Below are 71,529 nucleotides of genomic sequence, written 5' to 3' on the forward strand. Positions count from 1 at the left end.
GCCAAGTCTGAAAATAATATATAGATTACTACTCGAGGGAAAATGTCTCCCCACAGCATGTGGAGTATTTAAATAAGGAGGCAAAATAATGTATAGCAGAGTTCATCATTTTCCTATTAGTAATAACGCTATTTGGAAAACATTATTGAGACAGTCATTTAGCATCCAGGCTTACATTTAAAATGAAACCATTTTCCTCAGGCCCTCGTCCTCTTTTCCCACAAGTCTTCTCCCGTTACCAATTCCCCTGCAAATCGGCATACCTGCTAGGTACCCTGCCATTTTTCATAACTGGGATCTCTGATGATTTATTAGTCCCTAAAATGATTTTATGGAAGCTGGTAAGGTGGATCAAAGCACAAAGCAATAGCCAAGCAATCAAGGAGCAAAAAGCTGCTCTTGCACATTAATAGACCCCTACATCACTGTCAAAAAAGGCACTGCGGTAACCTCCTCCTTCCCTCCCACCACCGAGGGTCTCCACTCCCGGCATGGTCCATGAAAGCCAGGATAGGGACAAAAACCGCTCCCGTGCTTTCCATATTCCTCCAACGCTGCCTTCCCTCCTGCCATTGAGGAATCTGGCTCTTGGCATGTTCCCGCATGCTCTCGGATTCCTTCATCCCTGCTTAGGCTTTAAGCCTAATTTATGTATTTGTTTGTATTGCATTTAATGTTTCATTACTCCTGATGTGATTGTCTACAATCCCTTCTCCCCATTTGAACTCTTAGATTATGAGGCCCTGAGGGACGAGGGCTATGTCTAATTCCCACCTGCGAATTCTCTCCCAGTGCTCAGTACAATGTTCCACAACTAATGAGCACTTAATAAATATAATTATTACTATTATTCTCACCACCACCTCTGTGTTGCTATTAAGTTGCTATGGGACTTTGTACTTCAGTTTCCTCATTTGTAAAATGGGTTGCAAATGTCACCGACAAGTACAGAATGCCCATTAACCCTTGAAAATCAAAATCAAAACATTACAATAAGTGTCATTATTGTTAGGTTGATTTTTTTTAACATTTCAGAATGGAAATGTTTTAGCTTTTAGCTTTTGATGTTGCAGGGTATAGTTAGGTCTCGGTTGCCTTCTCAAAATAAAAATGGCCCCCAACTTTTCTGCCATTATTTACTGGATTTCATATGCTTTGTTTTCAAGACTTGGAAGCAATTCCCCTTTCAACAAAAGGAGATTGGAAGAAACTGCCCTGAAAGAAGAATGCTCAGTGTTTCAATATCTGTTACCTGGATAGTGATTACAAAGGAATTGTTTAAAGAATGGCTTAGCATTTCACAAAATAGAGCCTCCAGAAATTTAGCGCTTATGAAGAGATGGATTTATTTCCATAAAAGTTTCCCAAGGATCAGCATTCTTCTTACGGGGTGGTTAGTTATGAGCTCAGGAGCATAGGACCAGAGAGAGAGTGCAAGAGAGGGAGGAGACAGCATAATCCTTAGAATTTGAAGGTGATGCTGTTGAAAGTGAGATCTTTTCCCTATTTGTGTGGCAGAAAAGACCAGGTCACACCATAATTACCAGGTTTTACCCCACTTCAAATAACATGAACTCCACCTCCTACCCTTCCACCTCAGAATTAATGCCATCTTACCCACATTCCCTCCTCTTCCGAAGCTATTCTCAGACCTTCACCCTCCACCAAGACATATGGTTTCTAGAACTTTCTTTACCTGTCCCAAGCTAACTATACTCTCCACCTTAGATGCAAAAGGTCCCCAGCCTCAACGCTGCTTCACCGACTAACTCAACTCTCTTGGCCCCCTTTTCTCTCTGTCAGTTTAGCCAATTAACCTCCAGCCCTTGTTCACTCCCAGTCTAGTCTTTCTATATTGCATTTGTGCAGCTGAGTTTTACTGGCAGAAACCCTAAAACAAGGCCACTCTCTGCCATTACAAATCTACCCTTCCATACTAGAGCTCTTCCCTTCCATCTGCCCCACCATGCTACTATAGTACCCTCACTTCCTCTCCCACAGGCAGGGCCAGATGAATGGAGGGGCTCACAGGGATGAAGTTCCAGGGGCCCCAGGCTGTCTCTGTTTCAACCCCACCACAAGCTACCCTCAGGTGCAGCTGGATGGAATACATTTCCCCCCAATCCTCCCTCTTCCCTCCTCCTCTTCCCTCCAAGCCTGTTGCCAGTGTGTGTGGTGGGGGGGGGGAAGGCCCCCACTGTACAGAGACCAAAGTCACAACTAAGTTGGCTCAGAAGACCTAAGCTCAGTTCTGATGTGGGGAAGGGGTGAGAGTCCCCAGCCCTGTAACGAGAGAAGTGAGGAGAGAGGATCACTGCTTTTCCTGTCTTCTCCTCCCCATTAAGCCTTTTCTCATTCATTCATTCATTCATTCATTCATGCATGCATGCATGCATGCATGCATTCATTCAATCGTATTTATTGAGTGCTTACTGTGTGCAGAGCTGTACCAAGAGCTTTCCTCCCTCTACACTTCAGTTCTCAGTCTCTATTATTATCTCATTAGCCAAGTTAGTGTTCATTTGCCCATCCATTGGTTATTCAATAGCTTGCATTTGTTTTCATGATTTAAATTTATGCTCTCTCTCCCCTATGGCCTGTTTGGCAGTCTATGTCTTCTTGTCTCTCCGCCTTAGATTGTAAGCTCTTTGAGGGCAGGGACTGAGTCTTTTACTTCTATTTAATATTTCCAAGTGCCAAGGAGTGGTAATAATGGCATTTATTGAATGTCTGCTTGGTGCAAAGCACTGTACAGAACTCTTGAGAAAATACAACAGAAGCAGGAGACACATTCCCTACCCACCAGGAGCTTATCTTCTAATGGGGGGGAAAAACAGAAATGTCATACATTTATACATACACACACAGGCACACACAAACTCTGAGGATGTGCAGAAGTAAATAAGTACCTAAGTGGGAGAGGCAACTGAATGAATTATAAGAGTAAAATGCCCTGCCCATAGCAGGGGCTGAATAAATGTTGCTGGTGAAGATGATTTGGTGCTGATCTCTAATTAGCCTAGTCTAGTGAATTTCCAGAGAACAGAACTCATCCTCCCTTATGCTCTTAAGTGAAGTCCCATGTAAAAGTACTGGTAATAATATTGCATTTTGTCATATTTAACTGTTCCGATTAACTTTTATTATGACCCTGCAGAGGCCACCTCCTCGAGGTGCTTACGAGACCGAGAATTTCTCAAAAGAAGAAGATCTGAAGCACAGGAGAGAGAAACTTTCCAGTGAGTGCTTGGGTAAATTGCTTACAGTGAAAGTGAGCTAGATTCTAATGCAGATATAGCAGCACTTTTTTTTATAGCACACCTATCCACTGGGGGTTGTGGAGATGGGTGCGGTGGGCAGCACAGGCATCAGAGCCCAGAGTTCGGCGCAGTGCGCCCTGGCATGTCATCCACTGGCAGACACAACTGACAGGGTTGCCAACATCTGATGTAATGATGTCAGCTGTTGCTCACCTCTTGCTACGATGGTGTGAACGCAACTCATCCTTTACAAACCCAACTCTAAACATTACAAAAAAAAAAAAAAGGGTTCATTCAAAATACAAGGGATGAAAAATGGATTTTGAATGAATGAAAATCAATGTAGTATTTTTCTTAAATCTCTTACTTGTAATCAATCTGATTTATCTGAACCTTGGCCCAATTTCCTTCAGGATCTAGGCCTGTAAATTTGGCTAATTGGCATGACTGATATAGAAGGCCCACAAAGCAGCTAGATAAGAGAGAAGCTATGGACTCTGAAACCCTGGTTCTCCAGTGTAACCTTTATTATAAACTTGTAAGCTCCTTGAGGGCCGGGATCATGCCAAGCAGTCTCCCTACTCCTCAAGAACCTCCAGTGGTTGCCTATCCATCTCCATATCGAACACCTTTAAAGCACTCATTCAGATCTCCCCCTCCTACCTCACCTCACTGATCTCCTACTACAGCCCAGCCTGCATACTTTGCTCCTCCAGTGCCAGTTTACTCACTGTGCCCTGATCTCGTCTATCTCATCACCGACCCCCTTTCCTACATCCTCCCCCTAGCCTGACACCCTCCCCCTCCATAATTAATCAATCAAACACACAACTGTTCCTGATGACTCTTCCACTACCTGCTTTCTATCACTACTCAACTCCGTTGACCTCCTGCTCCCCCCCAGCTCTCCCACTCACCAACTTGGATACACACTTGGTCTCATCATCTCTAGTCACTGTACAATCTCTACCCTCACCATTCTGAAATCCCTCTATCTGACCTTCTCACCTGCCTTCTTTCCCACACATCTGCTCCCCATAAATTTGTCCTCTTCCGCCACAGAAGACTCCGATCTTCTGACCCGATCCAATTTTCTCAAGTCATCGTGCCCCAAATAGCCTCCATGCCCAAACTACCTTCTCTTGATGACCAAATTGATGGCCTCAACAACACCCTCTCCACTGAACTCAACTCACTCGCTCGCCTATCCCTTCATCGATCTCGTACCACTAATCACAGCCCCAAATCACTTCCACGGTCCACTTCTTTCACTCCTGTGCCCAAGCTGCAGAGTGCTGCTGGTGCAAATCTAGATATCAAGCCAAACACGTCCACCTCAAGCTCATCCTTGTGTGTTTTAACTCTGCCCCCTCCTCTGCCTGGCAAAATTATTTCTTCATCTTTATTGACACCCATGCCCGTTAGCTTCACTAGTTGTTCCAGTTGTTTAACTCCCTCCCTAAATCCCCTGTCCACCCACTGTCTCCCCCATCCCTTGCCCCTAATGACCTGGCCACATCCTTAATTGATATATTGAAACTATCAGGTATGATCTCCCTAAAACCTCTAGTACCTCCCTCCTCCTGCCCCTTCTTCAACTCTCCCATCCTTCCCAGCAGGATCTCAAGAGGAAATTTCCTGCCTTCTCTCAAAAACCACCCTCTCCATCTGCACATCTGACCTTATCGAAACACTTACCCCCTCCCTTCTTCCCTCCTGGACTGCTATCTTCAACTGTTCGCTCTCCAGGGGCTTCTTCCTCACTGCTTTCAAACAGGCTCGTGTCTCCCTACCCTCAAAAACCTTCCCTTGACCCCACGGCTCCCTCCACTTATCACCCCAACTCCCTCCTACCATTCCTCTCCAAACTCCTTGTGTGAGTTGTCTACACCCACTGTCTCAAATTCCTCTCCTCCAATTCTCTCCCTGACCCCCTCCAATCTGCCTTCCATCCCCTTCACTCCACAGAAACTGCCCTTTCAAAATTCTCAAATGATCTCCTTGCCAAAACCAATGGCCTCTACTCCAAACTAATCCTCCTCAACCTCTTAGCAGCCTTTGACACTGTCAACCACCCCCTTCTCCCCGATATGTCATCCAGCCTCGGCTTCACTGACAATGTCCTCTCCTGGTTCTCCTCCTGCCTTTCCAGCTGCTAATCCTCAGTCTGTTTCACCAGCTCCTCCTCTGCCTCCCACCCCCTTACTCTGGGTGTCCCTCAAGGTTCAGTTTTAGGTCCCCTTCTATTTTCCATCTGTGCCCACTCCCTTGGAGAACTCATTTGTTCCCAAGGCTTCAACTACCACCTCAACATAGATGATTCCCAAATCTACATCCCCAGCCCTGATCTCTCTCCCTCTCTGCTGTCTCGCATTTCCTCCTGCCTCCAAGACTTCTCTACTTGTATGTCCTCCCATCACCTCAAACCTAACATGTATAAAACAGAACTCCTGATCTTTCCACCGTTACCCTGTCCTCCCCGTGCTTTCCCATCAATGTAGGCAGCACCACCATCCTTCCTGTCTCACAGTCCCATAACCTTGGTGTTATCCTTGACTCCTCTCTCTCATTCAACCCACATATTCAATCCATCACTAAATCCTGTCAATTCAATCTTCACAACATTGCTAAAATCCACCCTTTCCTCTCCATCCAAACTGCTGTCACATGAATCCAAGCACTTATCCTATCCTGCTTTGATTACTGTGTCAGTCTCCTTGCTTACCTCCCTGCTTCCTGTCTCTCCCGACTCCGGTCCATACTTCACTCTGCTGCCCAGATCGTTTTTTGTACAAAAACGGTCAGTCCATGTTTCCCCACTCCTCAAGAACCTCCATTGGTTTCCTATCCACCTCCACATCAAACAGAAACTCCTTACCATCGGCTTTAAAGCACTCAATCACCTTGCCCCCTCCTACCTCATCTCGCTAATCTCTTACTACAACCCACCCTGCACACTTTGCTCCTCTAATGCTGACCTACTCACTCTATCTCAATCTCGTGTATCTCGCTGCTGACCTCTCACTCACGTTCTGCCTTGTGGCCTGGAATGTCCTCATCTTTTATATCCAACAGACAATTTCTCTCCCCACCTTCAAAGCCTTATTGAAGGCACATCTCCTCCAAAAGGCCTTCCCTGACTAAGGCCTCATTTCATCTTTTCCCACTCTCTTCTGTATCGCCCTCACTTGCTCCCACACACCACGTCCCTAGCTCCACAGTCTCTTCTTCAAATGCTGTCGAGTCGTTTCCGATCCATAGTGACTCAATGCACACACCCCCTTCAGAACATCGCATCTTCTGTCATAAGGTCGCTCTGGCATGTGTATCCACACATACAGTTTTCTTGGTAAAGATACGAAAATGGTTTACCAATGCCTTTTCTCACACAGTAAAAACTTTGAGTCTCGGCTGTTGTCTTTGATAAATATTTTGATCACTTGATGACCTGCCCTTGACTCTTTCCCATGCCTCTGCTGCCCAGCACAGGTGAATCGACTTGGTCTGATACTTCGGCTTAGATCTTTCCATTATGGGTAGGCCTGTATGTCATAGCTCTAAGCTTCATCAGCCTACATATACTTTCCTGCCTTGATAAGGTGTCAATTGACAGTACTTACATCTATATCGGTAATTTATGTATCTGTGTATTTATACCAATGTCTGTCCCCCACACTAGGCTGTAAGCTTATTGTGGGCAGGGAATGAATCTGTTATATTGTTATGTTGTACTCTCCCAAGTGCTTAGTGCACTTCCCTGCACACAGTAAATGCTCAATAAATATGATTGATTGATTGATTAATAATATGAAGGGGGAGGAAGTTCCAGGAAGGAAGCAAGAGCAAGAGGTCAGCAGCAACAGGAGAGATGAGATCAAGGCCTGGGAGGTAGGATGACCAAAGAGATACAAAGTATATGAGCTGGTTCGTGCTAAGAGAGAAAGGAGGAGAAGTAGGGAGGGGGAGTTGACTGAATGCCTTAAAGCCGATGGTCAGAATTTTCTGTTCGATGCATGGGTGGATGGGTGGAGTGGGGAGATGTGGATTGAGTGGTTTTTAAGAATAATGATCTGGGCAGGAGAGTGAAGTAAGGACTGGAGTGGGGAGAAACAGGAGACAGGGAGGTCAGCGAGAAGGCAGATACAGTAGTCAAGGTGGGATAGGATAAATTCTTGGATTAGTGTAATAGCAGTTTGGATGGAGTGGAAGGGGGGGTGAATTCTGGAGATGTTGCCAAGAAAGAACCACCAGGATTTGGTATCTAACTGAATATGGGAGTTGGGAGAGAGAAAGACTTTGAGGATATTACAGGCTTGAGAGACAGGGAGGATGGTAGAATTTTCCAAAGTGTTGGGAAAGTCCAGAGTGGGAGGGTTTGGGAAGGAAGATGAGGAGCTCAGTTTGGGACATGTTAAGCTTGAGGTGCTGGTGCGACATCCATTTAGAGATAACCTGGTGGCACGAGGAAATACTCACCTTTGGCAGAGGTGGAACCCCCCCCCCCCACTCTTTAGCTCCAGAAGACAAGGGTCTGAAATCATAAACCTGCATTTAAGTAAATGGGGGTATATAAAGCAGAGAAGCAGCGTGGCTCAGTGGAAAGAGCATGGGCTTTGGAGTCAGGGCTCATGAGTTCGAATCCCAGCTCTGCCACTTGTCGGCTGTGTGACTGTGGGCAAGTCACTTAACTTCTCTGTGCCTCAGTTCCCTCATTTGTAAAATGGGGATTAAGACTGTGAGCCCCACGTGGGACAACCTGATTCCCCTATGTCTACCCCAGCGCTTAGAACAGTGCTTGGCACATAGTAAGCGCTTAACAAATACCAACATTATTATTATTATTAAATTTGGTTTGGGTGTGATAGTGTATTTGCTAGTGTGAATTTAGTTTTATGAATAATTATGGTATTTGCTGAGCAGTTTTTACATGCCAAGCACTGTATTAAACACTGGGGTACATACTATGTATGCAGATCGGACACAATCCCTGTCCCACAGAGGGCTCACAGTTTAAGAAGGGAGAGAGGGAGAGAGAACAGTATTTAATCTCCATGTTGAGGAAATTAAGGCACAGAGAAGTTGTTATTTGCCCAAGATCACACAGCCGAGTAGGGATTAGAACACAAGTCCTCTGAGTCCTAGGCCCAGGCTCTTCCCAATAGGCCACGATGCTTCTCAATGTCCCTGTGAAGTGGGTGGGTGTCTCTCTGTGGGCCTAGTTGTAGAAATAGCTATTGTCCTTTACATTCATTCAGTCATATTTATTGAGCGCTTACTGTGTGCAGAGCACAGTACTAAACATTTGGGAAGTACAATTTGGCAACAGGTAGAGACAATCCCTACCCAACAATGGGCTCACAACCATGAGCTCCAATTAACTAAAGTAGCTACAAATTAGGTTTGCTTAGCTAAAGCAGAGGTATTTTTGCTTCAAAGGGTTTCAAATTTCCTCCATATATCTTTCACTGAGTTCCCCAAACCCCAGCATATGTCTGTTAGAAGTGTATGAACTATTCTTGCGGGAATACTGTACTCGTGTTCGTGACTCTTCCTCTGCTACTTTGACAGAGTGCAGAAGACGACCAAACGAGCAAGGAAGGGAAGAGGCCCTGGAAGAGGTCGAGGCAGACAAAGAGCTGCAGAGCCTCAGCCAGAAGTTGTGGAAATGGAAAAGGAGGTGCATGTAGGGCAAGAATCGGCTTTTACGGATAAAGAGGAAAAGTCACCTGTGAGCAGTATTGGAGATCGCAATCCTGAAACCCTCCCTAAATTACTTAAACCTGAAGAGAGTTATTCCGCATCTTCTGTACCTAAAAACAACTCTTCTAATACTTGCCAAGGGACATTAACTCCTGAAGACCTCTCACTTAAAGGACAACCTGATACTTCTGTACCTGAGGGACATTCTTCTAAGTCACCTGTAACTGAAGAAGACTCTCCCGCCAGGTCTCTGCCTGAAGAACTCTCTCCCACTTTACCTGCACCTGGAGACAACTCTCTCAGCTTAACTGCACCTGACGACATCTCTGCTGACTCACTGGCAGCTGAAGGCTACATTTCAGTCTTAGCCACAACTGGAGGTCATTATCCCACCCTACCGGTACTTGGAGATCAATCTCCAATTTTACCTGCGCCTGAAGGCCGATCTCCCAGTTTACCTGGACCTGAAGACCAATCTCCTCATTTACCTGCACCTGGAGATCAATCTCCCATTTTTTCTGCACCTGAAGGCCAATCTCCCATTTTACCTGCACCTGAAGGCCAATCTCACAGTTTACCTGCACCTGGAGGTCAATCTCCCAGTTTATCTGCACCTGGAGACCAATCCCCCATTTTACCTGCACCTGAAGGCCAATCTCCCATTTTACTGGCACTTGTAGACCAATCTCCTGGCTTAAGTGAATTTGGAGGCCAATCTCCTGGTTTATCTGCACCTGGAGGCCACTGTCACGGTTTACCACACCCTCAAGACCCCTCTCCCAACTTACCGGCACCTGGAGCCCACTCTCCCATTTTACCTACACCTGGAAGCCAATATCCTGACTTACCTGCACCTGAAGGCCAATCTCCCATTTTGCCTGCACCTGAAGGTCAATCTCCCAGTTTACCCGCACTTGGAGACCAACCTCCCAACATAAATGAATTTGGAGGCCGATCTCCTGGTTTACCTGCACCTGGAGGCCAATCCCCCGGTTTACCTGATCCTGGAGACCAAACATCCAGTTTACCACAACCTCAAGGCCACTCTCCTGATTCACCTGCACCTGGAGGCCAATCTACCATCTTACCTGCACCTGGAGGCCTATCGCCTGGCTTAAGTGCACCTGGAGGCCATTCTCCCATCTTACCTGGATCTGGAAGCTATTCACCTGATTTACTTGCACCTGGAGGTCAATCTCCCAGTTTACCTGCACCTGGAATCCACTCTCCTGTTTTACCCTCACCTGGAGGCCATTCTCCCAGTTTACTTGCACCTGGAGGCCACTCTCCTGGTTTACCTGCACCTGGAGGCCAAACTCCTAGTTTAACTGCACCTGTAGGCCAATCTTCTGGCTTGCCTGAACCTGGAGGCCAATCTCCCACCCTACCTGCACCTGGCAGCCAGTTTCCCATCTCACCTGCACCAGGAGACCAATCTGCATGTGGAATCCACTCTCCTGTCTTACCTGCAACTGGAGGTGAATCCCCCACTTTACCTGCACCTGGAGACCACTCTCCCAGCTTACCTGCATCTGGAAACCACTCTCCTAGTTTATCTGCACCTGAAGGCCAACCTCCCAATTTACTTGTGCTGAGAGATCACTCTTCTATTTTAGCTACACCAGTAGGCCACTCTTTTGGCTTACCCACATCTGCAGGCTACTCTCCTGATCTACCTGCACCTGGAAGCCCCTCTGCCAGTTTACCTGATGCTGAAGGCCAACCTCCCAGTTTATTGGCAGCTGGAGACCCGTCTCCTGGTTTACCTGCACCTAAAAGTCACTCTCCCAGTTTACCTACACCTGAAGGCCCCTCTCCTGGCTTTCCTGAACCTGCAGTCCCTTCTCCCCATTTACCTGCACCTGTAGGCCCCTCTTCCAGTGTTCCTGCACCTGGAGGACCCTCTCCTGGTTTTCCTGCACCTGAAGGACAATCTCTCAGATTATCTGTACCTGGAGCCCCCTCTCTGAGCTTACCTGCACCTGGAGGACAATCTCCCATACTTTCTGCACCTGGAGGACCCTCTCCCATCTTACTTGCACCTGGAGACCACTCTCCCAGTTTACCAGCACCTGAAGGCCACTCTCTCAGTTTACCTGCACCTGGAGCCCAATTTCCTGATTTATTAGCACCTGGAGGCCAGTCTCCTGGATCAGCTGTCCTTGGAGGCCCCTCTCCTGGCTTGCCTGCACCTGAAGGCCAATCTCTTGGTTTACCTGCACCTGTAGACAATTCTCCCAGCTTACTTGCATTAGAGGGTCAATGTCCTCCTTTACTTTCATCTGAAGGCCAATCTCCCACCCTGCCTGCACCTGGAGGCCAATCTCTCCATCTACCTGCATCTGAGGGTCAATCTCCCACCTTGCCTGAACCTGGAGGCCAATCTCTCCAACTACCTGCACCTGGAGACCAATCTCTCCATGTACCTGCACCTGAAGGCCAATGTCTTGGTTTACCTGCACCAAAAGACCACTCTCCTTGCTTACCTGCACCTCAGGGTGGATCTCCTGTCTCACCTGCAAGTGGAGGCCATACTCCCAGATTACAGGCAGCTGGAGGTCTATCTCCAACCTTGCCTGCGCCTGAAGGCCAGTCTCCTGCCTGGTCAGTGCCCAGAGGCCATTCCCTCGGCTTATGTCAGGGACAGTCTCCTAGTTTACATGCATCTGAAGGCCACTCCCCTGCCTTGCCTGAACCTAGAGGGTACTCTCTAGGCTTACCTCCATCTAAGGGTCATTCTCTCAGTTTACCTATCCCTGGAAGACACTCTCTTGGTTTACCTGCACCTAGAGCCTTTGCTCCCAGTTTACCTTCACCTAGAGTCCACTCTCTCAGCTTACCTGAAATTCAGGGTTGCCCTCCTGCCTTTCCTCCACCTGAAGGCCAATCTCCTGCCTTGTCTGCACCTGAGGGCTACTCTCTCAGCTTACCTGCACCTGGAGGACACTCTCTTGGTTTACCTGCACCTGGAGGACAGTCTCTTGGTTTACCTGGACCAGGATGGCAGTTTTTCAGTTTACCTGCACCTGGAAGCCACTCTCTCGGTTTACCTGCCCTTGGAGGGCATGCTCCCTGTTTAGCTAGACCCAAAGTTCAATCTCCCAAATTGCCTGCACCTGGAGGCCACTCTCCTAGTTTACATGTACCTAAAGGCCAATATGCTGGTATACATACACCTAGGGGCCCCTCTTCTGGCTTATATGCACCTAGAGGCCACTCCATTAACTTCACCTCACCCGAAGGCCATTCTCTTGGCTACACTTCACCTGGAGGCCACTCTCTTGGGTTACCTGCACCTGGAGGCCACTCGCTTGACTTACTTGGACCTAAGGGCCATTACCTCATTTTACCTGCACCTGAGGGCCAGTCTTCTGGCTTGCCTGTACCTAAGGGCCACGTTCTTGGTTTACCTGTGCCTGGAGGCTACTCTCCTTGCCTACCTGCACTTGGATTCCACTCTCTCGGCATACCTACACCTGGAAGCCATTCTCCCAGTTTTCCTGCCCCCAGAGGCTACTCTCTTGTGTTACCTGCATTTGGAGGACACTCTGTCAGCTCAGCTGCTCCTCAAAGCCAATCTCCTGCCTTACTTGCATCTGGAAGCCATTCTCACTGCTTACCTTCACTTGGTAGTTTATCCCTCTGCTGGCCTGCACCTGGTGGCCAATCTCCCAGTTTACCATCATCTGGAGGCCAGTCTCTCCATTTACCTACATCTAGAGGACATTCTTTCAGCTTACCTTCAGCTGGAGGCAAATCTCCCCACTTGCCTGCAGCCAGAGGCCACTCTTTTGGCTTGCCTGCAGCTGGAGGACACTCACTCAGGTTACCTACACCAGGAGGTCCCTCTCTCATCTTACCAGCACCAGGAGGCCAATCTCACCGCTTACCATCACCTGGAAGCCAATCTCTTCACTTACCTGCACCTGGAGGCCATTCTTGCTGCTTACCATCATCTGGAAGCCAATCTCTTCGCTTACCTGCATCTGGAGGCCACTCTTCCCATTTGCCTGCATCGAGAGGCCACTCTGTTGGCTTACCTGCACCTGGAGGCCACTCTCTTGTGTTACCTGCACTCAGAGGCCTCCCTCTCAGCTTTTCTGTCCCTCAAGGCCAATCTCCTGGCTTATCTGCACCTGGAAGTCATTCTCTCCATTTACCTTCACTTGGAGACCTATCTGCCAGATCACCTCTACCCAGAGGTTGCTCTTTTGGTTTACCCGTGCATGGAGGCCACTCTTTCGTGTTACCTGCAGCAGGAGGCCCGTCTTTCACCTTACCTGCCCCTCGAGGCAAATCCCCTGGCTTACCTTCACCTGGAGGCCTATCTCTCTGCTTGCTTGCACCTCAAGGCCAATCTCCCAATTTATCTGCACCAAGAGGCCACCATCTCCACTTACCTGCACCTGGAGGGCACTCTTCCAGTTTACCTGCACCCGCAGGCTATTCTCTCATCTTGCCTCAACCTGGAGGCTACCCTTTTCGTTTCCCTTCACCTGGAGGGAACTCTCTCAGCTCACTTGCACGTGGAGACCACTCTCTTGGATTATCCTCACCTGGAGGCCGTTCTCTCAGTTTACCTGTACCTGGAGACCATTCTCTCGGCTTACCTGTACCTGCAGACCATTCTGATGACTTACCTGCACCTGGAGGTCATTCTCTCAGCTCACCTGTACCAGGAGACCATTCTGATGACTTACCTGCACCTGGAGACCATTCTGTTGGCTTACCTGCACCTGAAGACCATTCTGATGACTTACCTGCACCAGGAGGCCATTCTCTCAGCTTACCTGTACCTGGAGACCATTCTGTTGGCTTACCTGCACCTGAAGACCATTCTGATGACTTACCTGCACCAGGAGACCATTCTCTCAGCTTACCTGCACCTGAAGACCATTCTGATGACTTATCTGCACCTAGAGGTCATTCTCTCAGCTCACCTGTACCAGGACACCATTCTGATGACTTCCCTGCACCTGGAGGCCATTCTCTCAGCTTACCTGTACCTGGAGCCCATTCTGATGACTTACCTGCACCTGGAGGCCATTCTCTCAGCTTACCTGTACCTGGAGACCATTCTGATGACTTACCTGCACCTGGAGGCCATTCTCTCAGCTTACCTGTCCCTGAAGACCATTCTCTTGGCTTACTTGCACCTGGAGGCCATTCTCTCAGCTTACCTGCACCTGGAGGCCATTCTCTCAGCTTACCTGTACCCGGAGACCATTCTGATGACTTACCTGCACCTGGAGGCCTTTCTCCCAGCTTACCTTTTCATGGAGACCATTCTGTTGGCTTACCTGCACCTGGAGGCCAATCTCCCAGCTTAACTGACTTTGAGGGCCACTCTCTAAATTTACCTGCACCTGGAGGCCATTATGCCAATTTACCTGCACTTACAGTTCAATCTCCTGAGTTATCTATAGCCAAAATCCAATCTCCTGAGCTACCCACACCTGAAGCTCTCTCTTCTGATTCAACTTCCCCTGAAAACTTATCTTCTGATTTCCCTAAACATGAAGGTTTCTTTTCTGATTTACCTTCACTTGAAGGTCTCTCTTCTCAGTTACTTACACGTGAAAACTACTCTACTCGGACCTATCCTGAGTTCCCAGTACTGAAAAATCTCATTTCTGATTTACCTGCTCTTGAAGACCTGGCTTCTGAGACCTCTCATGCATTGCCCGTTTCTAGAGAGCTTGCTTCTGCGTTTCCTGAACATGGAGACCCTGCCCTTGAGATCTCTCACACATCGGCTGTTCCTAGAGACCTTGCTTCTACATTGCCTGCAACTGAAGTCTCCGTTCCTGAGACCGCTCATGCACTGACCATTCCTAGAGATCTTGTTTCTGCATTACTTGCACCTGAAGACCCCACTCCTGAGACCTCACATGTATTACCTGTTCCTAGAGACCTTGCTTCTGCATTACCTGAGCCTGGAGAGCCCTCCCCTGTGACCTCTCATGCATTAGCTGTTCCTAGAGATCTTGCTTCCACATTACTTACAACTGAAGACTCCGCTCCCAAGACCGCTCATGCACTGGCCATTCCTAATGACCTTGCTTTCACATTACCTGTACCTGAAGACCCCACTCCTGAGACCTCACATGCACTGACTGTTCCTAGAGATCTTGTTTCTGAATTTCCCGAACCTGAAGACCCCTCCCCTGAGATTGTTCATGCATTGGCTGTTTCTAGAGACCTTCCTTCTGCATTACCTGCACCTGAAGCCCCCACTCCCGAGACCTCTCATGCATTGCCTGTTCCTAGAGACCTTGTTTCTGCACCTGAAGACCCCCTTCCTGAGACCTCTCATGCATTGCTCGTTCCTAAAGACCTTGCTTCTGTAATACCTGCACCTGAAGACACCGCTTCTGAGATCCCTCACACACTGACTGTTCCTAGAGACCTTGCTCCTGCATTACCTGAACCTGAAGACCCTGTTCCTGAGTCCTCTCATGCATTGACCGTTCCTCGAGGCCTTGCTTCTGCATTACCTGCATCTGAGAACCCTGCTCCTGAGACCTCTCATGCATTACCCATCCCTGCCCACCGTTTGCCCAAGTTGCCTGGTCCTACAGGACACTCTTCTGAGACATCACAGAAAAGAGCTCAGTTGGAAGACCTCTCACTTGCAACTCAACTTGAAACATCGGAGCCTGAGAAGCAAGATTAAAATAAAATCCCATTAGCCTCTAACAGGTGCTCTTGTTTTCTCTCCAAGCAATTCCAGATAACTGATTTTTTTTTTTTTGAAATGGATATCTCCATTTGAAACTTGTTAGGAGATTTTTAAATACTTAGGATATTGAAACTGCACGTGGGTTGGAGCAAATTGATCAGAAACCAATTTTTTAGATAATTTAAAGCACTAAAATGCAAGAAGCTCATGTGATAACAATAGCAATCCAAGCAATTGCACTTCTTTGGCGACTGACGCCATTTCACTCCACGATCCTCTCTTCTTCCTCACTCTTTTTTTCCTGTATTCTCTCCTCACAGTGAAGTCCTAGAAGATGGGGTGGCACCCAAGACAGAGCAGTGGGGAATGGGGAGGTATAGTTTGGCCTTTCAAAAGCTCAAAGGTTATCTGCCTGTCAGATAGGGCCTGGATCAGAATGGGGTTGACTTTGAGTGGGTCATGAGTTCATGGTTCTAGAGGCATTTGCTCAGTCTGTGTGGTGCTCTCCCTGCAACTACCAATTTGGCACTGAAGGTTAATTTAGCCCTGTACTGGGCAAAAGGAGCAAAAGGGGAATTTTCCACTAGAAATTCTTATCAAAAATATCCTTTGTCCTTGGCAGATCTGCTCTCTCAATTTCATTATGGAAAATTTTCTTTCCTTTTTTAACCCGGTCTCCACAGAAGCTATTTTGTTTGTGTGGTAAGCTTCTGTGGAGACCGTGTTAAAAAAGGAAAGAAGAAGCCATATCTTCTGTATTCTTTAGTAAGTTCCAGCTGGTGGCTAAAAGTTAAGTCTCATAGTAGAGAGCTCAGATATTAGCCAATGACCAAAAAATATTTTGGTTTCAACTTTATTGAGACTTGTCATAGTATCATGACTGGAGTCAGTTCAGGAAAGAAAACTTCTCCCTGTGTGTATATGAATCCATTCATAGACTGACCTTTCACAGAGGTCATTCTATAAAACTGAAATCCGTAATAGTTCTGTCTTCTCTTCCACACACCCACTCCCTGCTAATCTGTCCTTTTGTCCCAGAGAAACCCCTTATCTTTTGACTGACACCAATTTTCTAAACTCATCACACCCCTCTTAGCCTCCATTCCCAAACTGCCTTTCCTTGATGCACAAACTGACATCCTCAAAAATACCCTCGCCACTGACCTCGACTCCCTTCCTACCCTCTCCCTCTCCCAAACTCATACCACTAACCGGCAGCCCTGGATCACCTCCTCAGTACACTTCCTCTGCTCCTGCGCTCAAGCTGCAGAGTGATATTGGTGGAAATCCAAACACCTTGTTGACCAAGTCGATCACAATTTCATCTTCACCTGCTTTAACTCTGTCCTCTCCATCCTTATTGACTTCCATGCCATCGGCTGTTTCAGGCATTTGACTCCCTGTCCCCCCCCCCCCCATCTCTGGCCCCTAATGATCTGGCCACATACTTTATGGATAAAATTAAAAACACTAAGTGTGATCTCCCTAAAACCTCTCCTGCCCCTTCCTTCCCCTGTCCTATCTTTGACTTTCCCATCTTTCCTAGCAGCATCTCCAGAGAAGATCTCCTGACTCCTCTTAAAATTTATCCCCTCCACCTGCGCCTCTGACCCCATCCTCTGCACCTTCCCTTGAACCCTCCCTTCTTCCATCCCTGACCACCGTCTTCAACCGTTCACTTTCCAGTGGCTTCTTCCCCACTGATTTCAAGCATGCTCAGGGATCCTCAGGGGCACCAACTCCAAGAAGGTGAGTGAGTTGGGGACTGGGTGGGCACCCACTTAACTCAGTTTTTTTGGTCAGGGTGGGCCACCATAACTAACCGACCCTGCACCACAGAATCCCAAAGGGGCCAAAAGTTGGCAGCTCTGTCTCTGGCCCCCTCCCCACAGGCTCTGACTGCTAGCTCCACCCTGGCACCTATGGGGCTTCTCTTGCCCTCACCAGTCTCTGTGGCTGGACCGGAGCCCCCCAGCCCCGAGGCCTCTACCAACCCAGGATGGGCTAGTTGAGGTGGACCTGCTCACATGGCAGCAGGCAGCAGCTGTGGGTCAGAAAGTGGGAGGGTGACCTGAGGTTCAACCCCTGTCTCATCCCCAGAGGATCCCCATGCTTGTTTGGATGACCAGGGAGGAGAAGGGCAGCCAACTTGTCCTTCTGGGGCTCGAGAGCCAGGTAATAATAATAATGTTGGTATTTGTTAAGCGCTTACTATGTGCTGAGCACTGTTCTAAGCGCTGGGGTAGATACAAGGCAATCAGGTTGTCCCACGTAGCGCTCAAAGATTTCATCCCCATTTTACAGATGAGGGAACTGAGGCACAGAGAAGTTAAGTGACTTGCCCAAGGTCACACAGCTGACAAGTGGCAGAGCTGGGATTAGAACCCATGATCTCTGACTCCCAAGCCCATGCTCTTTCCACTGAGCCACGCTGCTTCTCAAGCAGGTCTCTGGTCTAGTTCTGGCGCCTGGTGAGAGTGGAGAGAAAGCCCTGTGGAAGTGGAGGAGGAAGAAGTGTGGCAAGGAGGGCAAAGGCTCCTTTACCTTCCTCTCCCTTCCCCTTCACTCTTTCCCTCCTTTCATCTCCCTTTCCATCTCCTCTTCATTCTGACCATCCTCCTTTCCCCACCATCCTCCTTTCCCCATTCCTCTGCCTCTTTTTCTCCCTTCCTCCCATCGCCTCAAAGCCCTGCCCCAAATTCATCCCCACATTCAAAATGAAAAGTTAGCTCCCCTACTCATGGAGGCTGGTGAATCTCTCTCTTCCATTTCTGGCAGCCCCAATATCTGTCACCACTACGTTGGTTCTAAAAGTGGAAGCAGAAACTTGCATAACCCTCCTTTCCCCTTCCCTGGCACGGGAAAAGTGAAAAGGCTCTTCCTCTGTCTCCCACCCTTTAACTGCACACTTGGCTTCTCTAATGTTAACCTTCTCACTGTACTTTGATCTCATCTATCTCACTGCCAACCCTTCGTCCAAGTCCTCCCTCTGGTCTGGAATGCCCTCCCTCCTCAAATTTGACAGATTACTCTCCCCCCGTTCAAAGCCTAATCGAAGGCATATCTCCTTCAAGAGGCCTTCCCTGACTAAGCACCCCCTTTCCTCTTCTACCACACCCTTCTGTGTCACCCTGACTTGCTCCCTTTACTCATCCCCCCTCCCAGCCCCACAGCACTTACGCACATATCTGTAATTTATTTTTGTATATTAATGCTTGTCTCCCCCTCTAGACTGTAAGCTCGTTGTGGGCAGGGACTGTGTCTGTTTATTGTTACATTGTACTCTCCCAACTGCTTAGTATAGTGCTGTGCACACAGTAAGTGATCGATTAATACAGCTGAATGAATGAATGAATGAGAGAAGAAAACACTGTGATCTGATTGTAGTGAATCTACCCCAGTGCTGAGCACAACTCATTCAATTGTATTTACTGAGCGCTTACTGTGTGCTAAGTGCTTGGAATGTACAATTCGGCAACAGATAGAGACAATCCCTGCCCAACAATGGGCTCACAGTCTAAAAGGACAATGTGGCACACAGTTCTTCAAAGAAACCAAAATTATTGTTGCCATTAATTTCCCAGGGTCATTTTGAAGACTTGTGTGACATGCCGCAATCAATCAATGATCAGTCAATCATTAGAATGAATTACATAGAGGGGAAATGGCAGAGTACACCAGAAAACAGAGCTAACCAAATCTTGCCTTTGTGGAGCAGGGGAGGAACTGTGTTTTTCTACCTGTAGCTGACTTTCACTCCTGGGGTTAAACTATTCTAGAGGAGGGAATGGATGCAGCCTTGAAGGCTAAAAAAAAACTTCTGGGGGCTTGAACCCTCTAACCTCCCCAGTTTCTCAAGGTAAAAAGGGGGTCAGAAACAGCACTTCCACTCCATTCAAGGTGTGGGCCCCCAACTATTTAGTATGGAGACTGAAAGCTCGTTATGGGTAGAGAATGTGTCCGCCAACTCTGTTGTACTGTATTCTCCCAAACACTTAGTACAGAGCTTAGTGAGTGCTCAGTAAATACCACTGATCGATTGACCTCCACTGGGCTAAGTAATTATTCTCAAACTGTTTGATAGCTAAGGTCCCTGCTTCCTCTCCTCCCACACCCTTCTTCACCCATTACAATCCTGTTTCCTCCCACTCCACCCCACTCAGACTCATCTCTCTAAAAGTCACCAGTGACCTCTTTCTTCCCAAATCTAGTAGACTCTACTCTGTCCTAATCCTCCTCAACTCCTCTGTTGCCTTCCATGGTCCTGGAAACACTATCTAACCAATGACAGTTTTCACTTGGTTCTCCTCTTACCTCTCTTGATGGCTTCTTACTCTGGCTCCCGTTCCAGAACAGTGGGTGTACCTCACAGCTCTGTTCCGGACCCCCTTCTCTTCTCAATTTACACTCACTCCGTTGGGCAGATCATCGGCTCCCAGGACTTCCACTGCCACCTCTCTGAGGATGACTCCCAAGTCTACTTGGCTAGCCCTGACCTCCCTCCTTCTCTGCAATCTTGCATTTCCTCCTGCCTCCAGGACATCTCAACATGGTTATCCTGCCGGCACCTTAAGATCAATCTGTCCCTACCTGAACTCATCTTCTCCACCAAATTCTCTCCTCCCACTAATTTTCCCATCACGGTTGGCAACTCCTCCATCCTCCCTGTTTCTAGAGTCTGCAACCTTGGAGCAATCCTTGACTCTTCCCCCTCTTTCAACCCCCCACAGTCAGTCTGTCATCAAGTCCCATCTCTTCTTCCTGCACAACATTTCCTGGATATTTCCCTTCTTCTTTGTTCAAATGGACACTACATTGGTCCAGACACTTGGAATATCCCACCTTGAGTACTATATCAGGCTCCTTGCTGATCTTCCAGCATCCAGTCTCTCCCCTCTCAAGTTGACACTTCATTCTGCTGTCCATCTTCTCTTTAGAAATCACCATTCCACACACATCTCTCCACTCCTTAGGTACTGCCAGTGGATTCCCATTTCTCGAGGCGTCCAGCAGAAAATCTTATCTATTGGCTTTAAGGCACTCAATCGGCTCCCTCTCTCCTACTTGTCCATTGTCTTCTCCCACTCCGCCCCGGTTTACACTCTTCATTCCTCTCAAGCCATCCTATTCACTGTGCCTCATTTTGGTTTCTCTGGCAGTCAACTTCTTCCTCACTGCCCTCCTCCGTGCCTGGAACTCTCTCCCTGTTTTATCTGACAGCCCCCAGTTTTCCCCATTTTCAAAGCCCTTCTGAAATCACATCTCCTCCAGGAGGTCTTGCCCTAATGATATATAATCTCCCACCTTAAATCCTCCAACTGGCATTTCAACCCTTCTGCACCACCTATGTACTTAAATACTCTCAACCCTGTAGCACTTACATACACAATGCATAAATTATACTGCTTCCTCTGATCTGTAATGTATTTTAGTGTCTTTCTCCCCTGCTTACCTGAAGGCAGGTAAGTCTCTTGCTTCTGTTATACTCTGCACGTGGTAGGTGTTCAATAAATGTGATTAACTAATTGATTGATTGATGGAACAGAGGGGAGAGGAGGAGAAAATTAACCAGAAGATTTGTTGGGGTTTTTTTTATTCTGAAGGATCAGATCTTGGGAGATCTTTTGAAATGCAGGATCATTTTGGTTTGGAAACAGTAGAGTATATACACTTCTAGAAGGAATTAATTCAGTAAAACAAAATAAACCCAGGGCTGGGAAGAGCTGCTTAGACCCTCCAGCTGCCACAACTGAATTGTACTTTCCAAGCGCTTAGTACAGTGCTCTGCACAGGGTAAGCACTCAATAAATATGATTGAATGAATGAATGAATGAACTTTTCAACTACCGCCTGCGAAAGCCCTCTTGGATGGCTACCCCACTACCTTCCTTTCTCCAGTGCCAAATCAAAGACAAGGAACTGCAAATTGTGGTGACCTCCACAATCGTGTACAAATGTCAGTTTTGCCCCATCTCCACGTCGACCCGAATATTGGCGTGAACTGCGCTGACCTGGTCTTGTTTTCTTTGTTGTCCAAAGAGTCCGTATTGTGCAGACCTACGTCAAAAGCATCCAGTGCTGCCTTAGTGTCCGTGGAGAACTTTGCAATCAAGGAACCAGGCAAAGAAGCTGGATACGGGGATCGGAGATTGAGAGGTGGAAGGAGAGAGATCAAGGCAAGGGAAGGGGAGACAGACTGTTCCCACCATCCTACACTATTGGGTAATTTACTTGTCAGAAAAACTTGTGAAAAAATGTTTCAAAAAGCTTGGGAAAAATCTGAGGCTTCGAGAAGCAAATGGGAGAAACAGCTGGAACTGAACGGCTCCAGGGGAGTGAGTAGGGATGATGCTGGAATTTAGATCTACTTTACGGCTCCAGGGGAGTGAGCAGGGGTGATGCTGGAATTTAGATCTACTTTACAATGCTTTGTGTGATTTTGATGTAAGCTTCTAAAAATGCTTGTAATTGACTTTTTATTACTATATGGATGAAGAATCAGTTTCAAAACAGTGATTAATAAAAAGCATTAAATAGCAAAGGCAGTAAAGCAATCTTGATTTGCACCTATTTGGGGATGGATGATCATCAGGCCTTAGGCCTTTTTAACCACACTTGTTAATCTCATCTCTTGCAATCTCTTCTATTTGTGTTTGTGTACACCTGATAACTGAATGGTTCCCTACTTTGGGAAATGATACAAGCCTTTTTAGTTCCCGTTTATCTGTGGAAATCTTGTCCTCTTCTTTTATTTTTTTCCCCGTGGAAAACACACTGAAGATCTTAAATCCTAAATGGAATAGGAGGTATTAACGAAGATCGACCAACAAAACATTCATTCATTCATTCATTCATTCGAGAGTATTTACTGAGGACTTACTATGTGCAGAGCACTGTACTAAGCGCTTGGGATGTACAATTTGGCAACAGATAGAGACAATCGCTGCCCAGTGATGGGGTTACAGTCTAATTGGGGGAGTCAGACGGCAAAGCAAAACAGAACGAAACAAAAGCAAGACAACATTATCACGATAGATAGAATCAAGGTGATGTACAACTCATTAACAAAATAAATAGGGTAATAAATAATATGTACAAATGAGCACAGTGCTGAGGGGAGGGGAAGGGGGAAGGGGGAAGGGAGAGGAGCAGAGGGTGGAGGGGGAGCAGAGGGAAAAACATGCCAGTATGGGCTTGTTGACACCAGTGCCTGGGTCATCAGTTCAGGAGAGACCCCAAAGACCAAAGGTCACACCGGCCTCACCAAGTAGGCAACTTGGACAACTGGAAGAACACCTCAAATTTGAGCCAATTTTTCTACCGCTAAGAAAAAACCAGTGTGTTTGAATATTTCAATGTAATAAAATCAGAAGAGAAAAAAGAGCATGTTAAAAAAAGTGCCTTTATACTATAAAAAATTGGTCCAATGACTCATACATACATGATCATGCATTCATTTTCAGAATGTAAAACTGGTCCCGTGTTTAAATGATGACCTGTCTAATCATACCTAAACAATTTGGTAAATGCTTTAAATTGACAATTGTGACACATTGGTTTAGAATATTTTGTTCGCCCAAAGCACATTTTTCTCCCCAGGAAATAATTCTTAAATGGAGATAGAGAAGCTGGGAGGATTCTGAAACAAACAAAAGAGAAGCAGCGTGGCTCAGAGAAGCAGCGTGGCTCAGTGGAAAGAGCACGGGCTTTGGAGTCAGAGGTCATGAGTTCAAATCCCGGCTCGGCCACTTGTCAGCTGTGTGACTGTGGGCAAGTCACTTAACTTCTCTGAGCCTCAGTTACCTCATCTGTAAAATGGGGATTAAGACTGTGAGCCCCCATGTGGGACAACCTGATTCCCCTATGTCTACCCCAGCGCTTAGAACAGTGCTCGGCACATAGTAAGCACTTACCAAATACCAACATTATTAAACAAACGTGATTAAAGGGTTAGAAAATAGATCTTGTGAGAAACTGCAAAAGGAATGTGGGGGTTCGATAGTCTTCAAGTATATTAGGGTTTTTTATGGTATCTGTTAAGCGCTTACTGTGTGTCCAACACTTCTAAGTGCTGGGCTGCAAAGAAATTAATTAGGTCAGAAACAGTTCCTGCCCTGCGTGGGGCTCACAGTTGGTCTAAGCAGGAGGGAGAACAGGTATCCACATTTTACAGTTGAGGAAACTGAGGCACAAAGAGATTAAGGTCACACAGCAAGCAATTGGCAGAGCCAGGATTAGAACTGACTCCCAGGGCCGTCCTCTCTCAGGTTAATAATTGTGGTATTTGTTAAGCACTTACTATGTGCAGAGCACTGTTCTAAGCGCTGGGGCAGATACAAGGTGATCAGTTTGTCCCACGTGAGGCTCACAGATAATCCCCATTTTCCAGATGAGGTAAGTGAGGCCCAGAGAAGTGAAGTGACTTGCCCACAGTCACACAGCTGACAAGTGGCAGAGCCGGGAGTCGAACCCATGACCTCCGACTCCCAAGCCCAGGCTCTTTTCACTGAGCCACGCTGCTTACTACTGCTGGTCATCCGCTGATGGTTTTACGAGAGGAAGCTGACGAGATAGTCTCCAGGTCCACTGAGGGTAGCATGGCTCAGTGGAAAGAGCCCGGGCTTGAGAGTCAGAGGTCATGGGTTCGCATCCCGGCTCTGCCACTTGTCAGCTGTGTGACTGTGGGCAAGTCACTTCACTACTCTGGGCCTCAGTTACCTTCATCTGTCAAATGGGGACTAACTGTGAGCCTTACGTGGGACAACCTGATTACCCTGCATCTACTCCAGCGCTTAGAACAGTGTTCTGCACAGAGTAAGCGCTTAACCAATACCAACATTATTATTATTATTAGAGCAAGAGGAGAAACTTCAGCTCAAGCCAGCATCTTGACCTTAAGGATCATAAAACTCGGGCAGAGTCCGCCAAGAGACTTTGCGGAGATTATTTCGAAAAGAATTTGCCCATTTTTGGAAGGATCCCAAGGCTGGAGATGCAATGACCATACAGACATTCTGCCCTCTAGTGTCACTGCTCTCAAAGGGAAGCTGGAAGATTTCCTTGCAGTCACCTCTCTACACCCTAGAATCACTCAATCAGCAGGATTCATTAAGTGCTTACATATGCACGGAGCACTGTCCTAAGTGGGTGGGAGAACCTGAGACAACAGAGTTAGCTGACACATTTCCTGCCCACGATGAGTTTAGAAGACACATAGCTAGCATCCTCTTGGGCATCAGTCAGTGGTATTTATCAGTGGTAGAGAAGCAGCGTGGCTTAGTGGAAAGAGCCCAGGCTTGGGAGTCAGAGGTCGGGAGTTCTCATCCCGGGTCTGCCACTTGTCAGCTGAGTGGCTTTGGGCAAGAAACTTCACTTCTCTGTGCCTCAGTTACCTCATCTGTAAAATGGGGATTAAGACTGTGAGCCCCACGTGGGACAACCTGATTCCCTTGTGTCTACCCCAGCGCTTAGAACAGTGCTCGGCACATAGTAAGTGCTTAAATACCAACATATATAACAGTGCTTGGCGCATAGTAAGTGCTTAACAAATCCCATCATTATTATTATTTATTGAGTGTTCTATGTGCACAGCACTCTACTAAGCAGTTGGGAGAAGTCAAAGGAATAGAGTTGGTAGATATTTTCCCTGACCACAACGAGCTTACAGTTCAGAGGGTGAGACAGACATTAATATAAATAATATATAATATAATAACAATCGAGTTGGTGGAAGCAATCCCTGCCCACAAAGAAATGAAGACAGATGTGCATACGGATATGAACACCAACTTCATTTATTTTTCCAGTGACATTGGTGAGTGCTTACAAGGCACCGGAGTAGATTCAAAACAATAAGGTTGGACACAGTCCCTGTCCCACATGGGGCTCACAGTCTTAATCCCCATTTTACAGATGAGGGAACTGAGACACGGAGAAGTTAAATGACTCCACTGCACAAAAAGAAGCGGTGGAGCCAGGATGAGAACCGAGGTCCTGCCGGCCAGGCCTCTCGACTTTACACTAGGCCATGCCGCTTCTTCCACCGGGCCAAGCTCCTTCATCATTCTGGGCCACTTTTGTCCCGGAGAATGCTGCTGTATTATGTGAGAAGGGGAACAGAGAGCCAAGGCGCCTTCACCTTGGCAGAATAACAAACTGTCTAACATGAGTTGCTTAAAAAACATTCACTGACAAACGAATCGTTTATTTTGTTGGCCACTGACGATCTTATCATTTTTGTAAATATCAACTGTTGACCGGAGAAGTAAGTGACCACCTGAAAACTGGTCCGCTTAATGGGAGGGCCAGGGAAGAGAAGAATAAAAGAAGCCATCCAGTCCCAGGGCTTCTGAATTTTTTTTATTAACAGCCAAGGCCCATCTCTCCTTCAGTCTCTTGTTCTCAGTGTTGACGGTGGAACCCCAGAATCCACTCCAACTCCTTTCAGATGGTCAAAGTCTTCCCCCCCTCTTACCGTCCCCTTGCACACTAGGTCTGCAAAAGTTTACAGAGCCTCACTCTTTTTAAAGAACTGAAAATTGGTTTTGCCGAATTGGAGAAAAGACAAGATTGCCACTAGGGATAGTTGGCAGTGTGGCTCAGGGGAAAGACCCCGGGCTTAAGAGTCAGAGTCATGGGTTCTAATCCCGGGCCCACCATCTGTCAGCTGTGTGACTTTGGGCAAGTCACTTCACTTCTCGGTGCCTCAGTTACCTCGTCTGTAAAATGGGGATTAAGACTGTGAGCCTCAATGTGGGACAACCTGATTACCCTGTATCCACCCCAGGGCTTAGAACAGTGCTCGGCACATAGTAAGCACTTAACAAATACCAACATTATTATCATTATTAGGTGGGGCAGCTGCTTCAGGCGCAGAAAGGGGCCTGGAACAGTCTTTCCTCTGCCACCATCATCATAATGATAATAGTTGTGGTATTCGTTAAGCGCTTACTACGTGCCAAGCACCGTTCTAAGCACCGGGGTAGATACGAGATAATCAGATTGGACACAGTCCCTGTCCCACATGAGGCTCATAGCCTTAATCCCCATGTTGCACACGAGGTAACTGAGGCACAGAGAAGTGAAGTGACCTGCCTAAGGTCACACAGCAGATACGAGGCTGAGCCAGGATTAGAACCCACTTCCTCTGACTCCCAGGCCCGGTCTCTTTCCACTGGCTCCTGCTCCTGGGAGCACTCACTTCCCTTCCCAGCTCTAGGATCTCCCCCAGTTCCTCTCTGGGGTTACCGAGGAAGTGGAGGTGGGAAGAGAGAGAAGGCTTCTGGATCCATGACTTGCCTTTCAGCTTCAAGGAAAGACACTGGGGAAGTGGGAGAAGAGAGTGACTCCGGGCCAGGAGTGAAGCAGTTGGCACAGTCCAACCCCTTGCTCACCCATCATGGCCAGTGCCGCTGCCCGTTTGGGAACGCTGTGGAACATTCGGGAGACTACTAGGAGCAACAACAATAATATTTATTGAGCACCCACTGGGTGTAATGAACTGCACTAATCATTCGGGAAGTGTAAAGCAAAGTGATATATTCCTTGCCCACAAGGATCTTGCAGTCTAATTTGGGAGACAGGCATAATTGACTATACTATTGAATAAATATATACATATATATATGTATATATTTATTTACTGAGGAGAGGTATAAATAAGTACATTCTAGGTAGACATGGATAGTGGTTTTATGCATTTGGAGTGGTGGAAATTAAATCAGAAGGCTGGCTAGAGGAGGTGGGATTGCAGGAGGACAGCGACGCAGGCAGGCTGTGTTCGGTCAGAACTGGAGAGGGAGAGAGTTCCAAGGCAGGGGCGACAGTGTGGAGTGAGGGACTAGAGGAGGCAGATGAAGAGAGAGAGAACAAATACAAATATGAAAGATGGAATGAGTTGAAGCTGACTGGGAGTTTTTGCTTGATGCAGAGGGACACAATGATAAGAACTGTGATATTTGTTAAGTGCTTACCATGTGCCAGTCACTGAACTAAGTGCTGGGGTGGAACATGGAAGCCACTGGTGGGTTTTGAGGAATGGAGAAATGTATGCTGAGCCTATGCTTCAAGATGATCCCTGCAGCAGCATGTAGTAAAGATTGGAGGGGGCAGAGGCAGGAAGAAGGAGAAGGATAACGGAGTCTAGCTGCATTTTTCTGTTATTTTTTAAGTGCCAGGCACTGTCCTAAGCACTGGGCTAGATAGCAGCTAATCAGGTTGGACCCGGTCCATGTTATTCATTCATTTTCATTCATTCAATCATATTTATTAAGCGCTTACTGTGTGCAGAGCACCTTACTAAGCACTTGGAAGAGTACAGTATAACAATAAAACGACACATTCCCCACTCACACTGAGCTTACAGTCTAGAGGGGGAGACAGACAATAACATAAATTACGGATATGCACATGAGTGCTGTGGGCCTGGGCTGGGGTTCAGGAGGGGATGAATAGAGGCGGCAAGTCAGGGCGATGCAGAAGGGAGTCAGAGAAGAGGAAAGGAGGGCTTTGAAGACCTCTTGGAGGAGATGGGCCTTCAAAAAGCCCTTGAAGTGGGGGAGAGTAATTGCCTACTGGATTTGAGGAGGGAAGGATTTCCAGGTCAGAAGAAGGGCTTGGGCGAGGGGTTGGCGGTGAGGTAGACAAGAGTGAAGTCGAGTGAGAAGGCCAGCATTAGGGGAGTGAAGTGTGCCGGCTGAGTTGAGGTAGGAGAATAGTGAGGTGAGGCGGGAGGGGGCAAGGTGATTGAGTTCTTTAAAGCCAACGGTGAAGAGCTTTTGTTTGATGTGGAGGTGGATGGGCAACCACTCGAGTTTCTTGAGGAGTGGGGAAACATGGCTTGAACGTTTCAGTAGAAAAACGATCTGGCCATCAGAGTGAAGTATGGCCCAGAGTGGGGAGAGACAGGAGGTGGGGAGGTCAGCGAGGAGGCTGATACAATAATCAAGGTGGGAGAGAATAAGTGATTGTATTAACCTGGTAGCAGTTGGGATGGAGAGGAAATGGTGAATTTTAGCGATGGGGTGAAGGTCAAACTGAGAGGATTTAGTGATGGATTGAATCTGTGGGTTGAATGAGAGAGAGGAGCCAAGGATGACGCCCAGGTTACGGGCCTGTGAGAGAGGAAGGATAGTTGTGCCCTCTATGGTGATGGGAGAGTCAGTGGGAGGACAGGGTTTGGATAGGAAGATAAGGAGTTCTGTTTAGGACATGTTAAGCTTGAGGTGACAGGAGGGCATCCGAGTATAGATGTCTCAAAGGCAGGAGGAGGTGTGAGACTGCAGAGAGGGAGAGAGATCAGGACTGGAGATGGAGATTTGGAGATCATCCGCAAGGAGGTGGTAGTTGAAGCCATCGGAGCGAACGAGTTCTCCGAGGGAGTGGGTGTAGATGGAGAATAGAAGGCCCAACATGGAGTTCGCAGTCTTAATCTCCATTTTATAGATGAGGTAGCTGAGGCCCAGGGCGATGAAGTGACTTGCTCAGAATCACACAGTAGACGAGAGGTGGAGCCGGGATTAGATCCCAGGTACTGGCAGCTGTTTGGATGGAGAGGAAGGAGGTGACCTGGAGGATGTTGTGTAGGAAAAACTGGAAGGGCTTGGTAGTACACTGAATGCAAGAGATGAAAGACAGCGAGGAGTCAAGGATGACGCTGAGGTTGCAGGCTTTGGGAAGATGGACGATGGTGGGTGGTGTCGATGCGTGACTTAGGAGGAGGAGTGGTTTTGGGGTGCGGGGTCGGGGGGGAAGGTGAGTAGTTCTATTTTAGACATACTAAGTTTGAGGTGCCAGAAGGACAGTCAAGAATTTGGACACATATGGAAAAATCAAACATGATTCCTGCCCTCAAGAAAGTCACAATCAAAGGGAGAAACCAAACTTAGAAATAATTAACAGTTCAAGTTTATCTTTAAATATAATCCTCAAAAATGAGTGTTGTTGGGATTCCTCACAACAGCCTTCTGGTTCAGGCAGTGGCAAAAATTCAAAAGTTTAAAAGATACACCCTTGCAGAGGCAGGAATCTGCTACCGCAGTGGAGGCCCATGCCGGTGAAATGTGGGAAGGAAGCAGATGCCAAGCTTTGGACCCAAAGGTAACTCATCAGTGGTGTCAGGGCAGCTCAGTGGAAAGAGCCCGGGCTTAGGAGTCAGAGGTCACGGGTTCTAATCCCGGCTCCGCCACCTGTCAGCTGACTCTGGGCAAGTCACTTAACTTCTCTGTGCCTCAGCTACCTCATCTGGAAAATGAGGATGAAGACTGTGAGCCTCACGTGGGAGAACCTGATTACCCTGTATCTCCCCCAGCGCTTAGAACGGTGCTCGGCACATAGTAAGCGCTTCAAAATACCGACATTATTATTATTATTCCTTGGGCTGTGCCCCTCTCCTTAAAGAGGTGAGGTTTGGGCACTGTGATGTCGGTGAGATTTCAGGGACATTGGGGCGGCCTCCCGATACCTGGGACAGCCTCCCTTCTCCGACTAATAGCAAATGGGTGAAGCCTGCCTTCACGGAGTTTAGAACAGTGGAAAGACTGTGGCTACTCCTCATCGAAGATTGCTGGTCCGAAGGGAAGTCCCTGAAGTTGGCCCTCTTGGAGTCATGTTGTGCTTACACATTTCACTGGCTTTTTTATTGATGGGTTTTGCACAGCGTGGCTCAGTGGAAAGAGTCCAGGCTTGGGAGTCAGAGGCCATGGGTTCAAATCCGGTTCCGTCACTTGTCAGCTGTGTGACTTTGGGCAAGTCGCTTCACTTCTCTGGGCCTCAGTTACCCCATCTGTAAAATGGGGATGAAGACTGAGCCCACGCGGGACAACCTGATCACCTTGATCCTCCCCAGCGCTTAGAACAGTGCCTTCCACATAGTAAGCACTTAACAAATGCCATCATTATCATTATTATTATTACATGTGTTTTCATTGCTGTTCAGAATATATATTCTCATCATTCTCTGTGCTTTTCCTCCCCAGTTTAGATTGTGAGCCCAGGACAGAGTCTGAAATGAGACACTGAGGAGCAGCATGGCCTAGTGGATAGAGCATGGGCTTGGGAGTGCGAAGGACCTGGGTTCTGATCCCAACCCCGCCACTTGTCTGCTGTGTGACCTTGGGCAAGTCGCTATACTTCTCTGGGCCTCAGTGCCCTCATCTGGAAAATGGGGATAATAATAATGTTGGTATTTGTTAAGCGCTTACTATGTGCAGAACACCGTTCTAAGCCCTGGGGTAATCAGTTTGCCCCACGTGAGGCTCACGGTTAATCCCCATTTTACAGATGAGGTCACTAGGCCCAGAGAAGTGAAGTGACCTGCCAATAGTCACATGGCTGACAGGTGGCGGAGCTGGCATTCGAACCCATGACATCTGCCTCCCAAGCCCGGGCTCTTGCCACTCACTGAGCCCCGCTGCTTCTCGTGCCCGTAATCATCATCGTAATGATTAATAATAATAATGTTGGTATTTGTGAAGCACTTACTATGTGCAGGGCACTGTTCTAAACGCTGGGGGAGATACAAGGTCATCAGGTTGGCCCACGTGAGGCTTCCAGTCTTCATCCCCATTTTCCAGATGAGGGAACTGAGGCCCCGAGAAGTGAAGTGAGCCACACTGCTTCAAGGGGATTCATCCATTCATTCCATCGTATTTATTGAGCGCTTCCTATGTGCAGAGCACTGGACTAAGCACATGGCTTGGGAGTCAGACGTTATGGGTTCTAATCCCGGCCCCGCCGCCTGCCAGCTGTGTGACTTGGGGCAAGTCACTTCCCTTCTCTGGGCCTCAGTTCCCTCCTCTGTCAAATGGCGATTAAAAACTGTGAGCCCCACGCGGGCCAACCTGATCACCTTGTATCCCCCCAGCAATTAGAACAGTGCTTGACCCATAGTAAGCGCTTAACAAAAACCATCATCATTATTATTATTATTGGAATGTCCAATTCGGCCGCAGAGAGAGAGCCTCTCCCTGCCCAATGACGGGCTGACGGTCTCAACGGGGGAGACCGACGGGGACGAAGACCGGGAGCCCCCCGCCGTGGGACAACCTGATGACCCCAGCGCTTAGGACAGTGTGTGGCACATAGTAAGCGCTTAACAAATGCCATTATTAGCGTGGCTCAGTGGCAAGACCCCGGGCTTGGGAGTCAGAGGTTATAGGTTCGAATCCCGGCTCCACCACTTGTCAGCTGTGTGACTGTGGGCAAGTCACTTAACTTCTCTGTGCCTCAGTTCCCTCATCTGTAAAATGGGGATGAACGTTCACGTAAAATGTTCACGTGGGACAACCTGATGACCCTTATCTACCCCAGCGCTTAGAACAGTGCTCTGCACATAGTAAGCGCTTAATAAATACCAACATTATCAGTATTATTAATAATAATAAAGGAAAGGGCTGGGTCGGGTCTCGGCCCTTCCTCATGGGCGGAGCACGACCTAAGCACCGCCCCCTCTGCGTGTCGGGAACGCGCGCCCCCCCCCTCCGCGCACGCGCGTCGGCCGTGCGCGCTCCCGGGGCGGGGACGTGCGGACGGGGGCTGAACGGGGCCAAATCGCGTCGCGAAGGGCTGGGGAACTACGATGAGCGGCCCGTGCGGGAAAGCGGGTCTGGAGACAGGTGAAAAGGCTCTTTTTTGGTGGGGGATTTATCAGGGTGACTTAAGGGGGCGAAGATCTGCTTGGTTCGGGCCCGTCGGCGCCCCCGACTGCAGGCAGGAGGGAGGTTGCGTGGGTCACGTGACCCGGGGGCCCTACTATAACGATTACTGCTACTGCGTGCCCATAGTCATCATCATCGTGATTAATAATAATAACGTTGGTATCTGTGAAGCGCTCCCTTTGTGCAGAGCAGTGTTCTAAGCGCTGGGGTTGTCCCTCGTGAAGCTCCCAGTTAATCCCCATTTTCCAGGTGAGGGAACTGAGGCCCAGAGAAGTGAAGTGACTTGCCCACGGTCACACGGCTGCCAGGTGGCGGAGCCGAGATTCGAACCCATGACCTCTGCCTCCCAAGCCCGGGCTCTTGCCACTGAGCCACGCTGCTTCTTGTGCCCGTAATCATCATCGTAATGATTAATAATAATAATGTTGGTATTAGTGACGCGCTGACTAGGTGCAGAGCACTGTTCTAAGCGCTGGGGGAGATACAGGGTAATCGGGTTGTCCCACGAGAGGCTCCCAGTCTTAATCAGAGAAGCAGCGTGGCTCAGTGGAAAGAGCATGGGCTTGGGAGTCAGAGGTCATGGGTTAGAATCCCGGCTCCGCCGCTTGTCAGCTGGGTGACTGTGGGTAAGTCGCTTCACTTCTCTGTGCCTCAGTTACTTCATCTGTAAAATGGGGATTAACTGTGAGCCTCACGTGGGACAACCTGATTACCCTGTATCTACGCCAGCGCTTAGAACAGTGCTCTGTACATAGTAAGCGCTTAACAAATACCAACATTATTATTATTATTAATCTCCATGTGACAGATGAGGGAACTAAGGCCCAGAGAAGTGAAGTGACTTGCCCACAGTCACACAGCTGCTACTGCTTGCCCATAAGCATCATCATCATAATGATTGGTACAGCCTGTCCATAATCATCATAATAATAATGATTGCTACTGCATGCCCATAATCATCATCATCATTATAATGATGATGATGATTGTTAAGCACTTCCTATGGGCCAAGCAGTGTTCCAAGCACTGGGGTTGATAGGAGGTCATCAGGTTGCCCAGTGTGGGGCGCACAGTCTTCATCCCCCATTTGCCCGATGAGGTCGCTGAGGCCCAGAGAATCCATTGTCATTTGGTCATATTTATTGAGCACTTACTATGTGCAGAGAACTGCACTAAGTGCTTGGGATGGACAATTGGGCCACAGATAGAGACAATCCCTGCCCAGTGACGGGCTCACAGTCTAAGCGACAGAGAAGTGAAGTGACTTGCCAGAGTCACCCAGCTGGCAAGTGGTGGAGGCGGGATTAGAACCCAGGGTCTCTAGCTCCCAAGCTGGTGCTCTTTCCACTAAGCCACGCTGCTTCTCTGCTATTGCGATTACTGCTACTGCGTGCTCGCAATAATAATAATGATAATTAAGTGCTTCCTATGGGCCAAGCACTGTTCTAAGCGCTGGGGTTAATTAATTAATATTGGTATTTGTTAAGCGCTTACTATGTGCAGAGCACCGTTCTAAGCGCTGGGGTAGATACAGGGTCATCAGGTTGTCCCATGTGAGGCTCACAGTGAATCCCCATTTTACAGATGAGGTCACTGAGGCACAGAGAAGTGAAGTGACTTGCCCACAGTCACACAGCTGACAAGTGGCAGAGCCGGGATTCGAACCCAGGACCTCTGACCCCCAAGCCCGGGCTCTTTCCACCGAGTCACGCTGCTTCATCAGGTTGCCCACGTGGGGCTCATGGTCTTCATCCCTTATCTGCCACATGACGTCACTGAGGCCCAGAGAAGTGAAGCGACTCGCCCAAAGTCACCCAGCTGGCAAGTGGCGGAGGAGGGATTATTCATTCATTCATTCAATAGTATTTATTGAGCGCTTACTATGTGCAGAGCACCGTACTAAGCACTTGGAATGTACATAGCGGTAGCAGATAGAGACAGTCCCTGCCCTTTGACGGGCTTACAGTCTAATTGGGAGAGACAGACAGACAAGAACAATGGCAATAAATAGAATCGAGGGGAAGAACATCTCCTTAAAGCAAAAGCAAATAAATAGAATCAGGGTGATGTACATCTCATTAAGAAAATAAATAGGGTAATGAAGATATATACAGTTGAGCCGACGAGTACAGTGCTGAGGGGATGGGACGGGAGAGGGGAGGAGCAGAGGGGAAGGGGGGAGAAGAGGGTTTAGCTGCGGAGAGGTGAAGGCGGGGGGTAGAGGGAGTAGAGGGAAAAGGGGAGCTCAGTCTGGGAAGGCCTCTTGGAAGAGGTGAGCTTTAAGTAGGGTTTTGAAGAGGGGAAGAGAATTTGTTTGGCAGAGGTGAGGAGGGAGGGCGTTCCAGGACCGCGGGAGGACGTGGCCCAGGGGTCGTCGGGATAGGCGAGAACGGGGGACGGTGAGGAGGTGGGCGGCAGAGGAGCGGAGCGTGCGGGGTGGGCAGTGAAAGAGATAAGGGAGGAGAGGTAGGAAGGGACAAGGTGATGGAGAGCCTTGAAGCCTAGAGTGAGAAGTTTTTGTTTTGTGTGGAGGTTGATAGGCAACCACTGGAGGTTTTTAAGAAGGGGAGTGACATGCCCAGAGCATTTCTGCAGGAAGATGAGCCGGGCAGCGGAGTGAAGAATAGACTGGAGAGGGGAGAGAGAAGAGAAAGGGAGATCAGAGAGAAGGCTGACACAGTAATCTAGCCGGGATATTACTAAAACCTGTAGCAGTAAGGTAGCGATTTGGGTGGAGAGGAAAGGGCAGATCTTGGCGATATTATAAAGTTGAGACCGGCAGGTTTTGGTAACGGATTGGATGTGTGGGGTGAACGAGAGAGACGAGTCAAAGATGACACTGAGGTTGCGGGCCTGAGAGACGGGAAGGATGGTCATACCATCCACGGTGATAGGGAAGTCAGGGAGAGGACCGGGCTTGGGAGGGAAGGTGAGGAGCTCAGTTTTGCTCATGTTGAGTTTTAGGTGGCGGGCAGACATCCAGGTAGAGACATCCTGGAGGCAGGAGGAGATGCGAGCCTGAAGGGAGGGGGAGAGGACAGGGGCAGAGATGTAGAGTTGTGTGTCATCTGCATAGAGATGATAGTTGAAGCCATGAGAGCGGATGAGTTCACCGAGGGAGTGAGTGTAGATGGAGAACAGAAGAGGGCCAAGAACTGACCCTTGAGGAACTCCAACAGTTAGAGGATGGGAGGGGGGATTAGAACCCACGGCCCCTGGCTCCCAAACCCGGGGTCTTGCCCCTGAGCCACGCTGCTTCTCGTGACATCCAGGAGTGCTCCCAATATAACGTCCGCGGGTTTCGCGACCGGGACAGGGTCGGCCCAGTCCTTACTGATATTTTCGCCTCCCCGTGCAGAATAGAAGAGGCAGTGCAATAATAATAATAATGTTGGTATTTGTTGAGCACTTACTATGTGCAGAGCACTGTTCTAAGTGCTGGGGTAGATACAGGGTAATCAGGTTGTCCCGTGTGAGGCTCACAGTTAATCCCCATTTTACAGATGAGGTAACTGAGGCACAGAGAAGTTAAGTGACTTGCCCACAGTCACAGAGCTGACAAGTGACAGAGCCGGGCGTTGAACTCTTGACTTCTGGCTCCGAAGCCCAGCCCCTTTCCACTGAGCCACGCTGCTTCCCCTAGCCTAAAGGGAAAGAGCTTGGGCCTGGGAGACAGGAGACCTGGGTTCTAATCCCACTCCTAACTTGTTAGGTGTCCCTGAGTGACTCACTTGGTGATCAAGCTATTTATCACCATCTTCCCAGGCAAGATAATGAGAAAACTGAGACTGAAGAAGCAATTTGTCCAAAGCTTACTGCGTGCAGAGCACTGTACTACGCGCTCAGACCCGTGACAGAACTGGAACTAGAATCCAGGCTTGCTGACTTACAGCCTCTATGCACTGATCCTCCAGGCCTGTGCTGCTTCGGCCTTGTTTTCTCATCTGCAGAATACCCGATCTCCCTGTCTCTTGGACTGTGAACTCCATAAGGGGTGGAGACTGTGCCCACTCCCAGTCCTTTCCGCATAATAAGCACTTAATAAACCCGATAACTAAGTGAGCACCCGAAATAATCAGAGTCCAGGTAGGCTGTGAGGCTGAAGGGAGGATTTTAGATCTTCCACCACAAACAAGCAGGAGTGGTCAATGAGGGGAGTTCCTGTGTTGGATCAGGGGTGACACGGTTTTGTGGACAAGGTGACCCATTAAACAGTGTCATCAACTCTCCCTTTCCAGTTCTTTCATTCATTCAGTAGTATTTATTGAGCACTTACTATGTGCAGAGCACTGTACTAAGCGCTTGGAATGTACAATTTGGCAACAGATACCATGAGGACTTGCAACAAAGCGTGCTGCTGTGAAATTCCCCCAGTGTGAACAGTCCTAGAGACCTGTTCCGACCATTTGGGAGAATAAATAAAAGTTACTGTCAGGCAGTTGTATTTGTTGAGCACTTACTCTCTGCAGAGCATTGTTCTAAGTGGTTGGGAGAGAACAATCTAACAGAGTCGATAGACACCTTCCCTGCTCACAATGAGCTTACGGTCTAGAGGGACTGCATCCGTGATCACTCTTCCCTAGAAGCTTAAACTCTTTCAATTTCTTGCAATTTTTGGACCCGTCATTAAATTTTGTCCCTGTCAGGTACAGCAGTTTGGTCTGGCGATTCAACATATGGCATTTGGTCTTAGAAAATATCCCGAAAATTCGATGGTAGATGCATGCAGTGTGCCTGGTTTCCCCCAGGAACTAGTTTTGCAGTCGGTTCTATTCGACGTCTTTCCTGGTGCCCTAGACACAAGAATCGAGAACCTGATGAGTCATTTTCCTGGTGATAATGAATTGGGCAGCGTTCTGAAAGTAATTCAGGAAAACTTAGACAAATTAAAAATGGGCCTTCATAAACAAGGTGAAATCGATAGGGACAAGCACAAGGGATGAAATAGCACAAATGCAGTTTGGGGAAGTACTGGCCTGGCCAGACCTAATTTAGAGCAGACGAAGACCCAGGATCTGAATATGAGTGAGCAGTGAAGCGCTGCTTTTTTTAAAAAAAAATATGAATAATAATGGTTTTTGTTAAGCACTTACTATGTGCCAAGCACTAATCCCTAATATATTTGGTCACCACCTTTTTAAAAGGATGTAAAGAAATGCGAGAGAGTCCAGGGACGAGTCAAAATGATTAAAGGGTGGAAAAATCGGTCCCAAAAAGAAAGGGCAAAGGAATTTGGATTGTTTAGCCTTAAGCAGAAATGGCTTAGAGCTTTCTTAAAACAGTCTTCCAATATGTGAAGGGTTTTTTATGAAGAGGTTGCCCACCCGTTGTTCCTCATGTCTATGAGGCTCCAGCAAGAGGTGATGGACTTCTCAGTAAATCAGTAGTGTTTATTGAGTGCTGACTGTGTGCAGAACACTGCACTAAGCGCCTGGGAGAGTACCATACATTAGACGTGATCCCTGCCCCCAGGGGGTTTACAGTATCGTGGAGGAGACCGACGTTAAAATAAATTGCAGAGAGGGGAAGCAGTAAGGTGTAAATACGTATATGTGGGGCTGGGGTAGCCAAGTGCTTGAGGGACACCAACCTGAGTACATAGATGATGCAGAAGGGAGAGCAAATGAGGCAGGGAAGGCTTCTTGGGGGAAATGTGGATTTAGTAAGGTTTTAAAGATGGGGAGAGGGCCCAGTCTGTCGGGTATGAAGCCGGAGGGAGTTCCCGGGCCAGGAGAGGGACGTGGGCAAGGGATTGACAGCAAGAGATCGAGATGGAGTAAGTAGGTCAGGGTCAGAGGAGCGAAGCGAGCGGACTGAATTGACACTGATTTAAAAGAAAATGGCTTCACAATCAGTTATTAAATGCCAGAGTGGGTTGCGGAAGGGAAGTTTTGGAGCCTCCATTCCTGACGATCTAGAAGAAAAAGCAAACTGGGAAACCATTTCTTTTCATTGGTTGGGTCGTTCACTTGCCTGTACCTGGGAGGATAAGACAAATTCCTTGCGAAGGTCCCTTCCTGGTAACACCTCAGATTCTGTTTATGGTACCCGACTGGGCCGCCGAACGCACAAAGGGAGGATATACTTTCCTTACTAGCAAACATAATACTAGTGCGGAAGTTGTTCAGCGATAGTAAGCTCTTAATGCAAGTAAATAAATGGATGATTGTTGAATTGTAAGTCTGAACTATGCCTATAAGGTACATCTGGATTGAGCTAATTTAGAAGATGATAAAATAGCGGAACAGTGACGCTTATGACAGAGTGTTCTGGCTTTAAGTAGGACGACGCTGAGATCAGGGAGAGGGAAGATAAATTAGCACGTCTGGTGAAGGAGCTCAAATAAAGCGTGGGCCTGGGAGTCAGGAGGTCATGGGTTTTAATGACACTTGTCTGCTCTGTGACCTTGGGCGAGTCACTTCACTTCTCTGGGCCTCAGTTACCTCATCTGTAAAATGGGGATTGAGACTGGGAGCCCCACCCGAGACAGTGACCGTGTCCAACCCCGTTTGCTTGTACCCACCAACGCTTAGCACATTGTACGTTCCAAGCGCTTAGTACAGTGCTGTGCACATAGTAAGCTCTCAGTAAATTCTGTTGAGTGAATGAATGAATACAGTGTCTGACGCATAGTAAGCGTTTAACGAATACCATCGTTATTAAATAAATACGGAGCTTAGATTACAGCAAAGTATGCCAATTTTCTTGGGGACTAGGGTGGTCCTACGTTCACACTTTTGAAGAAATTGGGGATTCATTATATGCTGGCTCTGAAGCAAAAGTCTGTACTTCTGGATACCTGCCCAAGTAGCAGTGAGATTTTTATCTGAGCAGTAGTTGATAATAGTATCCTTAATCATCTTATTAGCCAAGTATATTATAATAAGGGTAAAGGCCAGATTAATGGGGAAAAAAGAAAGATATACTTAATGCCATATGTCATTTGTTTATGCCGAGTTAGGGTAATCTCCCCTACTCCTTTACACAATTTCCCTTTGATAACTAATTGATGTTCTTCGGGAAGTGAAGCAAAGTTGCTGGATCGATCTCGTTCTATTCTGGAAGAGCAGAGCTCCATAGGATGAGTCCTAAAGCATATTAATCCTTTGAGCCTAGGTAAAGGCCATGCGTGTGATCTTTCTGAAGTGCTGCAATCTCGAGGGATATATGGCGCACCCCATTCTCCCATAATGCAGGCGCTGATTTTTTGCAGAACTCCATGTTAAGGAAAACTCACACCGTAGTGACGTCTGACGCCCCGTATATTTACTTTAGCCATTTTTTCTAACACTCTTTCTGAATAAGCTGGCCTTGTGAGGTGAGCTTTCCTAAATTCCCTAACAGTGTCCTAGCCAAAACTCTAGTGAAAAGGCCTGTTATGTATGGCAGAACCGAGCATCTGTAGGCCAGAGTACCGACCATTCATGAAAAACCTGTACGTGTGCCAGGGGTAGAAAGCGTAAACGGAGGGGAGTTCAACAATACCCTCACTGTGATCTCAGTGTTTCACCTGGACTGTCATGTGAAGGATGTTTCCTGTAAATGGTCAGTCCTCGTGACACAACCCTACCCAGTTAGATTTTAGCTCTTTTTTTGCATCTTTAACCCCTTTCATTGCAAAGTGTCCCCCAAAAACTTCAGGCCAGCAAAATCGGGGTTGTCCCCAAAGCTCAAGAACACCATTACTGCTGTCGGCTGTTATTAATATGCTATTTGTCCACTATTTCCAATTGAATAGTCTTTTGCTTCCATAGGAAATATTTTCACGGAACCAGTTGGTTTCATAGAATCGTGTTTCTCGGCAAAGAATGGTACTCCAAGGCAGCCATCTGTTTGCAGTTCGTCCCGGGCTTGTTTGAGGATAAGAAAGGATATCTTTAACAATCCCGAGCATTCCCTAATGGGTTTGGAACAGTTTTCACATGTTTGGTAAGTGGCATACTCATCGGTGGTTTGACGGTGCGGGGAAGAATTGCCGGTGGTGGGGACATTTGTCGAGAGTGGGCTAAAGGCGGGGCCCTGTAGCTCAGCCCCAGGAGGAAGATAGCGGGCTTAAAACGCAGCCGTTGTTCTGGCCCCCAGGGGACCTCCCAATCTAAAAAGTGGGGAACTGGCTGGAGACACACAAAGCACTTGGATAAACACAACAAGGATCGATCGATCCGTCAAAAGCCACAAGAGCTGCAGTTTATTACTGCTAAAGGGAGTTTTCAAGCCCCTCGGTTTTCCGGTGGAGACGGTCCAACAGGCCCACTCTTTCCAGCGTTGCGACAGTTATTTAGCGGGTGCCGTGACTCCAGCCGCCAACCGGTTCTACCTGGGCTACACGGCTCCTCCTTGAAGTTTTGCCTTCCGAAAGCATTGTTCACCAGTCGATCCACTTCGACAGAGGCTCCCTACAGTGTGCCCTCGCACTCTTAACCGAACCAATGGGGTATATGGAATCACGTTTCTCAGCCAAGAACGATATGCCCAAGGTGTACCCTGGTGCCCTGGCAATCCTGGTTGCTGCCATCTTTGGCTTGTGGCAAGGGGTGGGGCGGGGTGGGCCGCCATGCTGATCTCCCTGCCTCCAGGCTACACTGTACTCTGATGCCCAGATCATTTGTCTCGCGTGTCATTCAGCCCTCATCTCCCCGCTCCTCAGAAACGTCCAGTGGTTTCCCATTCCTCTCTGCATCAAACCAAAATTACTGACTGTCAGCTTTAAGGAACTCCATCAGCTCTCTTCCTCCTGTTTCTCCTCTCTTTTCCCACTGCATCCCAGCTCACGCTCTTCGGTCCAATTAGACGAACCCCTCACGGTGCCTCATTCTCATCTCTCCCGCCACCATCCTCTAACTGAAGTTCCTCCCCCGTGTCTGGAACTCCCTCCCCCTTCAGATCTGACCCCCCCAAAGCTTTCCAAATCCTTTTGAAATCCAAACCCCTTTCCCAGATCTTCAAAAGCCTTTGAAATCGCATCAATTCCAGGAGGTCTTCCACGATTAATCTCCGATCTTCCCACTTTATATCCCCAGTGCCACTTCAGTCCTTCTGTGCCACCATCTAAGCACTCGGGTACCGAGACCCATGATGCAGTTTTTATATCCTCTGTTTCTTTCTCCTACCTGTAGCTTATTTTAGGTGTCTGTCTCTTCCGCTAGATTGTAAGCCCCTCAAGGGCCAGGGTCATGTGTATTAATATCTGTGATACTCTCCCGAGTGCGTAACACTGTGCTCTGCGTGCAGTAGGTGCCCACTAAATGCTGTTCTGTGATGGAGAAGCAAGAGCAGACTGTTGGGACTGCACTAGGATGCTATTTAACAAATTGTGTTCTCCCAAGGTAGTTGATGCACGAGATCATGCGGTGCGGGCCAATCTCCCAATCAGCCTCCTGTTGAATTACTCGAAGCCTCACAACGGGCCAGGTCCCTAAGCCAGTTTACGAGTTCGGGTCTCTCCCAATACTCGTGCAGGATTGCATGAAGGTGCTGTAAAGCGGTGGAAGTCACCTCACTTCTCTGTGTCTCAGTCACCTCATCTGGAAAATAGGGATTAAGGCTGCGAGCCCTATCTGGGATAGGGTCACCGTTCAACCCGATTATCTCATATCTCTCTCAGTGCCCGAGACATCGTCAGCACCTAACGAATGCCGTACAAAAATGTACTGGAATTTATCTGGGAGAACGTAGCCTATTGTGAGAAAATATCCCATTGTGATGCTCTTCTACTTGTTGAAAGGGATTGTTGTTTGTTTTTTTTTTCCATAGGATTTTGTTTGTTTTTCATAAAAACGGTCATCTGAGTAGGAAGGCGAAAGTCCAGCCTCCTAGACTAAACGGAGCCAAGACTGGAGTCTTCTCCACAAGGAGTCCCCATCGTCCCAATGCGATAGGACTGACTCTTGCAAAGCTGGAAAAGGTTGAAGGTAACATTTCATAACTCTCAGTTTTCCTCCAAATTCCCAGAGTTCAAAGGCAGGTCTTGCAAAATCACTGTCTGACTGTGCCTTGACGGACAAAGCCTCATGGAGGGTAGAGGCAATCATCCAAACAGCACAAGCCCCGAAATTCATTTCAGATAATGAATTGCTTTGGGTTCATTAAGCCTGGATAATTAAGGCTAAGTTCTGCTAGTTATCTGGGTAATTGCCTCAGCCTTCCTTTTTGTTTTACCTGTGGAGACATAGCCTTTGTGTTTGCCCTCTCTGCAAGTTTGCACTGGAAAGTGGCCAAGGTTTTACCAGTTTTTTTATGGCATTAAATTATGAACAGATCACCTCTACGGAAAATTAGGCCTCATTAATATGGAGACTTGATTCCTGGAAGTTACTTTTCCCTTCTGCCTTTCTAATTCGTCTGCCCAAACTGTCCTAAGCTCTTTTCTGTCTTCAGAGCATGTGCCATTTTCAGTAATGGATATTTTGGCCCAGAGGAGGAAATAACCTCCGTCATCTTTCTTGGGGTTGGAATCACAAGCAATCCTGTGAAAAAGCAAGTTCAGACATAAGGAGACCATTTTCTTTCGGTTTTCCCAGCAGAACAAGTGGTCTAAAGCATCGATTGGCCTTTATTGACTGCCTTAACGTTAGGACCGTTTCCGTGGAGCTAGGAGACCACGGTAGTGTTTTTTTTAACACATGGAAAATTTTAAAAATTACCAAAACGCTGGTGAATATTCCAGCACTTCCTCGTGGTGGTAGGTGGCCAGTGGGAGTTATTGAGACGTGACTCAGCTGCAATTAGAAAGAGGGATCAAACAGAACAGGTACTATCAGAAGGCAAGTATCCATATTCTGGCTCCCCATTTTACCGCCGATATGGTCTTGTATAGGATATGTGCGCTGGTTCCCGTAGATCCGTAAGGCATATCCCGAGCTTGATGAGTTGGGATGAGCCAACACAAAATAGAATCTGGCCAGGCAGGGTCGGGGTGCCTTTCAGACGTCGCCCACAGTCCCCCTCATTTACGGCACAGGGAGTGGTCGGCTGGTGATTGGGTTTTCCCAAACCAGAAGTGGACGTGAGCCTCACTTCAAGGGACCACTGCCCCTCGTGCACTATTTTCTGCTCTTGCCCCATTGTCCCTTGGGCTGCTGGGACCGTTCATGTCCAGCAGCCAACCGGCACGTACCCGCCCCTTCCCCACAGGCCCTCAGAAGTGTTCTACGTGGGTTTGCACCCAGTCCAGCTTGAACTCAGACCAACCTCAATTTCCACACACTGGGGTTCTGCTCAGGCTGGGCAGGGATGCCTAGGATGCCTAGAATGCCTAGGAAGGGATGGTCTGGCCTGGAGATTTCTAGCCTGTTCAGGGCTCTCCATTGTGGGCCGTGTTAGTATTGTTTGTTTGCCCTCCGGGGTCAAGCTTTTCAGTAATCCAGTTACTTTCATTAGCACGTAAGAATGGCCATTTCTGGATTAGACCGATGGTCCGTCTAGCTCAACAGTCTGCCTCTGACAGGAACAACGGGCTATCTGGAGGAACCATCGATCAGTCGGGCAATGGTATTTTTTTGAGTGCTTTGTGTGTGCAGAGCACTGAACTAACTGCTTGGGAGAATACAATGAGACAGAGTTGGTCGCTTGCCTTTATATCCACCCTGATGTTTAAGGAGGTACTTACTATCAAGCATTCCTATATCCAGGAATCTCCGATGCATCTCCGAGGTGGACCTACCTATTAAAAAGCAGCAGAATCCATTTGGGAAGGTGGTTCAGTCACAACAGGTTGGCAAAAACGCCCCCCCCCCCCCCCGAGGCAAAATGGCACGTGGCAAAGGAAGACAGCAGAATAAACCAGCCATCGTTACGGCACATCTGTCTGCTCGTCTTTTCCCCTGCTGCTACTTCTCCAGCTGAAGTGACCAGGAGACCGGGAATTCAGTTCCTCACTGCTCCTTGATCAAATCGGGCACCTGTAAACACTAATTAGAACCTATCACCGGGGCTCCAAAAATTGCCGTTCCATGATAATCACAGTTTTTCCACAGGACGGAAAAGTGGGGTGCCCTACTCCCTTTGGAGGATCCAGTTTTTATTCCTCCTTGGCCACATTTCCTAGGGGACAGTGGGCAATGCCTGCCAGCCACCAGTGATAGGTGGAAGTAACAGATGCCTGGGTGACTGAGATGGGAGGAGGTGCCTGTAATTTATCACCAGCATTCTCCCCCGTCCCCCATCCATCCGTTTTAATTTTGCCGGTCACGACGAAGAGTTTTAGAAATAATGGGATTATTGACGAAATTACAAATGTGTGTTATTTTAATTTGAGGACAAATTTACCGTTTGGTATGGATGGAAAGGTTAAATATTTTCCTCTTTTTTCGGATCACAGGTGGAGTCTTATATCTCTCTGGAATTGATATGATAAATGACACCCCGGTCCTTGATGTAAAGCCATACATAGCCGAGTACGATTCACCAAAGAATGTGTTTAAGCCTTCAGGTGAATTTAATGTACCAGATGAACAATGCAAGCAGAAAAATTGGCCCCAGCCTGAGAACATCACCAGAAACTCTGATCTGGGACAAATAGCAGTGGGCAGAGACCCATCTCTCCCCTGTAACACTGAAGAGAAACCCAGGATAGCAGAAGAAAGCGATGCAAAATGTGACGGCTCTGCAAAAACGATACCACACGTGTCGAAACGCAGTGGCCCAACAGCAGCTCTTGCGTTAGAAACAAGTAGTAACCCGAGCGCAGAGGTGGCTGAAGCACGAATTAATGAGCATCCGCTGAAGGGTGGTATTTCAAATACAGATCTCAGTAATCCGTCACGCCATAATGGGGAGAGGGCCGAGGACGGTGAGGCCTCTTTAGAAAAGAGCTTGGAGACTCAATTCTTGGAGCTTTCCAGCATTTCCAGTGTGCCATCCTGGGTGTCAGACCCCTTTGTAGCTAGTCTCCATGTGCGCTTTACTCCTCATGCAGAAATGGATCTTGAACACTTTAACTCGGGAGCTGATAAAGGTAACTTCATTTACCTCACACTCTACTTCAGTTTCTCAGCCACATTCATCTCTTTCTTAAATGTTGTGATGAGCACTAGTTTTGAAATTAAACAAGGATTGGTGTTTTAGGGTCCTTTGGGAAAGTAGTTTATTGCGGGGAGGCTATATTGTTAATATCTCAAGATGAACTTCTGGAAAGAATGGTGGGGAAAAATAGCGAGATAGAAAAGCGTACTTCGTTGGCAGTGCCCTCTTCTTTTGAGAAAGGGAATTTTACCGAAATGTTGGCCACTGATTTCCTATCATAAAAGGACTCCCTGTATGTCTGAGTGACCCGCTATCACACTCAAAATTTTGGACCCAAGTAGATCTCCAAAGCCAAATAGGGGCAGTTGGGCTTCTTCCTGCGATGGACTGCCCAGCTCTTTCCTTATTTTGGAGGCAGCTTCGTGATTGTTTTGGGCTTCTCCTTGTCCTCCGTAGTAAAATTGAATCGCTACTCAGAGAAGCAGCTTGGCCTCGTGGATAGAGCACGGGCCTGGGAATCAGAAGGACCTGGGTTCTAATCCCAGTTCCACCACTTGCGTACTTGGCGACCTCGGGCAAGTCACTTCCCCTCTCTGTGTTTCGGTTACCTCCTCTGTAAAGTGGGGATTAAGACTGTGAGCTCCGTGTGGGACAGGGACTGTGTCCCAACTCATTAGCTTGTATCTACCCCAGCGCATAGAACAGTGCTTGACACATAGTAAGTGCTGAATAAATACCATCGTTATTATTATTCCAGCTGCACACAGTGATATCAGAGTTTTACTTCTCTAGCTCTGTAATGTCATTAGTTGCTTTGATCATCCATCTATCATCCTTCTACTGGGCTGGGACAGTGAAACATTGAATACTCCCTCGAATAACAGAAATGCAGGCGGGCAGACCGGCCATGAAAGATCCAGTTCTCCCTCCAAGTAAGAGCTTGAACAGAGCTGTGCGGCCTGTGAACACTGAAGTATTTGTTGGCAGGAAAGAGAAACTGTAGTGGGCTAATTCGGGGAGGTGAATTGTGAACGTAAATATTTTCAAACTCAACGCTGAGATTCTTATTAAAACTTAAAACTTTATTTTTTTTTTTAATTTCAGATGGTAGTAAAGTCCCATTCAAGTATTTTCGTTCAGTACAGGAAGCACAGCATGCCATTACCATAAAACTTTAATTTTTTTTTTTAATTTCAGATGGTAGTAAAGTCCCATTCAAGTATTTTCGTTCAGTACAGGAAGCAAAGCATGCCATTACCGTCATATTATCTGCTGACCCTCGATCCGTCTACCGGCGGAAACATTGTCAAGATCGTCTCTTCTATTTCACTATGGACAGAGCCCATATCACTTGCTGGTTTGGAGATGGATTTGCCGAAGTGCTGAGGATCAAACCTACGGAGCCTGTCGCAGGTGGCGTCGGTGGTGCCTGCTCGACGTCCTTTTGAAATCTGTTCGGCGTTACTCGCTCCCCGTAATGTTCAAAAAACCGGTAGTCCGCCAACCAGTTGAGCACAGTTAGAAGCAATATATACTGGAAACTGCCTGGGTGAGACCTCATCTATCGACTTTATTCGGGATGTGAATTCTCTGCCAGCTCTCGGTATTTTAAATAATAGGGCTGACTTCCCTCTGGAAGTCAGTCAGTCCGTCGGTGATATTGATTGAGCGTTCACTGTGGGCCGAGCCCTGCGCTAAGTGCTTGGGAGAGTACAGTCCAACAGAATAGGAGACATGTTCCCTGCCCACAAGGAGCTTACAGTCTAAAGGGGGAGGACATCAAACAGGGTTACTTATACAGTCCTCCTTTGAAGACAGACTGGAGCCTTCTCTGCAGTGAGGCAGGACTCCTTTCGGATCCCGACACTTTTAAATTCCCTTGTTCAGACTTATTACAGGGAGAGAAAAAAATAACATCAAGCAATCCAAATGGGAGGTATCAAACTAAGCAAAGTAACTTCATGATTCTCCGTCGTAGGCTTTCCCAAAATGATGGTGGTTTCCAGAGGTCCATTCAATCCGTCACTGGCAATTACTGAGCGTCAAGCACTATGCTAAGCCCTTGTGAGAGTACAACAGAAGCCGTTACCTCCAGATTGTAAACTCATGGGCAGGGAACATGTCTACCAACTCTACTGTCAAGAGCTCCATACAGGGCAGTACACAGGGTAAGCGCTCAATAAATACCATTGATTGACTGATTGAAGATACACGTTCCCTGCCCTAAAGGAACTCTCAATCAAATGGTGGAGACCGGCAGGCGTAAATGATTTATGAATAGTACGCGTAGGAGGAAGAATGGGGGTAGAACGGGGAGTAATGCAAAAATACGAAAGAATGAAATAATTTATCCAGCTAATTGAGTACGCATGCGTTCACAAGTGTTGAGGTTGGGAATAAAATACAAGCGCACCCTCGGTTCCCATGGGCCCCCAACGTTACAATCCCTCTAGACTGTTAGCTGTCTACCACCTCTGTTAGACTCTCCCAAGTGCTCTGTACAGTCCTCCTTTGAAGGAGTAAATCCTTTGCAGTAAATGCTAAATAAATACAATTGATTGATTGACGCGTCATGTGCTGATTGCCAATGTAGCCCAGGATCCGAAAGCCCCGTCAGACACCGCGTCCGGTAAGTGTGGAGACTTCATTTCCGTTCCCCACCCCTCTCCCTCTCTTGCCCTGTTCTGGCTCTGCGCTGTTTAGAGCAGTTTTCTTCCCCTTCCACACTCCTAGCTGGGCCCCTCCATCCCCTGTCTAGCCCCTCCACTCCCCCCCGAATCTCCTTCGTTTAAAAAAGAAAGAAAAAAAAGGCATCTGAGCCTTGTTGGAGATGGACTGATAAACTCACCAGCAGACAAGGGGGCTTGGCTAAGTCCCCTCCAGCCCCCACCCAGCAGCCTCAGGGAGGGAGAGAAGAGAAGGGAGGGGCACAAGGATGAACAACATATTGCAGGCTAAGGAGAAGGGGCGGAGAGTCTCAAAGCCAATTGCGAGGAGTTATTTAGTCAACGTGGCAGATGGCTAGCTATCGTGTGATCTGGATCTTTTTCAATGATCCTTTCTAAGGGAGGCCAGGAGAACGTATTCATTTTAGATGACTGAAATTTTTTGCTTTACCTTTGAGCCTGAAGAGAACCTGATCACCTGTGTTGGGGTTAGGTGGTTTTCCTGTCTTCCTGCCTCCTGAGAATCCACAAGGCCATCCATCTCTGCGTTGGATCTTGGAGCAGGACGAGCTGTACCGGAGCCACATTTCCAACAGGAACTCCTTTGAAATGCTCTCATGTCAACAGAGGAAAAATCAGCAAAAGAAATTGATTCATGGCCAGGAGTATACATGGCCGGCAGGCAGGCAAAAAAAGTAATATCACAGCCTGATCATGAGAAGTTATATCTGCTTATTTTAACCGGAGAAAACGCATACTTCCCTAGCACGCGAGGTTGTGTTTTGATAATCAAATTGGAATGACTTTGTACTTGATTGATCATGCTTTGAAATGCGATTTTACTGGTTCCGTTGGTTACTGGCACAAAGCCACATGCCTAATGATTTTATACTGGGCTGCATGCCACTAGTTGAATGCTTCAAGTTATCCTGCTGCTGTCGTGGATGTTGTCTTTGTGAGTAATTGAAATAACTTCTTTTTCACGGATCCTCAGGCCCCGTGGTCCCTTTCTCCTATAACACTTATTTGCCACTCAAAATTCTTAACAATTCAGCTCTTCCTCCCCAATTTTGACTGTACCGTCTAGAATGAATGTATTTGCTGAGGAAGTCAATGTTCTCATTTGAGATTTGATCTGACTTGGTTTCCCTGTGAAGTTTATCCACCCCAAGACTTGAATGGACCGTGCAGTCTTTCCCTGTGGCTCATGAGGAAGCTTGGATCATCATCGTGCACCTACGACCCCTTCACAGATTCAGAAATTTGTATTGCCTTTGGTCCAGTACAAGTATAAGCAGCTTTTTCTCCTGGCAACTTTTTTAAAATCAAAGAAGCAAATTATGCCGTGAGCCGTTCTCCCACTGTGTCATCCTGAGACTCCATTCCCAGCCTGTCTTGCCAAGGCAGAGTTGGGAGAGACTGAATCAGGATTGCCACAAATTGGAAAACAGTGGGGAAAGCAGTCGCTGTTGTAACTACTGGACTCCGGACAGCCCTGCCTGTGGCGTGAGGAGCCTGGAAATTAATCCTTCGACCGCAGCGTTCTCGAGCTCTTATAGGGTTCGTTATTCTTGTGTGCTTCTGTTATTCCGTCTCTCCTCAGGTGCCTGTCCTCAGCCTTCCACCCTCCATTTTAGATTGTGAGCCCCTGAAGGCTGAGTCTTATTTATCTTTTACTGTATTCTTCCCCAGGACTTAAGCATCCTGTAGCCACTCAATAAATTAGAATGATTAAATGAATGAATGAATGTAAGGTCACTGTGGGCAGGGAACGTGTCTACCAGCTCTGCTGTACTCTCCCAAGCGCTTAGTACAGTGTTCTGCCCACAGTAAGCCCTCAATAGAAGCAATAGAATAGTAAGAACTCAAGAGAAGCAGCGTGGCTTAGTGGGAAAGAGCACGGGCTTGGGAGTCAGAGGTCATGGGTTCTGAGGTCGTGGCTTCTAATCCCAGCTCCGCCATCTGTCAGCTGTGTGACTTTGGGTAAGTCACTTAACTTCTCTGGGCCTCAGTTACCTCATCTGGAAAATGGGGATGAAGACTGTGAGCCCCGCCTGGGTCAACCTGATGACCTTGTATCTTCCCCAGCGCTTAGAACAGTGCTTGGCACATAGTAAGCCCTTAACAAATACCACCATCATCATCATCATCATCATCAATAACTAAGATTGAATGAATGATGAAGCTACTCATTTACAGTTTGGACCTCTGCTCTTTGGGACCTATTGAGGGTACCCATGACAACTGTTTCTCTTATTTGGGGGAGACACTCCCCCAAATTCACGTTTTCCACTCACATACATAGGGCTCTCCATTTTCAGCTCTTTTTTTATGGTATTTGTTAAGCACTTACTATGTGCCAGGTACTGTACTAAGCACTGAGGTCGATCAGATGTAATCAGGTTGGACACAGTCCCTGTCCCACATGGGGCTCACAGCCTTAATCCCCATTTTAAGGGAAATGACTTGCCCGAGGCCACACAGTAGATAAGTGGTGGTGCTGGGACTAGAAGCCAGGTCCTTCTGTCTCCCAGGCCCAAGCTCTATCCACTAGGTCATGCTGCTTCTCATGTTATTTTGCCCAAAGAATGCTTCAGCATTTATTGTTACAGACTGGGTGAGCATTAAAAAAATGGTGCAGTGAGTAGGTGGGCATTAGGGGAGCTAAGTGTGCGGGCTGGATTATAGTAGGAAATCAGTGAGGTAAGTAATGGGGGGAAAGGTAGTTGAATGCTTTAAGGCCAGTAGTAACGCTGAGCATAACTGTAAGCAGCTCAGCCAGTGCGGGTGTGTTGGTTCACAGTTGTCATATCACGTCATATCACATGTCATATCACATGTCACACACCTGGTTCATCTCCTGAACCTGCCCATAGAGTGGCATCTGACATCCCCCCCACGCCCCCCACCCTCGTTGGCAAAGAGCCTTTTTGGAATTCTCATACTTTCTAAATGACTCCGAAGTGGAAAAGGACATACAAGTTGAGGAATTTTAGAATAATTGTTTGGAAGCTCATTATAGCAAGTTCAGAACATTTGCCTCTGATCTTGCTGACAGCCAGGATGCTGTCCACCTGGGAAATTGTGATGTTGTAGGGAAATGATCAGACCTACACCCATCCTCTATTCCCTGCTCGCTCTCAGGGATGGGATGAGGAGGGGAGGGGAAGGGAATGGCTGGGATGGGGGTGGAAGGAAGGGGAAAAGGAAAGAGGGGGAGGGAGAGGTCGGCGGAATGGGAGATGACTGAGTCCACTGTTCCCAGGAAGGGCAGGGGGTTGACAGAGTAACAGTCTCAACCACCAGCTCTCCATTTCTGACCCTGATCCAGAAAAAGGACTCCCTTTTTGAACAGATCTATACATAGAATTCCAGAAATGGAATCCATTCTGCTGGACCATCATTAGTCGCAGGACACTGTGGTGCAGTTATGCTCTCTGAACACAGGCGTGTCTGTAGGCAAAATCGTGGCCTTCATAAAGGTCGCTATAACTTGTTCCCTAGGACCTACTTTGGGACCGCAGAGCAAAAGGGAAATAAACCTTGGCAACTGTTTTCTCAGACAACTTTCAACTTCACTTTCCTACACAGCAAATATTGCTTCACACTTTCAAAATCAGAACACACATAGCATGCTTGAGACACAGAGAGGCTGTTGAATAACTAATTGCTTAGCTTTAACCCCAGTGAGATAACTAATTGTCTCACCGAAGTGGTGTGGCCTAATGGATAGAACACGAGCCTGGGGGCCAGAGGGACCAGGGTTCTCATCCCATCTCCGACACTTGTCTTCTGTGTGACTTTGGGTAAGTCGCTTAACTTCTCTGTGCCTCAGTTACTTTATAAAATGGGGATTAAGACAGCCACATGTGGGACTGTGCCCAACCTGATTAGCTTATAACTACTCCAGCATTTAGTACAGTGCCTGGCACCTAATAAGCACTTAAGAAAGGCCATTAAAAAAAAAAATCCCTGATCCACGTGGCCTTCACAATCTAAGAGGTAAGGAAAGCAGGTATTCTTCATTTTACAGATTAGGGCACTACAGCCTAGAAGGGTTAAGTGACTTGCCTCAACTCACACAGCAGGTCAGTGGCACAGCTGGGACTAGAACCCAGATTTCCTGACTCCCAGCCGCATGCTTTTTACACCAGACTCCCTGCTAAGGTGGGGTGAATTGGTGAAGAGCCTTGAAGCTGATGATGAGGAGTTTTTGCTTGCGACGGAGGGAAATGGGAAGCCAGGTCTCGTGTGAAGAAACCTGGTGGAAAGAGAATGAGACCTAATCCCAACTCTGTCACTGGCCTGCTGTGTGACCTTGCGCCAAGTCATTTAATAATGATGACATTTGTTAAGCACTTACTATGTGCTGTGCACTGTTCTAAGTGCTGGGGTAGATACAAGGTGATCAGGTTGTCCCACGTGGGGCTCACAGTCTTAATCCCCATTTTACAGATGAGGTAACTGAGGCATAGAGAAGTTAAGTGATTTGCCCAAAGCTGAAAAGTGGCACAGTGGGATTAGAACCCATGACCTCTAAGTCCTAAACCTCTTTCCACTGAGTCACACTGCTTCTCTAGTCATTTCACCTCACTGAGCTTGAAGTTTCTTCACCTGTAAAACGAGGAAAATGATAGCTGCCTCTTCCTACCTCACCCGGATGCTGTGAGGAAAAAGTCAGATAATTGACAAGAAAGCCATTTGGGGAAAAAAAAGTCTAGTACTCTAAATTCACAGAGTTGCTATTATTCGCCCCACCCTATGCCCCAGTATTCTGCTTTTGCAAGCTTCTCCTCCATGGCACGCTCGCCAACATGGAAAATTATGCAAATGCTGAATTCGAGGTGAATCCCCACATCCATTAGCATCAATGCCTCAGTAGCCGTCTCCCTGCTTTTGGAAGAATTGACTGTATTTCATTTGTTCAGTATTTATTGAGTACTCACTAGATGGTAATAGGAGGAAGAGGAGTAATAGGGTTTATTAAGCGTTTACTGTGTGCAGGGGACTGGGCAAAGCGCTGAGAAAGAAGATCCAGTCTTTAGCTCTCAAGTGCTCCCAATATAAGAATAAAAGGGGCTGGCTATGGACACTTAAAGTGAAAATGAAACAATAAAAGCACAAAATGAACATAAAAGATGAGGACAGGGATAAATATGAAACAAAATAGAAGCTGTAGAGTCCTGGGGCTGGACGAGCCGCAGAGCGCCAGGCTTCCCCCAGCTCAGAGTCCAATGGTCTTAGGCACGGCGATGGCCACAGCTGCGGCCTTCCCCGTGGCCTCTGTTCTGTGGAGGCGGGGCCCCGTGCTGCCGCTAACTTCTGCTCCTCCCTTGGAGATGGAGCAAGGCTGGTCGGGATGGAGGCCCCGGGGTAACATGGCGGGGGCCAGGCGGAGAGGATTACCGGCTAGGTTCTCCAGTGGTTTGGGAGGCCGAGGCATACACGGCTTGTTTACGTGCTGTAGCATTACATTGGGAAAACCCAGACGTTGTCCTGACCCTCAAGCTAAGAGTCTAATGCAGAAGGGCGAGGATTGACAAAAATACCCAATGAGTAAACCCAAACCGCAAATACCGTAGAGCCTGAAGCTTGGTCAGGGCCGCAGATAGCTTGGTAGGGAGAGAGACCACGGTTCTTCTTAGATTATTTTTGGGTGCCCTGTGAACTGCAGCTCAGGTGGCCTTTGGTCAAGGTGCGCTCCACAAGGCAGATCTGATCCTCAAATCGGATCTTGAGCACTGTGAACGGGTTTAAATTATTCTGGTAGGACTGGAACCGGTTGGATTTAGGTCTAAACTCTAAGATCACCGTGAGCAGGGAACCTATTTACCCACTCTGATGTATCGTACTCTCCCAGGAGTTTATTACAGTGTTCTGCACACAGTAAGCACTCAGTAAATAAATACCTTTGATAGATTAGGTCTTGAAATTTTTTTTCCTGGGAGGACCCAGAAAAGGCAGCAGGCCTTAGTGAGAAGCAGCGTGGCTTAGCAGAAAGAGCCCGGGCTTGGGAGTCAGAGGACGTGGGTTCTAATCCCAGCTCCGCCACTTGCCTGCCGTGTGACCTTGGGCAAGCCACTTCACGTCTCTGTGCCCCAGTTACCTCATCTGTAAGAAGGAGATTACGACTGTGAGCCCCACGTGGGGCAACCTGATTACCTTGTATCTACCCCAGCGCTTAGAACAGTGCTTGGCACATAGTAAGCATTAAACAGACACCATAATAATTACTATTATTATTATTACATCTGTCTCCACCACACAGGGTGAAAATATTGGTGATTGGTGATTAAATGGGTTCTGTTAAATGCAGGGACAGTGAAAACCCTGGGATAGAGGGGAGAGATGGGAAAGGCCAAGGTGACAAGAGAAACAGCCAAAGGGAGCCAGTCCAAAGATGCTTGGAAGAGAGACAAGAAAACTGGGGAACGGGATCTCTGCGGGGCTTCCAGACAACCAGTCAACCAATCGATGCTATTTACTGAGCACTTACTATGTGCGAAGCAAAGCCACTCCTCCAAATTCTCATGGACTGGCTCTCCTCTCGTGCTCTTCGCAGCATTTCAGGAAGGGGTAGCAGGATGGATATTAACCCTTCCACAACTTCTGTCACATGGGCAGGAATTTCCGGTAACCCCCTAAAGTCCCCTCTGCTTTGGGAGCTCGTGAAATGCCTCTTGGTCATGGCCCAGAGTTTTGGTGAGTGCTGGGCTCTAGCAAAACATCTGCCTGTGGCCCTCTGCTCCCCCCGTGATGCATTCTCGATGCAGGATAAATCCTGAGCCAAACATGCATGAACGTAGGCCAGATTGGAAGATCTCAAGTTACAGTTACAGCTTTCACCTACCAATCTGAGCAGCGGGAAGTGTCGGCAGTTGGATAGACACGGAGGAATAGGGCTACCAGAGCCGTCTTGGCAGCTTGCTGGAGAAATACGCCTGCTCCATTTGGTAACACTGCTCCTGCCTCATGACTCCGAACCATCCCCGTTCCAAAAAAATAAAACGTGCGGTCGCCCTCGGACCAAACATCAGCCTAGGAGCTGGGCCGGCTCAGAGCAGGCGGTTTCTGGTTGGGTTTCCGAGTTGGAGTTGCCACGGACCCACTGATTTTTGTTTTTTTCCTTCTCAAATTGTTACACGAACCCTGTATTGGCAGCTTAATCACTGAACGCTTTTGGAGAATGACTCCTCCTCTACGTGCCCTCCCAACTTGTGCAATATATTGAAGTTCGGGATAATCTGGTGTGGAAGATGGGTCTCTGCCTGTACTGGCTCAGCTCATTAGGCAGCTCCACCTGCCTCCTAGGTGTCTACTTGTACCTACCCGTCATCGGCAAGCGGGAGGCATGGCTGCAGGAAATGAGAGCCCTCCTTAAGCGCTCTCCCATCTCGTTAGCCCGGGTGCCCAGTAAACTCACAAGCGTGGGGCTCTGTAGAAAGGACCCTTATGTCCATCCCTTTGTCTTGTAGCTTGTGACCTTTGGCAGTGAAGAAATTTATGTTTTTCTCTGCCTGTGGTCCTCTCCCGAGTCAGAATCAGATGCCGGTTCCAAAATGCTGCCTCGGAGCTGAATGAAGAAAACTCGGTGATGGAAAGCACCTTTGGACAAGGCGAGGGGTGGAAAGGATATGTAGGTACCATCCAGGGGAAAGGAATTTGAGTCACGCCGGCTTCCTAGGTAGCGCCAGGAATTTGTGATGTAATGAGGTGGGTGGGAGCTAAACTGAGGCTTGTGGCATCAGGAATCCCCAGCAAAATGTACCTGCAGAAAGTATATGCCAAAGGCCGAGTCACTTTGCCAGTATACCCATCCTGCAAGTGCTTTATTGGCTGCTGGCAGCTATTAAGATGTAAATATGCTGTGCACAGTGTGGGAGGGTTCATTTAGATTCATGTGAGACCATGCAGCCGGGCTAACATGAATAAGCCTTGCAAATATGTGGTTAATAACCGTGTAGCTCTGTGTTGATTCTTAATCCTACATAATTAGTAGATAAATAATTGCTTAAAGAATGGAAGGTGCTGATGTATGGTGCCTCTTCATTTGGGTGAAGCTAATGATCCATAATAGATTCAGACCCGCCCTTTGTAGAAGTGTTGATGGGTTTTCATCTGGAGGCTGCCTGCATGAGCGGCTCAACTCTGGAAGGCAACCGGCTCCCCGTAGAACATTCTGGGAGGATAGTCTGACCCAGCAGAGACAACAACCGATTTGTTGAGCCATCTAAAGACGGGCCCAAGGGTTGGAGGGAGGGGGTTAAGAGGCTTTCCACGATGCCTTGTTTTGTCTGGACCCCATCAGCCACACCATGCTTCCCTAATCTGCTCCTGCAGCTGGTCTGGGTGTGTAACACCTATTATCATTCAAATGAATGCCTGGCTTAGACTGCCTAAAAGAAGGGGAACACTGCCCAAGAGGTGCCTTCTCGTAGGGGCAGAATCAGACAACTGGGTGACATAATTTCTGAGCATACTAGAGAAAATGACTGGGAGGGAATGGGTTCCAGCCTGTGCGAGTATAAATAATGCAGACTGGGAGGGGAAAAGGAGAAATATTATCCTCTCCATCGCCTAACAGAATTCAAGCCACTCTGGAGTAAGAAAGTTCTTGGCACAGCACTACTGACCCTAAAAATCAATAGTTTTGTACAGTTAGTCAGTCAGTGAGTCAATCACATTTACGGAGTTCTGATAGTGTGCAGAGAACTGTACTAAGCGCTTGGGAGAGTACACTGTAACAATAAACAGGCACACCCCCTGCCCACAACCTGCCTACATCTAGAGGAGGAGACAGAGACCGATATACATAAATAAATGACAGATAGATACATAAATTCTGTGGGGCTGGGAGGGGGGATGAGTAAAGGGAGAAAGTCAGGGTGACACAGAAGGGTGTGGGAGAAGAGGAAAGTAGGGCTTAGTCAGGGAAGGCCTATTGGAGGAGATGTGCCTTCAATAAGGCTTCGAGAGTAGGTAGAGTAACTATTTGTCAGATACGAGGAGGAAGGACGTTCCAGGCCAGAGGCAGGAGGTAGGTGAGAAGTCGACGGCAAGAAGATGCGATGGAGGTATACAGTGAGAAGGTTAGCGTTAGGGGAGTGAAGAGTGCTGGCTGGGTTGCAGTAGGAGGGTAGTGAGGAGAGGTAGGAGGGGGCAAGGTGATTGAGCGCTTTAAAGCCAAGGGTGAGGAGTTTCTGCTTGTTGTGGAGGTGGATGGGCAGCCACTGGAGTTTTTTGAGGAATGGGGAAATAAGGCCTGAATATTTCTGTAGAAAAATGATCCGGGCAGCAGAGTGAAGTATGGACTGAAGTGGAGAAAGACAGGACGCAGGGAGGTCAGTAAGGAGGCTGTTACAGTAATCAAGGTGGGAGAGGATAAATCACTGGCTTAACATGCTAGCAGCTTGGATGGAGAGGAAAGGGATGATTTTAATGATGTGAAGGTCAAACCGACAGGATTTAGGGATGGATTGAATATATGGGCTGAATGAGAGAGAGGAGTCAAGGATAATGCCAACATTACAGACTTGTGAGAAAGGAAGGACGGTGGTGCCTTCTACATTGATGGGAAAGTCAGGAGGAGAACAGGATTTGGCTGGGAAGCTAAGAAGTTCTGTTCTAGACAGGTTACGTTTGAGGTAATGGGAGGACATTGAAGGTAGGAGGAAATGTGAGACTGCAGAGAGGGAGAGATCATGGCTGGAGATGTAGATTTGGGTATCATCCACAGAGAGATGGTAGTTGAAGCCACGGGAATGAATGAGTTCTCTGAGGGAGTGGGCATAGATGGAGAATAGAAGGGGACCCAGGATTGAACCCTGAAAGGACACCCACAGTGAAGGGGTGGGAGGCAAAGAAGGAGCCCGTAGAAGAGACCGAGAATGAGGAGTCGGAGAGATAGGAGAAGAACTGGGAGAGGACAGCGTCGGTGAAGCCGAGGTTGGATAATGTTTCCAGGAGAAGGGGGTGGTCGACAGTCTCGAAGGCAGCTGAGGGGTCGAGGAGGATTAGGATGGAGTAGAGGCCGTTGGATGTGACAAGAAGGAGATCATTGGTGACCTTTGAGAGAGTGGTTTCTGTGGCGTGAAGGGGACAGAAGCCAGACTGGAGAGGATCGAGGAGAGAATTGGAGGAGAGGAACTTGAGACGGCAGGTGTAGACAACTCGCTCAAGGAGTTTGGAGAGGAAAGGTAGGAGGGAGATGGGGCGGTCAAGGGAGGGATTTCTTAGGATAAGGGAGTCATGGGCATGTTTGAAAGCAGTGGGGAAGAAGCCACTGGTGAGCAAAAAGTTGAAGATAGCAGCTTGGGAGGGAAGAAGGGGAGGAGGCAAGTGTTTGATAAGGTGTGAAAGGATGGGGTCAGATGTGCAGGTGGAGGGGTGGATTTTGAGAGAAGGCAGGAGGCGGGGAGGGACTGGGGAGGGTCGGGGAGATTTTAGGGAGAAAATTTTAGGAGATTTTGAAAGTGTCAATTTTCTCAATAAAGTAGGTGGCCAGATCATTAGGGGCAAGGGATGGGGCGGGGAGGGGGGACAGGGGGTTTGAGGACGGAGTTAAAGGTCTGGAACAACTGGCGAGGGCAATGGTGGGGGGGCGCTCATGGGGGAACATTTTTGGTTAATTTTGCTGCTGAAAGCCCCACATGGGACACAAACTGTGTCCCACCTACTTAGCTTGTACCTATCCCAGCACTTAATACAGTGCCTGGCACATAGTAAGCACTTAAAAATTACCATTAAAAAAAAAGAAATAATGGGAGACTTGGGATTGTGTTTCCGTACTCTAATGTATGGTACTCTCCCAGATGCTTAGTACAGTGCTCTGCACAAAGTAAGAGCTCAATAAATACTACTGATCGATTAATCGACTGATTTATATTAACGTCCGTCTTCCCCTCTAGACTGGAAGCTCGTTGTGGTCAGGGAATGTGTCTTGTACTGTACTCTTCCAAGAGCTTAATACAGTGCTCTGAACAGTGTAAGTGCTCAGTAGATACCACCTGTTGCTTGATTGATTGACTGGTGGTAATCTCTCTTATATTTGGGAGGCATCTTCAGGCCGTGATTTCTTCCAGCCATGGAGTTGGCAGATCTGTTCGTGCTTTAGTTGAATTTTGAGATGGAATTTGAAGGGGGGGTTTCTACCCTGCTGTACTGAGAAAATTCGAAGCCCTCAGTCTGCCTCTTGTGCTCATTTGAAAGACAACAGCCACTAGCTCTTAAACTCAATTTTGGTTCCGTATTAGACTGAAGATGGAGGCTCCCATCAAGAGTCAGAGAACCTGAGAACCTGCAGGGGGGAGTCGGTCATTGCACCAGAGGCTTGCAATCTCTCTATCTGCACTCTCTCGTCCCCGCAAGTCACGTTCCTGGTGGGGCTACGAGGAAGCAATCAGGCAGCGAGTGCAGCCCTTAGCAATGTGAGCATGGAAGTTGTTTGCACGCAGAACCAATTTACAAGCCAAAATGATGCCATGCCCTAGTGCCCCGACCTAGCAGGCTAGGGAGTCTTTATGGTCTTCGACACTCGTGTTGGTCAGCTATCCTTCAGAATTTCTGCTGGGCCCATCCCCCGTGCAGATTGCCCTTGGTGATTCTTCAGTCAGAATCCTTCACCACTGATGACAGAACTCCTACAGGCAAAACCAGGGTGAGACCTCAGGTCACCAGATCCCCGAAGTGGTTCTCTCCCCACTGGACCAACAGCAGTATGTTAGATTGAGACCCGATGTGCAATTCAATCCAATTCAGAGGCCCCCACTTACCCAATGACTGGTGGAAAACGTTTCACAGACTCTGCCCGGTTCTTGACGGTCCCAAAGATATGCTGCACATTCGGCAGTTGAAGCTACAAGGATTTCCTACTATTACTTTTATCACAGCAGCCTGGCTTGGTGGAAAGTCTGAGGTCGTGGGTTCTAATCCTCCCTCCGCCACTTGTCTGTGTGACTTTGGGCAAGTCACTTAGTTTCTCTGTGCCTCAGTTACCTCATCTGTAAAATGGGGATTAAGACTGTTAGCCCCACGTGGGATGACCTGATTACCTTGTATCTTCCCCGGTGCTTAGAACGGTGCTCGGCACATAGTAAGTGCTTAACAAATACCATAATTATTAATTATTATCATTATCACAAGCAGCGTGGAAGGGTTAGGTGAGAAAGACATGCAATTAGGTTATTTTTGCTATGAGATTACATCCTCATTTATCAATCAGTCAGTCGATGGTATTTGTTGAGCACTTATTGTGTGCAGAACACTGTACTAAGTGCTTGGAAGAGTACAATACAACAGAGTTGGTAGATACGTTCCCTGCCCGCAAGGAGCTTACCGTCTAGAGTGGGAAACAGACATTAATGAAAATAAATTGTGGATACGTATGTAAGCGCCCTGGGGCAAATACCAAATGCTCAAAGGGCACAGATCAAGTGCAGAGATGACACAGAGGGAGAGGAAATCAGGGAAAAGAAGGCTTAGTCGGGGAAGGCCTCTTGGAGGAGATGTGACCCAAATAAGGCTTTGGAGGTAGAGGAAAGTGATGGTTTGGTGTATATGGAGGGGGAGGGAGTTCCAGGTCAGAGAGAGGATGTGGGAAAGGGGTTGGTGGCAAGATAGACTAGATCAGGGCACTGTGAGCAGGCTGGTGCTTGAGGAACAAGGTGTGTGTGCTGGGCCATAGTAGGAGATCAGTGAGGTAAGGTAGGAGGAGGTAAACTGATTGCATGCTGTAAAGGAGTTTCTGTTTGATGCAGAAGTGGATGGGAAACCCCTGGAGGTTCTTGAGGAGTGGAGAGTCATGGACTGAACCTTTTTTAGAAAAATGATCCAGGCGCAGAGCGAAATATGGACAGGAGTGGGGAGAGACGGAAGGCAGGGAGGTCAGTGAGGAGGTAGATACAGTAGTCAAGGCGGGAGAGGATGAATGCTTGGATCGGCATAGTAGCGGTTTGGATGGAGAGGAAAGGTCAGATTTTAACGCTGTTGAGCCTACAGGATTTAGTGACAGATGGAATATATGAGTTGTATGAGAGAGATGAGTCAAGGACAACGTCAAAGTTAACTGCTTGTAAGATAGGAAGGATGATGGTATTGTCAACAGGGATGGGAAGGACAGGGGGAGGACAGGGTTTGGGTGGGAAGATAAGGAGATCTCTTTTGGACATGTTTAGTCTGAGGCACCAGTGGGACATCCAGGTAAATATGTCCTGAAGGCAGGAGGAAATGCGAGACTGCAGAGAAGGAGAGAGGTCAGGGCTGGAGATGATGATTTGGGAATCATAAATGTCTTCGAATTATCCAGGGAGTCCACTCATTAAGCAGTAGCAATAGAAATGGGAAGCGGCATGGAGTAGTGGATAGAGCTGGGCCCGGGAGTCCCGGCTCTGCCACTTGTCTGCTGTGTGGCCCTGGGCAATCATTTCATTTCTCTTTGACTCAGTTCCATCATCTGTAAAATAATAATGTTGGTATTTGTTAAGCGCTTACTATGTGCAGAGCACTGTTCTAAGCGCTGGGGTAGACACAGGGGAATCAGGTTGTCCCACGTGGGGCTCACAGTTAATCCCCATTTTACAGATGAGGGAACTGAGGCACGGAGAAGTGAAGTGACTCGCCCACAGTCACACAGCTGACAAGTGGCAGAGCTGGGATTCAAACCCTTGACCTCTGACTCCAAAGCCCGTGCTCTTTTCCACTGAGCCACGCTGCTTCTCCAATGGGGATTAAGATGGTGAGCCCCACGTGGGACAGGGACTGTGTCCACCTCCATTTGCTTGTATCCAACCCAGCACTTAGAACAGTATCTGGCAGAAAGGAAGCGCTTAGCAAATACCATAAGTATGATGATAATTATTATTATTATTGTATCTAGGAGTGCTTGGCTAAATGTCTAATACCCACCTTTGTTTACTTTACCAGCCTCGAATACAGTACCATGCACACCGTGAATGCTTAATGCATATTATTACTACTGCTTAACAAATATCATCATTATTATTAGTCAGATGTCAGGGCAAGCTCAGAGCTACAAAGACTGACAATGTCTGTGATGTGAATTAGTTGCAGTGAGGAAAACATTCAACAGGTAAAAAGGGGAATGCAGATTCACACGGCCAAGTTCTCCGTTGGATCGCCTTCACCTGTGTTTCTTCCAGTCCCTTCCTAATTAACAAGTGGAGTATCTTCATCCTTTTAGCGTGGGCTTGAAGTCCACACAACCTTCAAAAACAAAACAGGCTCAGGTTGAAAGAACACTCTAGCTATAGAAAATGAAATGTATTAGCTAGAAAGACACTCTTTAAAGGACCCCTTTTGTCAGACACTGGACCGGCGAACCATGGATACTTCACCTGATCACGTTCCGTTGTGTTAACAAAATGCTGCTCTCTGGTGCTCATTTGTAAAAAAGCAGAATTACCCACACAATATAGCGGAGTGCTTAAAGTTGGGCCTACTTAACACTAAGGTCTTCAAAGCAGGTAAATCCTGCCCCCTCATTCAGGTCCCAGCTACGCGACCTCCCCTCATCTGCCTGCCTTCGTATCAACCCAACTGCTTCCCTTAGCACCTACATATTTATACCCATCCTTGGCCCTTAGGCGGAGAGAAGCAGTGTGGCTCAGTGGAAAGAGCCCAGGCTTGGGAGTCAGAGGTCATGGGTTCGAATCCCAGCTCTGCCACTTGTCAGCTGAGTGACTGTGGGCAAGTCACTTAACTTCTCTGCGCCTCAGTTACCTCGTCTGTAAAATGGGGATTAACTTTAGCCTCACGTGGGACAACCTGATTACCCTGTATCTACCCTAATGCTTAGAGCAGTGCTCTCCACATAGTAAGCGCTTAACAAATACCAACATTATTATTATTATATGCATCTTCTGTGTGTACATTCTATTGTGAATTCGGATTTATTTTGCTATTTTATCCTGGCATATTCCCACGATTCCCTGTCTGATCCTCGCTCTTCCCTATCGCTCCTACTATCTGTAAGTCTGTCTCCCCTTTAGAGTATATTCTCCTCACAAGCCAGGAGGATACATTTTACTTCTGTTGCACGTTCACGCTTTGCGTTCCTATGATGATGATGATAATGAGTGTGGTATCTATTAAGCACTTACTCTGTGCCAAGCACTCTACTAAGCACTGGGGTAGATACGACAATCAAATCCCACATGGGGCTCACAGTTAAAGTAGGAGGGAGAACAGGGATTGAATCCCCATTTTGCAGAGGAGTGCTCAGGAAATACCACTGAAGAAATATCACCCCTTGACAAGGGGCTCCAGCAAGAAGGCGCCTCTTCCAGTGCTTAGGACAGGGCTCCAGCGCTTAGAACACTGCTTTGCACATAGTAAGGACTTAACAAATACCATAATTATTATTTTCTGGGAGTCAAATCTTTGCCCCATGGTAACAAGGCAGAAGAGATGAGGCTAGAGACTCCTCCCCATGAGCAGTTTCACCTGCTCCTCCTCCGCCACCCATTTTTTTAATGGTCTTTGTTAAGTACTTACTATGTGTCAAACACTGTTCTTAGCTCCGGGGTAGGTACAAGTCAATTAGGTGGGACACAGTCCCCGTCCTGCATGAGATAGTCTAAGTAGGAGGAAGAGCAGGTATTTCATCTCCTTTTTACAAATGAGGGAACAGAGGCACAGAGAAGTTAAGTGACTTGCCCAGAGTCACACAGCAAGCAATTGGCAGAGCCGGGATTAAAACCCAGGTCCTCTGACTCCCGGCTGCTTCTTCTCGGTCAGCCACAGTGTAAAAACGAACCCCCAAACCTGGAGATGTAACCACATGCAGCTCAAGTGAGTGCAGGGACATGCACATTCAGTTGAGATTATTCAGTCACATTTAGGCGAATTCAGCCGCAAAACCTGCATGCAGGTGCAGAACAAACCCCTCCATCCCCTGTGCTGCTGGTTGGCAAATACAAACAATTTTGGGGGTGTTTAACACTATTTAAATGATTCGGATTAAGGGAAAAAAGGGTTGGTACAGAAGGTTAGAATGTTCTTGGCTTGGCAGCACATTACTAGCTGGCCCAGAGACATCTTACTGGGTGGGAAGGGATGGAAATCCATTGCTTAGTCCTTGGCCTGCCTAAGTGTGACTCCTGATGGTGAGAATGGCAGCCACGTAACTATGGCAATCTGCCATCAACACAGCAAGGATCAACAGGAGTCCAGAGCCATGACAGTCAAGGTGACTTTCTCAGAAGCGATGGTCCCCTTTTGACCAATTTACAGGCAGGTTTCTTTTTGGCGGAATCTAAGGAGTAAAAGGTGACCCAAAGTCCTTCCATTTCAAGGGAGTGGAGGTGTTGAAAAACTCAGGGTCACAATTGGAGGGTTTCCAGTACTCTACCAGCCTCGACTATGGGAGGGAGAGTCAAGCAGAGGCATAACCATTCCATTCCTAGCTTGGGCAGTGAGAGGACAGGAATCTGCTACAAGTCAAAACTCACCTGTGCTGGGCAGTGGTGGCGTGGGAGAGAATTGAGGGCAGAGACTCACATTTACTGCGCCAAAGGAGGCAGTGGGATACCACTTCCAGATTTTTTCCAAGAAAAGTCTATGGATACACTACCGGAACGATTGAAGATGGAGGTGGGGCATCCTGGGAGAGATGTGTCCATGGCATCACTATGGGTTGGAGATGACTCCACAGCATAAGACAAGATAAGAAGAGCAAAAGGTGATCCAAAATCCTTCCACGTCAAAGGAGTTGAGCCATTGAAAAACAGCAGGTTGTCTGGTGCCCATAAATTCTTCTACTAGTGGCCCCTTAAGCCGGGAAGTATTCTATCCTCTGATCAGTCCTGAACCTTTTAAAAAAAAAATTGTGTTTGTGAAGCCCTTATTATGTGCCAGGCACTGTACTAAGCGTCCAGGTAGAAACAAGATAATCAGGTTGGATGCAGTCCATGTCCCACATGGGGTTCACAGTCTTAATCCCCATTTTACAGATGAGGAAATTGATGCACAAAGAAACTAAGTGACGTGCTCAAAGTCACACAGCTGACAAGTGGTGAAGTAGGATTAGAACCCAGGTCCTCTGACTCCCCGGCCTTTTTCCACCAGGTCAAGCTGCTTCTCTGGCACAAACCTGGCAAAGGAGAGTGAGGAGAGAGTGAGCGCCATCCCAAATTCACAAGAGAATCAGTCTCACGTTTTTATGATATTTGTTAAGCACTTACTATGTTCCAGGCACTGTACTAAGCATCGGGGTAGATACAAGATCATCAGATTGGACCCAGTCCCTATCCCTTGTAGGGCTCAGAGTCTTAATCCCCACTTTAAAGATGAGGTAACAGGCACAGAAAAGTGAAGTTACTCACCCAAGGTCACACAGCAGACGAGTGGCAGAGCCGGATTAGAACCCAAGTCCTTCTGACCTCCAGGCCCGTGCTCTTTCCATTTATATTATTCAGTAGTATTTATTGAGCACTTACTCTGCGCAGAGCACTGTACTAAGCGCTTGGAAGGTAAAATTTGGCATTAATATTAATATTAATGTCCGTCTCCCCCCCCCCATCTCTCAGGGTCGCACCTGGAGAGTTTCCAGTCCTCTACCAGTCTCGACTAGGGGAGGGAGAGTCAGAGCAGAGGCCTACGTGTTCCATTCCCAGCTTGGCCAGTGGCTAGCGAGTGGAAGGCCATCTGCTACGAGTCAAAACTCACCCCTGCTGAGCAGCAGTGGTGCGGGAGAGACTCGAGGGCAGAGACCTAGGTTTACTGCATGTAAGGAGGCGATGGTAAACCGCTTCCATATTTTGACCAAGAAAACTCTATGGATACACTACCAGAACGATTACAGATGGAGGTGGGGCATTCTGGGAGAGTTGTGTGTCATGGTGGAGAGAGCCCAGGCTTGGGAGTCATGTGTTCTAATCCCCGCTCCGCCACTTGTCTGCTGTGTGACCTTGGGCAAGTCACTTCACTTCTCTGTGCCTCAGTTACCTCACCTGTAAAATGGGGATTATGACAGTGAGCCCCATGTGGGACAACCTGGTTACCTTGTATTTACTCCAGCGTTTGGAACAGTGCTTGGCACGTAGTAAGTGCTTAACAAATACCATCGTTATTATTATGTGTCCATAGCATCACTATGGACCGGACACGACTCGACAGCATTAGATAACCACTGCCCCTCTAGACTCTAAGCTCCTTGCGGACAGGGAATGTGTCTGTTTATTGTTATATTGTACTCTCCCAAGTGCTTAGTACAGTGTTCTACACAAAGTAAGCGCTCAGTAAATAAGCTTGACCGACGGACTGACACTAGGCCATGCTGTACTTGATTATTATTTAGGACATATTGAGGAACAAGGCTGTTTTGAACACCGGGGTCTTTGTTAAGCCATTGACCAAAGCAGCTCTACACAAAGAAAGTGAAGTAATAATAATAATAATAATAATAATGTTGGTATTTGTTAAGCAGTTACTATGTGCAGAGCACTGTTCTAAGCGCTGGGGTAGATACAGGGTAATCAGGTTGTCCCACCTGAGGCTCACAGAGAACGTGAGGTAACTGAGGCACAGAGAAGTGAAGTGACTTGCCCACAGTCACACAGCTGACAAGTGGCAGAGTCGGCATTCGAACCCATGACCTGTGACTCCCAAGCCCGGGCTCTTTCCACTGAGCCGTGCTGAAGTAGGACTCATATGATTATTTTTTGAGTTCAAGACCATCTCATAGTTATTCTGGATCATTTAAGACCAAAAAACCAAAACCAAAAACCAAGAAACACTTTGCCTGAATTATCCACATCTACTCCCCTAGAGACTATCAGAATTTCAGCGAATAGCAGAATCGGAAGAGAAGCAGCGTGGCCTAGGGGAAAGAGCCTGGACCTGGGAGTCAGAGGACCTGGCTTCTTAATCCGGCTCCACCACTTACCTGCTGTGTGACCTTGCTCACATCAATTAACTTCTCTGTGCCTCAGTTCCCTCATTTGCAAAATGGAGATCCAATACCTGTTCTCCCTCCTACTTAGACTGTGAGCCCCATGTGGGGCCTGATTATCTTGTATCATCTACCCCAGTGCTTAGTACGGTGCTTGGCACATAGTAAGCACTTAACAAATACCACAATCATTATTATTATTAGAATTTCCCCAATATTTGCTCGTCCTGTTAAGATCTGGAGTAAATTGGGTCCATCGATCAATCACATTTCCTGAGCCACTTACTGCACACAGAGCACTGCACTAAGATTGGGAGTGTGCAATATAACAGAGTCAGTGGACACCTTCCCTGCCTGCAGTAAACTTACAGTCTAGACGATCAGATTTCAGAAAATAAAAGACAACTAACTTCTTCATTAGAGAGTTTGAAAAACAAAATTTCAGTAATGAAAATGTTTGTGGTTCTGTCAGACATGTGAAGGGGCCTGGCAGATGGTACCCCTTAACACTATTTTGCCTGGCATCTCACCCTTAGCTCCCCAGCACTTTTCTACACATCCATAATTCATTTATTTATATTAATGTCTGTCTCCCCCTCTAGACTGTTGGCTTCTCGTGGGCAGGGAATGTGTCTGCCAACTTTGTTATATTGTAATAATAATAATAATGTTGGTATTTGTTAAGTGCTTAAGTGCTTACTATGTGCAGAGCACTGTTCTAAGCGATGGGGTAGATACAGGGTAATCAGTTGTCCCATGTGAGGCTCACAGTCTTAATCCCCATTTTACAGATGAGGTAACTGAGGCACAGAGAAGTTAAGTGACTTGCCCACAGTCACACAGCTGACAAGTGGCAGAGCTGGAATTCGAACCCATGACCTCTGACTCCCAAGCCCGAGCTTTTTCCACTGAGCCACGCTGCCTCTCATCTCATTGTACTCTCCCAAATGCTTAGTACAATGCTCTGCATACAGGAAATGTGCAATAAATCTGATTGATTGATTGATTGACTGATCTACCCTAGTGTTTAGTACAGTGCTTGACACCTACTAAGAACTCAACAAACGCCACAATTAGTATTATTACAGTAAGCACTTAATAAATACCATGAAAAAGATCAGTCAACGGTATTTACTGAGTGCCTACCGTGTGCAGAGTACTGTGCTAAGCACCTGGGAAAGTACAGTACAGTTGGTGGATATGCTCCCTACCCACAGCGAGCTAATGTTGTACTGGGGGAGACAGGCAAGAAAAATTACAGATTGGGGAAGCCACAGAGTATAAGGATATAATAATAATGGCATTTGTTAAGCGCTTACTACATACCAAGCACTGTTCTAAGCACTAAGCACTGTTCTAAGGGCTAATATACATAACTGCTGTGAGGGTGGGTGCAGGGGTGCCTATCAGTGTGCTGGGGATTTGAACACAGATCTGTAGGTGGCACAGAAAGGAAAATTAGATGGGAAGATGGGAGATTAGTCAGGGAAGGCTTCCTGGAGGAGATTTGGCTCTGAAGATCGAGAGGGGGTGGAGTGTGGTATCCAGACCGAGGAGTCCTAGTCCTTTCAATTTCTCCTCATAGGAAGCTTCTCCAACACACTGATCATCTCTGTTGCTCTTCTCTAACCCCGTTCGGCTCTATAATGTCCTCCCCCAAAATGGGGCAACCAAAATCTCACACTGTCTGCACCAAAATTGGAGGTTCTGCCCTGATCCTGTCAGCCAAAGACGGAAATGGGTCTTCAGAAACAGGCACGCGTTCCAGAAGTAGAAAAGCAAGAGGAAGGGGGAGGAGTGTATGGAGATGGCCAATACACCTGGTGGAAAATCAGCATGCAGAAATGATTTCTACTCTTGATCCTCAGGGCAGTAACTGACTTCAGCACTCTTCAGCACCGTCTGTTGACTGCTCTAATGAAGAAGACTGCAGATACAGAAATGAGTAGTAAGACTCCAAACTCTATATCTATTACCGCATTGGCTCCTTTTAAAGTTAGTTGCTGTCCTCTTTAATATGCTCATAACCAGTGTTCCAACGAAATTTCACACTGCTGTTCGGTGACGGTATGAATCAAGGAGTTGCTGATGAAAGATGAGAAGAAAGAAAACAAGAGGTGACTGAACACGACAGGCTAGACTTTCAGAGACCATTCTAAGTAGCACTGGACATGCCAGATTTTGAAAAATTGCACTCGAGATTTAAGCGTACTGGATAGCCTACCGACTCTGTTGTATGGTACTCTCCCAGGACGTAGTACAGTGCTCTGCACACGGTAAGCACTCAATAAATACCTTTGATGATGATGATGATGATATGACATCCCCCCTCACTTCCATCTCATCTCTCAACCAGCTAGTCTACACTCCGAAGATTATCCTGAGGTCTCCAGGCAGGGCAGCGGTGACCAGGGGAGTGGAAGACGGGAGGGGAGAACAGGGGCGGGGGCTGGTAAATCCAGAAATCCTCTTTGTTGGTCAAATGAAAGAGCTCGCTGTCAGCAGGTTCCCCAGTGAGGGCTCTGGGAAGGGACTAGCGGCTCCACGAATGTTGCCCATGTTGACACGGTGTCCTCCCTACAGATATTGGCTTGGCACTGAGCGTTAGATTCTCCTTGTGCAGATTTAACCAGAAGTGGACTTAATCAATCAATCAATCAGTGGTATTCACTGAGTGCTTACAGTGTGCAGAGCACTGTACTGAGCACTTGGGAGAGTACAATTTAACCGAGTGGGTAGTTGTGTTCCCTGCCCGCAACGAGCTTACTGTCTAGGGGAGGTCTTTCTTGGGCAGACTTGAGACTGGCCCCCCTTTTCAGAGTCCCGGAATGTGAGCCCAGAGAAAGTTCTTGGAGTGGGTGGAGAAGGTGGTCACTGGGGCTGCCATTTCCCAGGCTTAACTCTCCCTTGGAATGGCGAAGACCCCTACATCTCGCTTCCCCATTGCAGCAGCACAGGGGGTTGGCAGCCCCAGGAAGGCTGGTCTTTCTTGGCTAGGGACATCACAAGGGACAGGAAGTCACCTGTGGTGTGCAAAACCAAAAAGGGGCCAGTGACATTCCAATGACATGTTGGTTGTGCAGTGAGTGTGTCTTTGCCAACCTCAAAAATATGGCTCGATTGTGAGAAATTTTACAGATCCATGCCCAGTCCCACCCAAAGGTTTAACTCCTTCCAATTTTTCATCTGTTAACCAGTGAAGGCAGGTGCTGAAGGTTGTACCTACCTCGGGTGCCTTTTCACCCACCTTATTGGCGTCCATGGGACTGTGGAGGGGAACTTTCAAAAGAGGAGTTGCTGTTCCCCTTGACGTTGAAATCTGGGGGAGGATGCTCAAGGCCTTCCACAGTTTTTAAAAATACCGGGGTTGGGGCTCTTATGGCAGCAGCTGTTGAGGCTCTGAACCACCCTGCCTGGGTGGCAAGAAACAGGAAACTGTAACTCCCGTGGCATTTAATCGTGTCTTTATTCCTATGGTGTTTTCTGGTTTTTCTTTTCCACTTTTCTCTAAGTGTCTATCTCCAACGTAGTAAGTGCTTAATAAATACTTACTACTACCCTTCCAGAAGGCCAGTAGTTCTGACATCTAAATCACCCACTCGCTGAAATGAGCTCCAGGCAGTGTCAGATGCTGGAACCCAAACCTCCTGGGCTCGATGTGGGGAGGGGGTACTTAAGGGACCAAAGAACTGCAGGAGCAAGTGGGTTCCCCTCTTGAAATAATTCCCTGCCAACTCAGCCTCCTTGCCCACAGGTGCTAAACTGCTAGCACCAGTCCCAGGTGAAGGAAGATTCGATGTGAATCCTGTACCTGAAAAACAACCCAGGGCCCTCGGGACAACTTTGATTCCTGTTGGTGATGCTTTGCCCCGGTAAGCCTTCTCACCCTCTTTCAACCCTCCATCCCACACCCTACCGAAATTCCTTCCTCACCCTTTTTTTCCCCAAAATTCTTTCCAGAAGTTGATTTCTTGGATCCACTGCCTTTCTACCTGATCGTATTGTTTACAAGGTGGGTTTGTGGGCTCAGGAAACTTTATGCCTATTGAACTCGATATTCCTCTTTGTAGCTCCAGGAAAGAAAACAGGACAGTCTCTCAAGGTGCAGGGAAAGATCCTCCTCCCTGTCCTGTATTCTCTGCTGGAACCAGATGTGTATTCCCAGCTCCAGCGGAGAATCACTTTCCAAGAACCATCGCTAGGTCCAGATACCTGAGGTATAGCCCCCAAACAAGTATTTCTGAGTGCATATATGGGAGCTGTCATAAAGACCATTGTTCCAAGCTCAGACCAGGCTCCCAAACTGGGTGGCAGCCAGAACCTGGAGTCCTGGGTGTGGGGGAGAAATCATCCCACCCCCACGTGAATGCATAAATGTGATTGGGTCCCTCTCAACTGTGACCTCCTTGGAGGCAGGGAACATGTGTGCCCACTCTACTGTACCATAGTCTCCCAAGTGCTTAATACAGGGCTCTGCACATAGTAAGAGCTCCATAAATACCATTAATGATGATGATGACAACAGCCCATTCTCCCCTTTTCGTGGGGGAAAGTGGGACTCATCGTGTGCTACCAACCTGGCATTTCCCCCTTGGTGGTGACAGCACTGGAAGCCCAGTAACCCCTTCCAGAGAGCGTTTAAGATGCCCTATGCTTCCTCTTAGGTTTTAGAGGGAGTTTCTTCCCTCTGCAGAGA

At 47.7% G+C, this 71,529-nt stretch overlaps 1 protein-coding gene and 1 non-coding gene across 5 annotated transcripts; both read left to right on the forward strand.

The window, feature by feature from the left end:
- Positions 1-32,163: 32,163 nt before the first annotated feature.
- Positions 32,164-49,666, forward strand: TRMO (tRNA methyltransferase O). Of its 4 annotated transcripts, XR_003756039.2 has the most exons (6): positions 32,164-32,255; positions 40,052-40,226; positions 42,051-42,208; positions 44,617-45,252; positions 46,458-46,809; positions 47,239-49,666. XR_003756039.2 is itself a non-coding variant. In XM_029056095.2 (5 exons), the coding sequence occupies exons 1-5, from the start codon at positions 32,219-32,221 to the stop codon at positions 46,706-46,708; spliced, it is 1,257 nt and encodes a 418-aa protein (XP_028911928.1). In that variant the 5' UTR covers positions 32,164-32,218; the 3' UTR covers positions 46,709-49,666. The 4 variants fall into 4 exon arrangements, 3 of the variants coding, with proteins under 3 accessions (XP_028911928.1, XP_028911929.1, XP_028911930.1); XM_029056095.2 differs by having other exon boundaries at positions 46,458-49,666; XM_029056096.2 differs by having other exon boundaries at positions 46,494-49,666.
- A 15,793-nt stretch (positions 49,667-65,459) lies between these two features.
- On the forward strand, positions 65,460-65,598 carry LOC114808591. Its single transcript, XR_003756437.1, has one exon. It is a non-coding gene; the product is annotated as a small nucleolar RNA SNORA7 (small nucleolar RNA).
- Positions 65,599-71,529: the final 5,931 nt, after the last annotated feature.

The sequence above is a fragment of the Ornithorhynchus anatinus genome, chromosome X5, assembly GCF_004115215.2.
Source record: "Ornithorhynchus anatinus isolate Pmale09 chromosome X5, mOrnAna1.pri.v4, whole genome shotgun sequence".
In the NCBI taxonomy this organism is placed as follows: domain Eukaryota; kingdom Metazoa; phylum Chordata; class Mammalia; order Monotremata; family Ornithorhynchidae; genus Ornithorhynchus; species Ornithorhynchus anatinus.

What these genes read in the sequence shown, in the direction of transcription:
- TRMO (XM_029056095.2), top strand. Translation starts at nt 32,219, where the DNA reads ATGAGCGGCCCGTGCGGGAAAGCGGGTCTGGAGACAG. An exon ending in GAAAGCGGGTCTGGAGACAG is followed by an intron (nt 32,256 to 40,051) that starts GTGAAAAGGCTC and finishes TTGCTTCCATAG; the next exon opens with GAAATATTTTCACGGAACCA. An exon ending in TAACTCGGGAGCTGATAAAG is followed by an intron (nt 45,253 to 46,457) that starts GTAACTTCATTT and finishes TTTTAATTTCAG; the next exon opens with ATGGTAGTAAAGTCCCATTC.